Source organism: Gouania willdenowi, chromosome 3 (genome assembly GCF_900634775.1).
Source record: "Gouania willdenowi chromosome 3, fGouWil2.1, whole genome shotgun sequence".
NCBI lineage: Eukaryota > Metazoa > Chordata > Actinopteri > Blenniiformes > Gobiesocidae > Gouania > Gouania willdenowi.
In genome coordinates, this window is record NC_041046.1 from 11,942,626 (window position 1) to 12,014,714 (window position 72,089).

General features: G+C 38.5%; 1 protein-coding gene and 2 long non-coding RNA genes across 4 annotated transcripts; all 3 read right to left on the reverse strand.

The window, feature by feature from the left end:
- Positions 1 to 15,327: 15,327 nt before the first annotated feature.
- On the reverse strand, positions 15,328 to 44,806 carry mesd (mesoderm development LRP chaperone). Of its 2 annotated transcripts, none has more exons than XM_028434397.1 (3): positions 44,588 to 44,806; positions 35,405 to 35,637; positions 15,328 to 16,327 (listed from the first exon to the last, which is right to left on the reverse strand). In XM_028434397.1, the coding sequence occupies exons 1-3, from the start codon at positions 44,744 to 44,746 to the stop codon at positions 15,862 to 15,864; spliced, it is 858 nt and encodes a 285-aa protein (XP_028290198.1). In that variant the 5' UTR covers positions 44,747 to 44,806; the 3' UTR covers positions 15,328 to 15,861. The 2 variants fall into 2 exon arrangements, with proteins under 2 accessions (XP_028290198.1, XP_028290208.1); XM_028434407.1 differs by lacking the exon at positions 15,328 to 16,327 and adding an exon at positions 29,731 to 30,112 and having other exon boundaries at positions 44,588 to 44,795.
- LOC114454166 (uncharacterized) lies at positions 25,297 to 28,590 on the reverse strand. The gene is made up of 2 exons (XR_003672520.1): positions 26,226 to 28,590; positions 25,297 to 25,996 (listed from the first exon to the last, which is right to left on the reverse strand). It is a non-coding gene; the product is annotated as an uncharacterized LOC114454166 (long non-coding RNA).
- Positions 44,807 to 51,174: 6,368 nt separating the features above from the next.
- On the reverse strand, positions 51,175 to 52,092 carry LOC114454172 (uncharacterized). The gene is made up of 2 exons (XR_003672521.1): positions 52,031 to 52,092; positions 51,175 to 51,477 (listed from the first exon to the last, which is right to left on the reverse strand). It is a non-coding gene; the product is annotated as an uncharacterized LOC114454172 (long non-coding RNA).
- Positions 52,093 to 72,089: the final 19,997 nt, after the last annotated feature.

The window sequence follows — 72,089 nt, forward strand, 5'->3', positions numbered from 1 at the left end:
CTCAAAAATACCCTGACATTACTGCTGTCAATGTGTCACAGAGTGTCACCTTTGATGGAATTGTCTACAAAAAGGGCATGTTAGTTGCACATGGATCATTGGGTGGACTGCCACAGTTTGTTGAAATAGTCCACATGTTTGTTTTGGTCGAGAAGTTAGTGTTCGTTGTGAAGAAAAGAAGCTCCTGGTACACCGAACACTTCAGAGCCTTCATACTAGATCCACCGGCAAGAGATGTCAGCCTGATCGAACTGAATGAAGTGCAGGATCGCTATCCTCTGAGTGAATACAAAGTTGGATCATCAAGAATGGTGACACTGAAAAGATTCATCCACTGTTCAGGTAAACGCTTATGATTTATTTATTTTTTTTATGCTACATGAGGGTTTTTAACAAACTGTCTCCAGAAAAACAAGGCAACGATGCATACACAGACAGACAGGGAGGGGCAGGGGCAGAGTGGACACTGCTGTGTTTATTATAGGATAAAATGTTTTTAGTGTACAATAAGGTAGTTGTATAAGTAATGTATATTTTTATTTATTTTAGAATAAAATTGAAAAGCAGGACGAACCATGACAGACCCAACAAAGCTACTTGTTATCCTGGGAGAAAACAACGCATTCAAAATTACTCTGGCATCTGGAATACCAAAGAGCTTGGAGGAACTGAAAATTGAGATTCAAAAGCAATGTTCACTTACAAAGGATTTTAGACTTCAATACATGGACAATGATTTCAATACTTTCCTGAATGTGACCTCAACTGCTGAACTGAAGAACATGGACAAAGTGAAGGTGATTTACAAGAGTGCTCTTGAACCTGTTGACGAAAGTCCTCAGAGAACTTCTAGGAGTCCCACCTCCAGTCTCAGCTCGAGGTACTCCATTGATACAGACATTCTTTCATCTCCAGAAACGGCATCATCTTCATCAACCTCTTCCTCCTCATTGCTACGATCAGAAGCTTGGCCGAGCGTTTTTCCTATACCCACCTTCAACTTTGAAGTTAATATACAGTTGCGCAAGGCAGATCAAGAATTTCAAAAAAATGGAACCCTTTTAACCCCCACTCCAAAGCTCAAGTCTGACATTACAGAAAGCTTGGTAAGCGAAATAATCAAGTACAAAGCATACCCTTCAGACATTGAGTGGGATGATGTATGCAGAGGGTTAATCTCAACACATCCGTGTTTAAAAGAACGGGGCTCTACATCAGGGTTTGATGCATGGAAGTCGAGTTTAAAATACAAGATGAGTAACTATCGCACCAAGCTTAGAAGCCTAGGATGCACAGAGCTGATCATTAACTCCTTGAAGCGTAGAAGTGATAGCAATGCCTCGCCAAACCAAGTTAAAAAACCAAGAAGAGCAGAGGTAAATTTCTGCCCCGATTATCCAGATGGAGAAGGAGAAGAAAGTCAGGAGGAAGAGAGGGTATCCCTACTCACTGAAGTCCAGAAAAGAAATAATGAAGAAGTAATTAAAAGAAAAATGGATCAAACCTTTCTGCACAGGAGGATGGAAATTCTGAAAGACATGCCCTTCATAGCAGAGTTCAAAAGTCGATGGCCTGCTCTCTTCTGTCATCGGGAGGTATGTCATGAATGAAAAGATCTAATTTTATTGAATGTAAAATTGCCAAATGTACAGATCAAAATGCATACTTAAAGGTATCATCTCATTTTGCTTTTTAGATAAATGCTGAATTCAAATGAATCACCACGATGGCACTTACTTCAAAGTTCATATCCCAATTGGACCAGTATGCCTCTAAGATGGTGAAAATCTTCAGAAAGAAGGGAGGAGCGCTTGGACAAAAGATTGCTCAAAAAATGGCAGCGACTGATGAGGTTTGCAATTTCTTCCTAGATTTTACAGGAATGTATTTCAAATGTAGTGTGGCTGAAACAACTTCATCACAAACAGCTTTTCATAATTATAATTATAATTGTAAACTAATTTGGTAATCTAGTTGTTTTGTACAGACAAGGTGGTTATGAGGTTACATAAACTGAGGATTCTCCAGAATTCACATTCTCCTGGCCTGACTTCAAATCACACACGCATACACGAATTACAGAACATTTTTAAGTATTTAAGTTGTATGACTGTCAGAAGGAGGAGACTGGACATCTGGCATAAATTTGCTGGTTGTGATTAATCACATTATATTATGCAATTAATAATATACTTTTGATTGATTCTCTGCCCAAATAAAATACTTATTTTCAAAATTGTTGTCTTAAAAGCAGGGAAGCTAAATTAAAAAATCTTTACTCCTTTTTTTTTGTTTGTTTGTATTGTTTACAGATGGACACAATCGAAACGAGGAGGTCTTGCATCCTGAAAGCACTCGCAGTGTATTTCAGTGAAGATCCTAACAATCTCATTACACAATATTTGGTAAGTTGTAACTGCTAACGTTGACATTTACAAATGGAATAGGGACGCACCGAATATATTCGGCCGAATATTGAAAAAAAAGTCACATTCGGTCTTCAGTTTTATGAGTTAAAAACGAGGCAGAATGACGTATGACGCAATCAAACAACGTGCAGTGATTTACAGTCGGAAAGATGTGTGCGCGATGCTGTGCAACCAGCAGCAGCTCCTCCTTTCCGCACAAACTGCAGACTCTCGCCTTACCGCTCTGTCGTCCGTCACCCCGTAAAAGTTGGAAACGTCCAATACCACAACCGAGTCTGTTAGCGCTGTGAGCCACAAATCTGTAATCGTTTCCTCCTTACATCACACCTGGTGTCACTGCATAGACTGGTGTAGCATTAGCACGGAGCGCTAACAGCTGATGTGTGTAAACAATGGGTTTGTGACTCCCAACACGACCAGCAGCAGAAAAAGTAGTGCAGTTTGCATTTACATATATGGCAATAAAGTATAATATATATTATAACATAGTTGTGCTTTTTTTTTTTTTGAAAAGCAAAGGCTACTGGAACATTTAAAAAAAAAAAAAAAAAAAAGCTAGAATATTCAATAAACCTTTACTTTCTTTAAAAAAACATGTCTAAAAATGTATTCTAGGCTATTTATGCACTATTTAAAAAAAATGGTGAAAAACTTAACCGCATTTGGTATTCTGTGTTTGGCCAAGCGTTTATTTTATTCGGCTTCAGCCTCAAATTTTCAGTTCGGTGCATCCCTAAAATTGAACAATTGTGGATAAAGTTGGAACCTAAAGATATTCAACTTAAAGATGCATTCTACATTTAATATGCATTATGATTTTACTCTGGCCTTGGGTACATTTCATAAATGTTAAAGTATTTTAGAGTTGTATGCTTTGCAAAACTATGTACATTGCATGTTGTAAAAATAGTTGGAGCTTCTCTTATAATTCCGTTATATGAACTATTTAACTTATTTCCCAACATTTGTGCCTTTTTCTGCATATAATTCATTAACTCATTAATACACAAGTAAAGTGTGCCTGTATGTATACAGTCCTGACTCTTGAAGTGGACATATGCATTTACTTTTTTAAGTAATTGCTACAACTGCCAGAAGGAAGATCCCCAGTCTAGACTTTCTACAGCTCTTTCACCTGTAATTCATTGTTACCATTTAATTCTTATTGACATCATATATAAATTATAAAATATCAATGCGGAGACCCAAAAATAAGGTTCGAGTCTAGTGTTAAGCCCCATATGCGTGACATGTCCACTTTAAAACAAGGCTGCGATAACTGGAAATTGTCAAATCCTTGTATCTTTTTACATCTTTTGTTCTTTTGTGTTTCCTCGTTTTAGGATGTGGAGTTTCGTGACGCCCAGAGCCAGATGGAGAAGACTGTCATTGGCATTTATGTCACCATGCATGAAAGTGATGGAGAACACGAAGCACCAGAAGACGTGGGCATCATCATCGAAGGTGTCACTGTGATGAAGGACCTCAGAGATGTTGCCACTGCCTTCTCTCTGCTGTTTGGTCTCATCTATGTGCTCAACCTCAACTACCCACCTGACCTTAAGTACACTTTTGAATTTTTTCAGAAGGTTCTGATGGAACTTGATAACAGGAAGCTTTCAAAGAAAGTTCAAGTACTGAAAAACAAACTTTTTGAGTGAGATGACCTAGTCTATGTGGCTATGTGAGCATTTGTCCTGGGGGCTGTTGTGTTCTAAATGCGCGTTCAAGAAACACATGAGCCACATATTTTTTTAAGCATTTTAGAAAGACTGTTCTTTACCATATTCCTTCAGAGATTTTTTTTTTCTTCTTCTAATTTTAATTTAAATAATATTCAGATTTTCTGAATTTGAAAATGTCTTAAAAAAAGTTTGCAGTTTTAGCAAAAATTTGCACTTTTAAGTGTCTGTCTTATTTGAAACATTTGTCATCTTGTTTGATGAATTGTTCTAAAAAAAAAAAGTTGTAATAAAAGCAGCATATTCTCTTCAAAAATGTTTTTTGGTACTTTTCTTTGTTCTACAGTAAATACGCCATGTTACTTAGAAAACACTTGACAATGTCATTTCAAGTGGTTACACACAACGCCTTTAACAAAATACTAGTGTATGTAGTCTCTTAATATCTAGTCAATGTAGTTAAGTTACTTTTACATAGTTCTGTTTTGTAGGCATTAGTGAACTCAATTAAGTAATTCTTAAGAGGAGCAGTTTCTTAATTTTTACATAACCTGGTTAAGTATTTTGTGTGTAGAAATTTTCAATAGGAATTACTCAACTTGATCAAGTAATTCTTAAAGAAAGTCTTTGCTTAGAATGGACTGAACTAAGTTGAGTAGATAGTATGTAATGATGTTTATTAAGACTTACTTGTATTTATTCTGTAGGTTTTAATTTGTTGCATATCTTAGCAATTACTGAATGCTGTTGTGTGTAACCACTTGAAACAACATTGTTAAGTAATTATGATGTTTCATTTTTTTGAGTGTACACAACAAGAAGCGTACAGATACAACAACAAAAACATTGACACTGAACATTAACAGTATGGTCAGTCAAGGTCAAAGCCAGTCATTCCACTGAAAGTGGTATTATATATAAAAAAAACGTCATTCGGTGTTTTTAAACACCCAGAAAAATAACCTTTAAAACCTGCTAAACCATTTAGAAGGCCCAAAGCCAAACAAAAAAACAAAAAGGGAGAAGATCTAGTGCCTCGAAACCCAAGAGAAAAGGAAGGTGAAACAGATGTAGGGGGAGAAGTTTGGACAAGGAGAGATAAGATTTATAATATTAATTATTATTAATGTTACAGTAATTTGCCTTAGGAGGTGCCATTTGAAATCGAGTTAAAGTGTTTCAGATCACCTAAATAGTTATTAATACCTTGTCATCCAGGGTTGTCAACTCTTGTCAAGACTGTCTACTCTCCATATAACAAACCTTGTGATTGTAATATTTTCATAAACCACAGACAACTTCTCAAAGTATAAACATTTTCTTAATCAAAACAAGTTAAAACCTACTAACACAATAGAGCTAAAAGAGCGCTACGCTCACTAAACTAAGGATAAATGATATACACTATAAAGGTAAAAGCTTAGTAGAGAAAGAAGGAAAGAAAGACAGAAAGAAAGAAAAGTAGCATGATTTCAGCGTGTGTGTGTGTGTGTGTGTGTGTGTGTGTGTGTGTGTGTGTGTGTGTGTGTGTGTGTGTGTGTGTGTGTGTGTGTGTGTGTGTGTGTGTGTGTGTGTGAGAGAGTCCATGAGTATATTTATCTCCATCACTTTCAGTTTTCCTTTTGATGAACATGACAATATCTTACTCTTCTTTTATTTCTTCTTCTTTAAGTCTGTGCAAAGTGGACACGCCCCTCCCTGGACATTAAAACCATGAGCTGATCCTAGTTTCCATCATCTGAGGGGTATTCCATAAAGCGTGTTATGTTCAAACTCTGATGTTCAGGCTCAAATGAGGGAAACTCTGAGTATCCCATTCCAAAAAGCGAGGTATGTTCTTCTCTGAGTATGTTACCATGGCAACATTGTCCGTGAACGAAACCTGGTCGCTGGCAGGTTTTATCAAAGAAACCCTGGGTTTCTACCTGGCTCCGCCCACCTGAACACCGTTTCTTAACACTTTAATAAATTTTAACACTTTTCTCTGAAACACATTAGTAACATCACACACCACAGACGTGCTCACATCATTACTAATGTTGTGTTGCTTTACGTCTTTTTTTTTTCTTTATTTTTTCTTGTGATAACGGTAATTTTATTTATAACATTGTAGATGTAGATCATTAAGCGAAAGTCACTGAGAGGTTGATCTACATTAAAACATCGACTGACGTCTGTCGTAAAGTTCTCTGGATAAAAACCTGTGGATAATATAAAGGAGGAGATGATCATTTAAATAAATCAACTTTTAAGGCTCGATTGTTGTTTTATATTGTTATACAGTTAAATCTGTAGATCACACATCTTTGAAGCTATGATGGCGCAGTGAAGTGTGACGCTGCTCTTGAAAGTGGGTTTGCGTCCCGCTTCAGTGTTTTTTTTATGACATTTTTAAGGACGTTGAGATGACTCTGGCGACAATATTACATTAAAAATCAATATAAATGATGTGATATGAAGCAGCAGCCACTGTCTTTATATCCAGTGTAACAGGAGGGCTCTCTATGTAGACATACTATGCTGCTGACACGTCTCCTCAGACACACTTTATTCATATTATTCACCGCTCGTCACGTCACTGAAGCAATAAAGTGATGAAGTGACCAAAAGGTGTGACTAATTATGGGTGATTTAAGCCACTATAGTCACTGAAGACTGAACACACCTTTAGAACAGGCTCATATTCCTCAAACAACGGCTTATTTCACCCATCAGGGTGAATATATCACTATCTTCCGTTTGGTTGTCATGGCAGTTTGAGTATTCTTTGATCCATTGATGATGGCTTTTTATCGTGCACGTGCACGAAAGAAACCCAAAGTTTACATACTCAGGGTTGATTAACCCACTTCATACCAGCTTTAATGGAATCCGATACCCAGAGTTTCCCATCGCGGGGTATGTTGACCCAGAGTTTATGGATAGACTCAGAGTTTGTTAACCCACCTTTATGGAATACCCCTCAGGTCTAGACCCTTCACTTCCACAGACAACAGACAGAATAAAGTTCAGAGTCAACTTGGAACCATTGGATGCACTTATTTATTGAAATGTATATTAAATGATTATTTCATGCTCTGTAATTTTATATTCTAGGAGATATTTTTCATTGTTTCAATAATTTAGAGACTTAAGGAAGGTTTATATGATATGTTTCAAAAACAGATTGTTATAATGCATAATAAAGGTGATTTACTTGAGTCACCATCCATTTTGGGAACAGCTATTAACCATTAATTAGTTGCTTATTAGCATGCATATTTGTAACTTATTGATTCTTAATTAGGCATTATTAAGTACTTATTAATGCCTTATTCTGCATGGCCTTAATATACAACCAGTAAGCCATTAACTAAGAGTTTTCCCTCAATAACCTCAGAATTATTACTTATTTGTATTAAGTAAGGAAGTTGTTGTATATGAATTACAATCTTAACATACTAGGGTTAGGATAAGGGTTAGGATTAAGGTTAACCCAAACCCTAACCCTAATCCAAATCCTAACCCTAACCCTCTTTGAACTGCGAGATTGCCATTAAGTGTATAATAAGGCATTAATAAGTACTTAATAAGGCATTAATAAGTACTTAATAATTACAAATTAAGAGCCAATATGTTACTAATGCTAATAAGCAACTAATTAATGATTAACAGATGTTCCCTAAACTAAAGTGTTACACTAATTTTAGATTGTCTTTGTATCTAGATACTTTAACAGGACAACAATGGTGTGCTGGGCTGCAGTAATGTTGGCTTCATACAATAATAATTATAACAACAACCACTGCACACACCACCAGAGAAGCTTCCTGTGAATAATTTACAAATAAAAAAAAGTTCACTGATGGTGACATTGAGATCTCAATGTCACCATCAGTGAACTTTTTTTATTTGTAAATTATTCACTGGAAGCTTAGATATTGTTTGACAAACATATCAAAGGTTGTTGTTTTGAGAAGAGTCATATCTACAATTAAAAGTTATGATTGTATTATATTCTAAAGTTTAGAATTATCTGGCTCGTCTTCCTTTCTTTCTGTTCACAGCATAACCTTATATTTAGTTCTAAAAAATGTGTTTACAGCTATTTTTACTGATTATTGTTACACATCATCCTGCATGTGCATTATATACAGTATAAATGTGTAGATTTGACCAACTGTTGGAGAAAAAAAATTATTAAATACATAGCAAATGACATGCAAACAGAAAAACAAAGGTAGAAATAGTGTATTTAAATTGTGAAATTAGTGAGTTGTTGAAAAGTGCTGAGGTGCAGCGGAGGGTCTTCTTCTGCAGAGACGTGATGATGAGGGGTCCGAGTAAAACCCAAAATTCCATGGTAATTTTGAGGGTATAAACATGCATATAAACACATTACTGGTATATTAACCCATATAAACCAAAAAATATAGAAATGGACATTTTACTGCTGCAAATGTGTAAGATATTAATGGTTTTTTGAGAACAGGTTACATTTGGATGAATACATTAATACACTACACTTTGCTCCCAAAGACACTTTGTTTATTGTGATTCTACAGATTTTGTGAGTATGTGTCCCAAAACACTGAAACACCATCTAGACATATACAGTACATTAGCAGCAGTACAATGTCCAATTTCCATTTTTTTCTGGGTTATATAATAGCCAACCACATGTGTCCTGTCCACAAAATACCAGTAATATGTTGTACATTTGCAGCAGTAAAATGTCCCAATTATTTTTTTGGTTTATATGGATTAATGTACCAGTAATATGTGTTTATATGTACATTTATACCCTCGGAAACACCCGGACCGATGATGAGCTGCTACACTCCATTACTGTCCCGCTGTTGGCTGAGCAAAGAGAAGTCCTGACGGTCACGTTGTCCTCTGCCTGCATGAGTTCTCTGTGGTGTCGTTCATATATCCTCAGGTAATGAGGATGTTTATGTGCCGTAAAGCGTCGTGCGATACCAACATCATCATGTTTTGCGCGCGGGTCGAGTCGAGTTGTGTGTGCGCATGCGCGCCCCACCGTGCCAATTTGGCACTGTGTTTGGACCACCTCTTCCAGCAGGACCATCGGGCCATTACCCCCCCTGAGGTGCAGTTCACACCTACACAGGCCAGACAACGGTCCCCCATGGTTTCACACATACACAGAGCTGGTTAGGAACGGCCCCGGTTGCCAGGGTGAGCACACCCTGAGTCAGCTGCAGCAAACAGAATGCATGAGGGAGCAAGCAGTCTTCATCTCAATAATGCTGCTGAACAGCAAATACTGTCTTTGAGGTGAAAGGTGGATGCAGGGTCACAGCTGCATATTGTTAAAGGCCACAGTCAAGGGATGTTGTTTTAGGTGGCTGAGAGGATTACAGGACAACCGAAAAGCATCCTGCACACAATCAAGTTCAAATGCAATAGCCTCATCCAAAATTGCACCATAGGGGACCATTGTGAGAACACTGGGATGCACAAAGCCACATTCCTTGGACCAGGAATGTGCATAATGTCAAAATCAAATGTTACCAGTTTAAACACCCACCTCTGCTCACAAGAATACAGCTTTGGTTTGCTAAGAATGTCAGTAAGTGGGTTTTTTTTGGTTTATACAGTGAACTTGTGGCCTCTCAGCCAGTGGCTGAACCTGTTGCACATAGCCCACTTAGGTGGGAGGCATTCTCGCCTGTGCACTGGGTACTGAGACTGTGCATAATTAAGGGACTTGCTAGCAAATGCAATAGGCCTTGCAACATTGTCACCATCAGCCAGATGAGACAGCACTGCGCCGAAGCCATTGGAGAAGGCATCAATCAACAGGTGGAAAGGCTTACTGAAGTTAGAATGAGCAAGAGTGACGGTGTTTATCAAGGCTTGTTTAAGCTGTGTGAATGCAGGCTATCTTGGTGGTGGATGCATGCGTGTGTGCGTACGTGGGTGAAACAGGAGGTAAGGAATGGAGAGAGGAAAAATTATATTGATAATGAAATAACAAATAACAATAATAATGATAATTAAAGCCGCAAGCGGCATCGTAGAATCTAAAAGAGTGGCCGGGGTCGGTAACCCATGTGTATCAAATATGAGACTGCTAGAACTTTGTATATGAGAGTTATAGCGGTATTCTGTTATGGCGTGCGCCATCTGAAAACGCAAAGCAAAATGGGTGATTTAAAGGGGACATATCATGATTTTAAATCCTTCCTTTTTACATATAAATCATACAGTTGTGGTCTATATAAAGCGGAACTGCAATACTTGGGTCTGAATTCCTCATTATTAAAGCTCCACAGGCCCCTTTTCTACCCCTTTTCTGATGTGCTTCTGAGAGGAACTCGTTTTGGTGCGGCCTCTTTAAATGCAAATGAGACACTCCATACCCCGCCCCCTCTTCAGGTGACACTCGGTTCAACTCCACCCTGCTCGGCCATTTTTGTAGTTTGATAGAAGAGATACGGCTATGTAGCAGCGCATAAACTTTTTATTCAGAGGTTATTTACAAAATGTCAACAACAGAAGACTTGTCCATCCAGCCTTACATGTTCGAGCCAGAGTCGGACCCAGCGGAGCGAGATTAAAATGAAGATGATGAACCTGCAGAACCCTAACAAGTGAGCTAACACAAGCACCGAGCTAACGCTAGCGCCAAGCTAACGTCACGAAATGCATTTTAATACAGTCTTTTCAAAGACAAAAACGGCAAAATGAAATGACTAATGAAAACTTTAGACTTAAATTAAATCACGTAGGCCATATGATCAAGGATCTAAAACGAGCACACAGCGCTAACATATGAAGTCTGAAGACGGTGCAACTGCTAATGCTAACAAAACAATGACAGGGACGTCTTATCATCACACTTTTTAGCATTATTTACAGCTTACCGAAGTGCTCTGTTCGTCGTCTCCAAAGATAGAAGGAATTGAACCCTCAATCAGACAAAGTCTTTCAGCAAATCCTTCTTTATACTGGCGGAGGTTGCAGAAGCAGTCATCCTTGAAGTGCTTCGCACACACAAAAATGACCCACAGATGTGGGTACATTTCTGTGAAAAATAAAACTCAACCAGGCACTTCGAAAAGGTTCTGATGCTGGGAGACGGTGTAATGAAGCGTGTGGGTTACTACATCCAACAACCCAACAATTTGACTTATCCTCTCGTAACTTCGGCATCCTTGAGCTTGGACCACAAAATAAAAGCGAGAAATAAAAATGGCGGATTGCTCGAAGTGTTAGACGTGGAGTTGATGTACTAATTTGGCAGTTCCGCTACAAATACTGTGATGTAATAGTTCAAAAAATGTAATAGAGAATAGAAAAATCGAAACAGATTGAAAAATATGAGCAAAACAGAATATAAAGATATCTACGGAGCACCTGAAGAGACTAATTTGATTTTTTCTGTACTTCTAAGCACTCTAAATATACAACAAAATGCATTTAAGGGCTAAAAAAGTGGATTTAGCATGATACGTCCCCTTTAAGGCTGGATAGTCATCATGTGTATCAAATATGAAGCTTTTTGAACATTGTATATGAGAGTTACAGCGGTTTTTGTATTATAGCGTGCACCAGTCGGAAAAACCCAGTATGAAAAGGAAAACCAGTTAAAAATCTCTCTCAGTGAATTTGATGTGAATCCATTGAAAAATAGAAAAGATACAGCATTTAGAATGTGACGTGATATTCCAGTGACTCTATAGGCCCCTCCCTCTGATCCCAGCCTGTTTTTTCTCCATCAGCGACCTGCTTATATTTTATAAGATTCATCCAAGGACACTCAACAGTTATGTAGCCTGTAACAGTTTATTTTGTTAGATGTTTTGTATATTTAACTATATACTGTGCTACATTTGTTGCTGCTCCCAGTTGCACGATTTTGAAAATCTACAGATGTTCTCTGTGGTGCGTGTTGAAATAATTCACAATGCTTATGATGTTACATGATATAAGTCGGACAAGATCTGGAACCCTTTCTGTTTAGTTTTGGAGTGATGGTTGCCATGGAAAATTTGCGTAAAAAAGAAGCTTCCATCCTGTGGAATGAAAGGCTAAAGGCTCGTGGCAGAGAAAAAAGGCAAGACCCACTAACTAACAGTTTCACAGCTTAAGCTTTTATACAGATAACAGAAAAAGTTCCACCTTGAGGTGAGGAGAAGGAGGGGGTCAGATGCCCAACAGTGGAAACGTTTGAGGATGATGAAGACATGTATCTTATGAGGAAGGTTGGGCGCCACTCTTATCTGTCCTTGATAGTGTGTGTGCATGTTTATCTGCATGTGAGTTTGAGTTTGGCCTTAAGCAGACACAGTGAGTCTGGAGTCCAGCGCGCATGCGCGTACCAAGGATCCAAATTAGTCCGGGGTCTGGCACGCATGCGAGAAACCCGTCTCCATTTTTCTATTTTACGGCAGTTTGTGTACTATTTAAAAGGTTGAAACCCTGCTTTTTAAAAATAATTAATTTACGCTTTGAGTGAATTCTGATTTATTTTGGTGTTTATCTTATTTTCTCTTTGGTTTTTGATTGTCAAAGTTGTGCATTGTGCTTTAATCCGTTTTGTTATTTTAATTTTTTTCAACTGCACAAAACAGTCACATATTTAAAATATTGAAATGTCGTATGGTCAGTTTTTATTCAAATATTCAAATCATTTTTATTTATTGGATATGTTCAGCACTTTGTTTTTACAATTTCAAGAGCAAGAAAAAAAAAATCTCAGTTTTATGTATTGACAGTTTACATTTTTTACTCACTGTTAACTGTTTGTTAATAAAAAGCAAAGGAAATGTAACTGTGTGCTCATTTGGAATATTTAAATTTTATATACATAAAAAAAAATGCTCAATTTGATCATAAGTAAGGATTTGAGCCAAGTTAGTCCCTTTCCTTTAGGGTCTTGGCCGATCATACTGCAAGGGGAGAGAAAGGGCCTCAATCAGGTGGAGGTTGTGCTCATTAACCTTAACAGCGCAGGCTCTGCCTGACTCCACCCAGCTGCCCTGTAACTCATATACAAAATTTAAAAGATCTTTTGTTGTATACGTGGTCTGCTAATTGCTGGAGAGGTAAAGTTCAACAACCATTGTTGTTGCAACCTATTGGGAAAAAAATTAGTTTGCGGCAAGGATTCGAAAGAGCAATCTTTGTATCAAGAGGCGAGTTCGTTTAGTGCTATACCTTGAGAAAGGTTTATTGAAATCTGTATAATGTGACAAAGCAATAGAACAATGAACATGTATTGTATGTGTAGGAGTTCATGCCGTCCTCCCTTCTTTTTCTCTCACAACCCTGAACAAATGGCCTACAACATGAATGTATCCCCCCCACCCCCACTTTCTTTGTTCTGCTTGCTCCAAGAACTATTGATAAAAACACTCAAACACTGTACTCAAAAACTTTGATACAAAATTGAAACGTAATTTTCTACACTCTTTCACTTTTTATCCACAGGAAATCAAGGACATTCTTAGAATAAGGTCATATACTGTAAGTGTAGTTACTACAATTGTAGTTATAGTGAGTTATAAAATTAAAGTTATAATGAGTTATTTTCATATTTCTTTTTCCAAAGAAGTTTTCATTCAAACTCATGAGAACACACCCATATTACAAGCACAACCCATGACTCACCCAAAGCTATCTGATTGGCTGTCATTGACCAATAGGAATGCTTAAACCACCTTTATAAATCCCACTGGCAAACTTAAAATCTTTGGATTTTGTGGTGCTGGACGCTGCTGCCCCACCGCGGTGTATACGTTTATTTTTTTGGTGCGATTTAAATTTTCTTTGTAAGATCACAATGTTTTATTTTATTAGATTTTAACCAAGTTTGCGCGTTCCAGAGAAAAACCTCCGTTCCAACTGCTGCTGCTCCGAGCTGAAGCCACACAAGAACCAAGACTGCACGAACAAGAACAAAGCCTCCATTAGCTCAACACTGAAAGCCGACAATCAATCAATCAATCAATCTTTATTTGTATAGCGCCAAATCATAACCAATGGTATCTCAAGGCACTTTACAGTAGAGCAGTCTTAAGGACGGACTCTTCATTTTATGGATACACACATATGCATATATACGTATATACACATACATATGTATCCCACACCCAACATGAATTCATCATGGCGGCAAGGAAAACCTTCTGAGAGAAGGTTTTCCTTGCCAAGAGAGCAAAGCACGCTGATGCTGGGAGAAGTCCACTCAAAGTCAGTTTTCGACCCATGGTGAAGTATCACAATCCTAGAAGCAGTGAAACGAGCCCCCCCCCCCCCCCCACCCCCCAGGTTTCAAAAGGATTCACACCCTGGATGATAAGATAATAAAATAACAGAAGTCCTACCAACCTTTCTTATATGTTTGAACTAAAACCCTGACTATTCTGTCAAAGTAACTGATCGATAAGATTATTATTATTATTTGACTCTTTTGCAATGGCTCCCTATAGCTTTAACAATATTGAAATATAGAATGTATTTTCTTACAGAGGGTAATAATTATAACTTAGCCTCTTTCCTGCTGTCACGGCAAATTTGCGGTTGACCTCATTTGGAGACATGATTTCTGCCCTGGTTGAATTAGGATGTCCAGTCAGAGAATGATGATTTTATAAAAAGGATTTATTATAAAACTAAATGAAAAAGAGTACAAAAAAGGAGAGTGTACCATCCTGTATAGGAAGGGCAAGCAGCCAGGTACTAAGCAGGATGGTCCAAAAAGGTTCTTCCCTGGCTCAGGATATGAAGGACCAACTAACAGTTTCCCAGCTTAAGCTTTATACAGATGTGAGAAAAAGTCCCAACCCTGAAGGGAGGAGAAGGAGGGGGTCAGATGCCCAACAGTGGAGACGTTGGAGGATGATGAAGAAGTGTATGTTATGAGGAAGGCTAGCGCCACTGTTATCTGTCCTTGATAGTGTGTGTGCGTGTATATCTGCATGTGAGTTTGAGTTTGGCCTTCAGCAGAGACTGTGTGTTGCTGGCACTGTGGATACAATACAATCTGTACTGTTAATCTAACATGACTCAGCTGTTCAGTCACCGTGTATTAAGACATGACAAATTGTACACATGAACACACATTTGACGATATATATATATATATATATATATATATATATATATATATATATATATATATATACAGTATATATATAATAATTGCCATAACATTCCCCACTTTTGGTCGCCATCAACGACCAAATCAAGAAATGAAATTATTATATTCCAGTAGAATAACCTTGAATCCACCTTTGCTGTCTGTCAGGGTTAACCATTAGCATCGTTATTGTCATACATTGGATAAATTCTTCTTTTGTGAGACACAAACATATCTGAGAGAGCAATAAAAATGTGGAAATAAGCCTTAAAAACGTAATCATTATTATCAATGGCATGAATCATCAAAAATCAACCTCTATTACCATCTCGATAAGCAAAAATTATCATTTACATCAAGGACATCACTAGTGTTCATTGACTGAGTTCAGTGGCCCCGTTGGTAACTGGGGTCACCAATAGCCAGAAGAATAGTGGAACCATGGTTAGAATCACCGCACTTGAATGGCGGCATCATGAGTGAAGAACCTTGAGTGTTTTCCACAATCACAGCAGAAGGGTTTGTGACTGTATCATCTTGCAGCCAGGTGTGAGGTTGTCCACCCTCCACCTAGCTATAAGCCTTCCCTGGGTGTGGCTTATAAACAAAGCAAAGGAAGAACCAAAATCTCACGTCGGCGGGGTCCTCAGGGCTTGATCTAGGCTTTTGTTCGAGAGCGCTTTTTCAACAGATCGTGTGTCTCGTGAAAAAGAAAATCAGCTCCCGTGATCCCACAAGGCAAAGGAACACTTCTTTGTGCACCGCACCTGATAAGCCAGCTTAGACGGTTCCCCCTTTGTTGTTCGGTCGGCCTCCGTCTCAGCATCAGCTGGTGTCGGCAATCATCTGCTTGGATCCATGTCGCCCGCTCCGCAAACTTCACTGCCGTGTGGGTCGTCAACTGAACACGGAAAGGGTTGGTCCACCTCCGGTTGGTCCACCTCCGGTCGGTCCACCTCCGGTCGGTCCACCTCCGGTCAGTCCACCTCCGGTCGGTCCACCTCTGGTCGGGGTTGTAGAAGATCACGAAGTCATTGGGCCGAATATCGTGTAGATGATCGGTTGTTGTCAGAGGAAGGGTAGTCTCCACACACCTGGCAATCTCTCTTGGGATCGGTTGGTACCTGAACAGAAAAAAAAGAGGGGAAAACAGAATAATATAAAATAAAATAAAATAAAACTAGTTTAAAAAGAAGGGGTGTTATGGTTAGTTAACTAACTAATTGAATAGTTAGTATGGCTTTGGCACTCAGTTATAGCTTCCAGGAAGACAGCGACAGGTCAGAGGTCAGGATCTGAGAGCTTTTCAGATCCTAAAAGGTGCTGCTGCACAATCACACAATGGTTAGGAGTGGGTTAGTGAGCTTTTAGCCATGCTAGCTCAAAGTTATCTGTAGCCCATTCACATGTGAGTGGGAAAATATGAGGCTGAAAGAAAAGCAGGAAGTATTAATTTGATTCTCCTTTCCTGGAACAAGGAGAAGCATAGCTGGAGTTGCAGTGATTCTCAAACTGTGGTACGTCTACTACTAGTGGTACGCTGATACCTGGTGAGAAGCAACAATTTGAGAATCACTGCTAACAAGGGCATGAAAGTCAGATGGAGAAGTGTGGAGCGTGACTACATGTCTTCCCAAGATGAATGCATACAATTGGGAGACATGGAGATGTGAAAAGCCAAATAAGTTTCACCAAATAAATAAATATTATATAAATAATAAACTTAATTTTGAAGCTAAATTGGTGGCAAAGGTGTCTCCTATTCTGTGTCTGAACCACAATTAAGCAAGATTATTGGCCCTTTTAAAGTTAGACAGAATTAAAGTTAAGTTGAGTCAAACAATCATATTGTCTTTTGCTCTCTGCATTTATCCCATTTGTAGGAATGACGAGCCATAGTACGGTTTGGAGAGCTTCCTTAAATGCTCGGAAGTTACTTAACTTTAAACTATCTCATTTATATCGATCAATTATTAAGAATTTCAGGAGAACCCTCTTTAAATCTCAGGAGATCCAGATTGAGCCGCCAACCCAATGTTGAGAACACTTAATTTTACCCTTAAAATGTCTAAACCCAGTGAAAGTGTTTTGTGGCCTTGCACGCTAAGTGCTGGTGGGGGAAGAAAAGGGTTGGAGGGTTTTGAGGTATATTATTTTCCTATGATAAAATCCATCCATTCATCCATTTTCAAACCCACTTGTGCTCCTGTTTTTACAGGGGCGTGGGGGTCTGCCGGTGCCAATCTCCGGCTCTCATTGGGCACTGGGCGGGGGTACACCCTGGACAGTGCGCCAGTTCGTCGCAGGGCAACACAGACAGACAACCAGTCACTCACATTCACTCCTATGGGCAATTTTGAGACCCCAATCAACCTTACAGTCATGTTTTTTGGATTGTGGGAGGAAGCCGGAGTACCCGGAGGAAACGGGGGAACATGCAAACTCCACACAGAAAGGACCCAGGTGCTATGATAAAATACAAATCAAAAGTCAGAGGGACTTTTGCCCTCTCCCTTCCCTTTTTTACATAAGAAAACATTTGGATTCTTAAAACTACATGATAAATATCATTGGAAAATCACTGATCTGATTATTTTGGATGTGTCTCCGTTTTCCTCTCTCTTGTGTCCGCCTGCTTTTGTGCCCTCCAGCCTCCTTGACCTCCTCCTCAGCCATAAAGGTCAAAGCCAGGGTCAACTGTGGACTAAATGGTAAATAGACTTGATTTTATATAGCGCTTTATCACCACACTGAAGCAGTCTCAAAGCACTTTACATATCAGCTCATTCACCCAATCACTCTCACATTCACACACCAGTGGGACAGGACTGCCATGCAAGGCACTAGTCGACCACTGGGAGCAACTTAGGGTTCAGTGTCTTGCCCAAGAACATTTCGACACATAGTCAGGTACTGGGATCGAACCCCCAACGTCTCGATCAGAAGACGACCCACTACCACCTGAGCCACGGTCGCCCTGAGCACTGTGCGCTCCCTTTGGAAATTTGAAGATTTGTCCCCACTTTTGCAGTTGGATTGGAAGTCTCTGTAGTCTCTGGAATAGATATTATGTTAGAATATCCACAATATGTCATATTGTCATGTGTCTATTTCAATCTATTAAGCAGTAACAAGGCATAACGGCTGTAGGAGGCAGGATCGGGGTCGAAAAGGCGGTGGCATTTTCTGTTCGGAAACACTCAGAAACAGAAAGAGAGGAAGCATTAAGACTTAGATGAATCATTTAAAAAATCTCTTTTCTTTTGTTGGATTTGATTGGTCTCCTTTGAATATACAGCCAGCGTACTATATATTGGAGAAAAAAAACACAATAACAACAACAAAGACAAAGACATAGACAAGCGTAAGTCAAGGTCAAAACATGTCATTCCACTGAAAGTGGTATTATATATATATATATATATATATATATATATATATATATATATATATATATATATAAACATCATTTGGTGCTTTTAAACACCCAGAAAAATAACCTTTAAAACCTGGTAAACCATTTAGAAGGCCCAAGGTCAAAAATCATAATTCCATTAACAAGCAGCAGTGAGATCTGAACACCCCACTACATAATTGGCAAAAACAGGGAGAAGATCTAGTGCCTCAAAACCCAGGAGGAAAGGAAGGTGAAACAGAGGAACATGTGTAGTCAAACAGCCATTCATCGATCAATCACTCAATGACACGTCCACGGCACGGTCACACTCACTCTCAGGCATACGTAACGTGTCATCATTCAGCCATTCATGCCCCACACAAGTTAATGCCTCAATTTTCACGTCCCTGCATTCACAAGGTTTTGCTGCGCAGTGTCCAAGTAGAGTACAGGCCTCATCTAACCCACCAGCGGCGATAGCCAGTCCACCCCGTCTCTCGGGGTCAATGAGCTCTTATTGGCCCCATGCTTGGCAACCTTTTAGCGCTTTTCACTGGCATTCAACCCAAATAGGTTACTTTTCACAACATTCATCACCATATTTTTTCTTCATCTGATTAATAAGAGGTGCGCTCCAATCCACTTCCCCTTTGGGGGCCAATGAACTATGATTGTTGCCCATAATTCTCCTGATGGTCCGTTCTGTGCTGATCAGGCACTTTACACTGGCCAGTAATTCGGAACCCGTTCGTATAACACACAAAGACGGCTCAACTGACATTGCGTTAACAACCCCAGGAACCCAGCTCAAAGCAGTACTCTTTCCAGACCTATAAAAGTCCAAACCGACTAGAGAACAGCTCCCCCAGCTATTTAAAACAACAGCCTAGGAACATCCGGTATTGTCCGGACATCAAAGACCCGCTCAAAGCAGTACTCTTTCCAGACCTATAAAAGTCCAAACCGACTAGAGAACAGCTCCCCCAGCTATTTAAAACAACAGCCTAGGAACATCCGGTATTGTCCGGACATCAAAACCCTAATAACAGACCGTCAGGACTATGGGCACTGTAACAGGATCGGAGCCAGCCTCTAACAACCCTCACTATAAGGGAACGTACAATATTAATATTGTAGACTGAGATCTTTGTTGAGAATGATATTCGGTTACCAAGCATGTATTAATTCAGGTGGACCGCTATCCCCTGGCAAGACAGTATGACGCATGTTCAACATGTCAAGGATGGTGTCCGGGAAAGAGAAACATTCCCTAAGTATTGTTCCGCATGTCAGAAAGGAAAGACTCCCAAAGAGCGGTTCCCCACACAAGGTCCATCCTTTTTCTGCACATTAAAACCAGGACTTCTTGTTTGAAAAGTAATTGCCTATGTACTCATAGCAACTAATAGGACAGTTTTCTCAGGAAAAATTTGGTCCCCCTTGCTGTCCAGTGGCTTTGGGCCGGCAAGACAGTCCGACGCTGTAAGGAGAAGGCGCGCAAAATGAAAACAATAAATGTTGAACTGTCGCAAGCAGCGTTAAAGGGGTAAGGTACAGATTGTTTACAAGGGTATCGGTCAAAAAAATATGTCAAAATGTAAACTTGGTTGAGGCTGCAGTTCTCAATGTCCGTCTCAATTTTCCTGAAATTGAGTAAAAACAAAAGGGTAAAAGTAGAATCGTTCAGAAATAACAAAACTTATTGAAAAGAAGAAAAACGTGCTCAAAAAAAGATCAGGGGCAGTAAAAAAAAAACTGTAAAAACTTCAGCTCCAAAAGGTGAGGCAGCACAACAGAGAGCTCTGTCTTCAACGGATGTAACCATATCTTGCATTGTGGGGGTCCTCCCCTCAACAAGAAAATAAAAGGAAAGAAAAGCAAACAAAAACAAAACCATTAGTAACACTATTTTCCTCCCTTTTGTTTGTCTTTCTCATAAAGGCAAAAACAGTGTAAATAAATGAGCAACATAATGAATAAAAGCCAAGATAAATGATGGGCACACATGGTCTCATGTGGCAAACAGAAGGGTTCTGTGTGAAGTTACGGTGGTCATGTGTTTCAGCTCGTAGTTATGAACGTGAGTGTGTGACTATATGTCTGGTCTGTCTGCTTAGAGCACACCTTCCTTTAATGTGTTTCTCAAAGCGTGTCAGAGAATGAATGAAAACAAAATAATCTAGCGTATAGTCAGAAAAATAGAGCGGTTAGTATTGTCCCCCCCCATGCCAAAGTTCAAGGTGAAAGTGATATAGCACTACCACCAAAGGCTGTGGCGGACTTCATGTGAACAGTCTTATGGCAGGGTCTTTTTTGGTGAAGGTGTTCCAGCAGATGTGTGATCAGAGTCTGCAGTTGCTGCCGCATCGTTCAGGCAGTAATCGTGGCATCCAACGGTGGGGGGAGTGTCCAACCAACTCCGACGCCCACAGGTTCTCAGTCTTTGATGATGGGGCAGGATGTGTTAATCCCAGCATTGGCCCATTCCATAGATGATGAGAGGTTGACTTGGGACTAAGCAAGTTATTTCGTTACAGCATTATTTTGCTGAATTTGAGAGTTGAGTCCTTTGATAGTCGATTTCCTTCTGAAGCTTAGTCCTTTGAATGATGTTGACATTTTATTAGCGTAAGGGTTCAAGGTGATTCCATTCGTTAAGGGCTTTCATTGAAGATGTCTTATCTTCAGAGAACAACCGCAAAGCCAAAAGAAACTAACAATAAAATTAAAAAAATTATCATGATGATAACAGTAATATTAAAATAAAATAAAATGAAATACTGTAATCATCTGTGTGTTTGTTTGAGTGTGTGTCTCTCTCTGTCTCTGTGTGTGTGTGTGGCTCTCTGTCTGTGTGTTACATGCGCACACAGGGGTTAGCACACGTCATGACCAAGACGCACACATTGAAAACAGGGCTCAAAGCGCTGCTAATATCCATATGTTCAGCTGAGAGAAAGCCGAAACGCACGGAAGACAGGGCAGCTGATACACGTCCAAAATGAAATCATCAAAGCCAAACAACCAAAGGGAGAAATCTGATTCCATTCACACATTTAAACAAAATAAAAACAAAGAATAAAAAAAGTAAAACTCACCGAAAGCTTGCCAGTTTCATGATCTGAGTTCACGTCATACCGAGATTGTATATGCGCATGCATATATTATTTGTTTATTGGATTCTTCTCATTTTCTATAAAGAGTACTAACTTATCCAATAATATCCCACTGATATCGTCATCTGTCTGTTTGATCCCCATTATTAGTGTTTTACTCCCTGTAGTCTTCACTACAGTTTATTGAATTAGGTTAGGGTTGGAGTTTTAATCTGTTTTGATATCGGTATAGAGGTGAACTCGGTACATGGCACCGGGGTGTTTTGGAAACTTTGGTTGCCTGTCTATCCTATGGTCAGGACCTCACAGGCTGTCCGTGGAGGTGCCTGAACAAAATCAAAGTAAATAATGACTGGCCGTCCTAAATGCCTGAACAAAAATATCCGGAGCCCGAAGAAAAATATAGGGAACTTATAGTATTAAAAAATATAGGGAACTTATAGTATTAAAAATCAAAGAACTTCAACCATTTGAGCTATATACTGTATATATACCTGTATATAATCAATCAATCAATCAATCTTTTATTTGTATAGCGCCAATTCATAACCAATGGTATCTCAAGACTCTTTACAGTAGAGCAGTCTTAAGGACGGACTCTTCATTTTATGGATACATACATATGCATATATACGTATATGCACATACATATGTATCCCACACCCAACATGAATTCATCATAGCGGCAAGGAAAACCTTCTGTTAAGCAGCAGGAACCTTGTGTGGATCCCATTCCTATGATGAACAGCCATCCACGTTATGCTGTGTTGGGTGTGTGCAGAGGAAAGGGTGGAGACAGAGTTGTTGAGACTCTGTAACTCCACACTAAGGATCCCACGGACCTGCAAGACAAAAGCCAGAAGGAGTACAGGAGCAAACACACAAGGGAAGAAGCAGACATAGAGGGAGTGTTTGAGAGAGGAATGGGACCCTCTCCGGTCCCTCTCTAACCTAAATGACCGGTCTCTTAACGCCCTCTCCAACCTCTCTCCAACCGAGCATGCCAGACCCCCCACCCGGCAGTCTATGCCTATTGCATCTTAACTATGAGCTATGAGCTGGTTCCTAACTAAAAGCTTTACCAAAGAGGAACGTTTTGAGCCTAACCTTAAAGGTAGAGAGGGTGTCTGCTCCCCGAACCGTGGTTGGTAGATGGGTCCAGAGAAGTTGGGCCTGATAACTGAAAGCTCTTCCTCCTATACTACTTTTAGAGACAAATGGAACGAGTAGTCCAGCATTTTGAGAGCGTAGTGTTCTGGGGGGATTGTATGGCACTACAAGCTCCTTGAGATAGACTGGTGCCTGTCCATTTAGGGCTTTATAAGTGAGAAGAAGAATCTTGAATTCTATTCTATATTTTATGGGAAGCCAATGCAGAGAGGCTAATACAGGAGTAATGTGATCTCTTCTCCTAGTTTTAGTCAGTACACGTGCTGCAGCATTTTGAACCAGCTGAAGTGTCTTAAGCGACTTGCTCGGGCAGCTTTATCCTATTAGTCCGAATTGGTGTTTGAAGATCAACCGATAATTCGTGGTCCAGTCTCTGTACGGGAGGCAGACCACTGGGGGCCAGACTCGGAGTCCCATGCCAAAACCTGGCTTTGGGGTTTTAAGCGCGTCCGCTCTCCGGTACCGGTCTGCGGCAGAAGCCCCCCAGAGCAGAAGATGGATCCTGTTCATGGTCGCCAATTTGTCACGGCAAATTTGCGGTTGACCTCATTTGGAGACATGATTTTATAAAAGGATTTATTATAAAACTAAATGAAAAAGAGTACAAAAAAGGAGAGTGTCCCGTCCTGTATAGGAAGGGCAAGCAACCAGGTACTAAGCAGGATGGTCCAAAAAGGTTCTTCCCTGGCTCAGAATATGCAGGACCAACTAACAGTTTCACAGCTAAAGCTTTATACAGATATGAGAAAAAGTCCCAACCCTGAAGGGAGGAGAAGGAGGGGGTCAGATGCCCAACAGTGGAGACGTTGGAGGATGATGAAGACGTGTATGTTATGAGGAAGGCTGGCGCCACTGATATCTGTCCTTGATAGTGTGTGTGCGTGTATATCTGCATGTGAGTTTGAGTTTGGCCTTCAGCAGAGACAGTGTGTTGCTGACACTGTGGATACAATACAATCTGTACTGTTAATCTAACATCACTGAACCTGACTGTTCAGTCACCGTGTATTAAAACATGACAAATTGTACACATGAACACATATTTGACGATATGATGAATATAATAATTGCCATAACACTGCATTAGCACACATTACTGTATAAAGCCATCTGTAGACTGAATGCACATCCTTCAGGTTCAGTTGTGGTTGTGATAGTGAAGCAAGATTTGGAAAACATGGACCAGGTTGTGTCGTTATGCTTTCCATGCCGAGGCTATGAGTTTCAAATTGTTACTTTGCTTCAGTCAGTCTTGTCTGATTTGATTTGTAGCTATATTGATGGTGGTCTGTTCAGAATCCCTAGTTTCTTTTTCTGGGTCTATGGGTAGTACTCCTTCATGCATGTCTATACTTTCAGTCTTTGCCATGTGTGTGTTGGGTAATTGAATAAGCTCCCATCCTCTCTTCTGGTTTCACCCAGGTGAGTACCATCCCCTGATTGCTTTCCCATTCCTATTTAGTGTTAGTCTTTCATAGTCTTTAATTTTGATAGCCTGGCGTCAATAATTGCCTTCCTTCATTTTGCCTTTTTTTTAAAAAATACATTAAAGAATGGACTATACTGTTCCCACTACGTGTTGTATATGTCAGGTTCTGAGAGACACTAAGTGTTTAGAAATGAATGACCAACCACAGTTTTATTATTCTGATTTAATTAATTTTAAATAGCTACGTTTAAAATTAAAAAAGGGGGTTAAAAACCTAATAAATACTACAGGTAAAAACACATGTCGCTGTCTTTGGCTACTTCAGATGTGTCCTCAATCTCCTCATTTGTGGAACCACAGTCTCATACTTTTATTGGTGGTAAGTGTTTTTATTTTTCCCCTAATGAACTCGAGTGATGTTTGTTGTTCTTTACTTATATTAGAGGTAGGCAACTTTTATCACAGCGGTGCCACAAAAATGCGTTTGTTTGATCGGAGGGTTACATGATCAACATTAATGTCAGCATTTAGAATAATGAGTGATCTGAGCATTAATACAGGAAAGAACAGAGTTTTATAGTAATTATTTTTTTAATACTGTGGGTTTGATGAGGTTTTTTTGTCATTTTGTGTAATTTTGTATATTTTTCTGAGTCATTTTGTGTATTGCTGTTGTATTAGTTTTGTGAGTTTTTGGAGTATTTTCTGTGTTTATCTGGTGTCTTACTGTATTATTCTTGCTCATGTTTTGTGTATATTTCTGTAATTTCATACATTTACTTTGGACGGAAGAGGCCCCCGGGCCGCCAGTTGCTTTACTTGTATCACAACCCCCTTGTTTTCTGCATGTGTGTATGATATTTGGATAACATTATATATAAGTGTATATATATATATATATAGTAGTCTGTTGTCTCCCCAGGTGATGATGTGGATGGTAAAAAAGGTGGTGTGGAAATAAAGGTTGTTGATGAAACTGGCTCGCATAATAATATAAAGTTTATTAAAACAAGCAGAATCAAAGACCAGGGCAGGGACAGAAACCTTGTGACAGCAACTGGGGTCAGATCATGCTCTGAAGAAATCCAGCTCAACAATCACATATGGACTGACGAGAAATTTGAAACCCAACAGGTGGAGTCTAAGGCTTTAGCCTTAAGACAAAGAAAGGAAGCCACAAACTCCCATATATCAACAAACAAAAGCCGAAGTTAGACTGTTTATGTATACAGCTGTAAATGGAGGAAACACCAGCCTAGGAACAGGCAACGTTCAAGGTTCACAATTCAATAAACATCCCAACAGCACAGCTACAGAAATAACTGGCTAGGATTGTAAACCCCATATGTTTAAGGCCACCTGTTGAAGGCCCATACTCAGCTTTTAAGTGAAAAGGTACATAGCATAAATTAATATCATATTAAGCAGTCAATACACCTCACTGTGAAACTGGGAGGGATGTAACTGGTTGCAGAGGAGTTGGCAGCATCTGTGCTGCTTAAATAATTGCGCAGGGCTACACAGGCCTTCACAACCTTCACTGTTTTCTGTAGGTGAAATTTCATTGGTCGTCCCAGGATTCACCATCGTGCTGCCAGTCTGCCGAAGCTGTTCTCTATCACCCTCCTGGTACGTGAGTGGCGGCAGTTGTAGATTTGCTGGGCATCGTTGAGGTTTTTTCCTGTTAAAAAGAAATTGCACAATAAAAAAAATTAAAAAAAAAAAAAAAGCAGAATATATAAGTATACAACTCTACGAATACTATATAAAAAAATAATGTTTTGCCAATGTTCAGCTTATACACAGTACAGATAGAAAAAGGGAAAACCATGTTGGGGAAAAAAACGAATTATGTTGTGTTAACAGTTGACATACAAAAACATTTTTAACATGATCACCAATAGATATACCTGGAAATTGGCGCATCGGGTTTTGTTGAAGAGGAAATGCAGCATCAGCCAGGAACACATGTGGTACAGGGACTGTAGTTCCTGGAAGGTTAGCTCGTAAGATTTAAAGGACAAGTCAACCACCTTCGCTTTTCCGTCTCAGTAGTAACAAACAACAAATGTCTACTCTTCATCGAGGATAAATAGGAGAAATAGACGGAGTCTAGCCGTCGCCACCATGTTGTAAACAATGGCTACTTCTTCTACTGTACCGTGGTTGGCTGTGTTTGTAATACACTGTCCCCTGAGTTTGGTAGCAGCAGCCACATAAAGTATAATGCTGCGTTCACACCGGATGCATCACAAAATGTCCGTGTGTCCAGATTACATACAAAGTCAATGGGTAGATGAGTCACAAATGCAAAATCTTTCCTGTGCGGCCTGATCCGCACGTCAAGTGTGCTGGCCATGCGCGCGTGCTCCCAATTTTACACACAACCGCACATTCACAAGAGTTGAAAAAATGTTACTCCTGCGGCTGTTTCGCATGAAGAAGCCAATCAGAGTCTTTGTTGACGATGACATCAGGCTGTCAACATGAACACATGCCTGTTCACCCATTCATCCATGGAGTAGATGATGTGTGTGTGACCACTGATAACCAGGACCGGACTAGGAAAGGTTTAGCGTGGAGGAGAATCAGCGAGAAGGTGGTAGTAGCAGGTAAACGTTATCTCTGTAGTTTTCATCTTTGAAAGTTGGCAGTGAGGAAGATAGCATTAGCCGCTAATCACACCGGCTTTTGTCACTGGTGGTTTATGTGTATGAGAGGTGAAAAAGTAGCACAGCTCCTCGCTTTAGCAGGCAGAGAAACTCACCCAGTTGGATGTGTCGCTGGTGGGCGCTGCTTCTCTTCAGATGAGCGTACGATGCGAATGGGATTTTTTTTTTTTTTATCCTGCAGACCCTGCGGTATGTTTTGTGCGGCAGATGCGTCCAGTGTCACAGAAGACGCATTCAGTGTGAAGGCAGCATAAATGCAACATGCGTTGTTTCATGCGTCTGATTTCCGCGCAGCACGTTGATCCGTCAAGCATAAAACAGCCTTAACTCCCCATGGGTCAGATGCACAACCATAGTCTGATGGTACGTTCCTTCACTATTCTCATTCCAAGATACAGCTATTCACGTTCCTCCACTTATCTGAATAGTCTGGCCATGCATCAAAAACACGTAGTCTCTGGCTTGTCTGTGTCCGCGCTGTCAGACTTCTCCTCCGTGCGTCTCCATGTCCTCCTTCAAAGTATGGATATGTACAACTGGACAAAGGCAGCCTCTACACTCTAACATATACGTCCCTTATGTTAACACAGATAAACAGCAAGCCAAACTTTATTTCACAAGCCAGGTCCAGAGCATCTTGCTCGCTTTCTTGACAAAACCTTGTAACATGACTCATGCAATTAGGAGTGAAACTGCAATAAAGCAGAAAACAAAATCAAATGTACACAATTAACCAGTTGGTCTTCTTGCTAAAATTTGAATCTTTAAATCAAAACTAAACCATTAAACAAATGCAATGTCATGTAAATATGCTCACAAGATGGACAAAGTAACAAACATTCTGCTGTTCCATTATGTACCACAGGATGGTGTTATTACCATGGCGATACAATCTAATAGCAGTATCTTCAAGCCACAAAAATTAACTCTTTAAACACACATAAAGTCCGCAGAAGTTATGTAGTCAGGTTACTTCAGCTCTTAAAGTATATACTCACAACCATTGCTTTCTGAAGTGTGGACCAAGACTCACTGACACTGGCTGGTATGTTTGTTACCCATGATACCTTGCAACTCTTACACACCTCTTCAAACCAAAATACACCTTTGAGTGATATTAATGTCCATTTATGTTTTAGTATGGAGGTTTACCCCCAAAATAGGCATTTGACTTCACCTCATGTTGCAAAGGTCGCCTTTGGTATGGGTCATACACATAAATGTATCCCAAAACACAAGTGAGATCACGTTGGAAATTCAGTAGATGCGTTTTTTCAAAAATGGCCACCAATTTGCCGGAAATACTGAGCCCATATTACTTCTGTTATCACTATAATAACAAATTTGGTTTCAAATGTATATTTTGGAGGTTAATGAATCCAATAAAATAGGTTTCAAAAACAACAGTTTCCCCTTACTATGACAAAGTAAGTGCAAATACTTGCACATTTCACATACAAGTTGTGTTATCAGAAACTACTTATATTTTCCATACATTTATTGATTTTTTTTTACTTGTCTGCACATGCTGTCAAAGGTCGACACTACAAGAAGTGCAATCATTATGAGACAGCAATGCATGTTTTGTTATTGCAATAAAATAAATTGATTTATTTTATTGCTTAATTGTGACCATTACCAGCCCTCCCTAAGGAAGGGTAAGAAACCTTTTATTATAGGGAGAATACTGTATATAAAAGGAGAGCAGTGTTACACCTAGGTGGAGGAGGAGGGGGAGGGAGTTAATTACAGTATGCCTATGCACAACTGCAGCAAAAATAAGTATATTACATATTTTACTGATATATTAGACGCATGATATATAGCTGTGAATTTGTTTATTTAGGTCTAATTTTACTAGTACTTGGGAAAATGTAACAAACTTTTACTTCAACACAATATATACTAAGTGACTTCATCCATGTGATTCTGCATATGGTAAATTATTTCTAGTGTAGGTTTAATGCACATATGCTGCATGAATGATGAGCACATGAGACATGATCCTGGTAAAACCTTAAACTTATAAAAAAAAAATTATAAGCAAATACATAAAACACGATCACAAATAATATAACCGTGACGGTTGTCATGAAATGGACATAAATTAAATATATTATCTTCATATGTTATACTTAAACATTTTAGGGTATTCGTGTTGCTGTAGATCTTTAAACATTGAACATTTATCCCACATCTATCCCCGTTTTAAGTTGGCAAGTGTCTCAACTCAAGTAAATCAAAACGTTCAAAAGCATTCACAAAGAAGCTGATCAAGTTATATGTTGTTAATGAGGTAAATTATACTTTGTTTTTCAATGTAGCACTGCTAAGGAATCAGGTTAACAAAAGTTTTAAAATGCAGAAACACCTTCCGGAAGTGTCTAGCCAACGTCTAGCCAATGCTATGGATTTTATTTTGTATTTATTTTTATACTTCATATCCTGACGTCACTTCCCTGCTGAGCGCGTCTGCTTCTGGAGCTGACTTTGCAGGAGCTGAGCGTGCAGATCGGCAGCAGGACCCCTCTTGCCTTTTATTAGCAAATGGTGAAGTATTGCCATTCTTAGAGAAAACAGTTGTTAATGCAATTACAGTGATGCAACATTTTTGTACATCTTAGAATGAACAGCTTCTGACTCATGATGAGCTAACCTCAGACAGACAATCAGAGTTCCTCAGCAGATTGTTAGCATCATCCTAAAAAGATGACTGGGTGAATAAGAATGAGGAGCTATGGTACTCATTGAATAACAATTTAATGAAAGCAATCTGGATTTATTGATGCTCCATACCCCTGAATTGTCACATGGCCCTGAAGGCCTCGTCTGGTTCTGTTAACTTATTGGCAACATGAGTAGGAATTGACAGTCACTTATATCACAGCTCTTGTTTGTGATTACTGGCACTATTTCCTTTTAAATCAGGCTTCCTGCCTTCTGCTTTGTTGCTTTTCTTCTTCTTCTTGGTGACATCAATTCTCTTGGCAGCCTTCCCAGGGAACACCTGTCCCTCGACAGTGACATCCACACAGCGCTCTTGGGCCACAAGGTAATCTTTGACCTCCCAGGCCAAACTGCCATTCTTCAGCATGAAGATTACCCTGTTGGAGCCCACCACAAACCTGCCAAAAAAAACAGCAAAGTGCATTTAAAAAGGCGATGTACTGTGTGTAATGAAAGCAGGTGATGATAGTAGCGTTGACTGTAGGCTGCCACTAATGGATTACCAAGATTAGACACATGCATCCACTCTCCAATGTCAGCAACAAAAACACAGTAGTTTGAGTTTTCCTTTTTTTACATTTAAGTCAGAAATGAATAAGTCTGTGAGGATGCTGTTTCTATAGTGTGTATGTGTGTGTGTGTGTGTGTGTCTGTGACAAGTCTTTATTTAAAAACTTTTGAAATGTTGTGGTCTGACCTTCCCCAAATTTTCCAATTGACTAAAAACATGGTCTGTAAAGTTTTATGAAAATATATCAGTATTTAAGTTTGCTTAATTGGTGCAATTTAGGCGCTATTTGCCAGATGCATTATTTGCTCCTATGCACCATACATGGACTATGTCAAGGAGCTTCACTCTCATATTAGTCTATCTATATCAGAATAACAGCAATCAAAACTAAATGTGTGCTGTGCTGAGATTAATTCATAAGAAAATGATGGTAAGTGCAGTGATAAACTTGACACAGAAAGCATGTACCACTGGTGGGCCCAGCATTGCTGAATCAAGTTCAGAGTCTTTTCTCAATTAAAAAACTTCACTTAGTTGGCAGTTGTTCAATGTCTCCATGGCCAAAATGACCTCAAAAACTGTTTTTGGTGTCAACCCAAGGTGACATTTGTGGTGCTAAATTACCTTATAAACAGCAAGATGGGTCATTTTCTGTACCACCACCTGCAACTCAAGGAGACAAGCAGCTACTCTTACCGTAAATAAAGTGGAAGAATTCTGGAACAGGACATAATCCAGATGTAATAAAGAAGGTTGAAAAACTTTATGTAGAGTGGTAAGCATTAAAGCAGAATGCAAAATGAAAAAATAAATAACCCAAATTTCAAAAGAGGATAATTACACCTCAGACTTAAATGACCTTTTTGACACTGCACACAGGGATGCAATGATTCTTATTATATTCCTGAAGAGAGAATATATCAAGTCTATTCATTAATAATGTCATCTTTTGTTGTGGAGAGCACCATGTCTGGCATTTCAGTTTTCTGCTGCATAACTGCATCAATCAGAAATGGCTGACTTTGTTGTCACGGTTCTGCAAGAAAGAGTTTCCAGTTTGTTGGTATTGGTGTTGACGCTACGACAAGATTATGAGCTACCATGGCACCACATCCTCTCTTCTCCTGGGTTTGTCTTTTAAAGCTTTCTTCTAAATAGTTGTCCCAGACTAAGTCTAACCTCTGAACTCCATCTTTAAGAAGCAAAGTTATAAAGGGTGCGAAGTTGTGTTATGTATGCATTTAAGGTCTTAACATTTATTGGTTGGACCATTTTGACAATAGCTGCTCCTCTTCGACTATAACTCCATACGGTTCATTTACTTTTGGAATATCCAGAAAATCTAGATTCTAGAATATTAGACTTCTTTACCGATGTCTGTCTAGCAATGTTAGTCTAGCAAAAAACAGTCCAACAATGGAGATAAATGTAATACGTACTATGTGTGACATACGACGTCATCATTTAACATTGTGAAAAGTAAGATTTTACGCTTTTGATGACAAGCAATGGCAATAATTAGGCCTATAACTACCACTGTTATTAGTTTGATACACAAGACTGTATATTCAATATTCAAATTCAATTTATTATGTCTGTATACCTATTTGATCAAAAACCCAAATAAAAAAGTACAAAGTAAGGATGCACCGTCCGATCGATCCTTGCATATGAAACCAATCTTTTCCGCCAATATTTTCTACCTCCGCAAAGCTCTTAAAGTCGGTCATAAAGTTAGCCACTGTCCCATTCTGCTGTGAGATAACTGACAGGCCCACCCAACAGCTCATGTGTGCATGTGTGTGCTGCGCATGCCTCTGCTACATGGTATAACAACAACAGCCGGAGCACGGTTAGCTTAGCATGTCTGCAGTGTTACACAAAAAAAGAGAGCAAAGGATCTTATTTTGTAATTCCTGTAATGTGGAAATAAGTCTTGGTGGAGCTGCAAAAAAAGATGCTACCTCATTCACCATTTAAGAAACTACCACACCGCTGAATATGCAGCATTTGAAGCGAGCAAAGCTAAAGCTAGCGGACCAAAGAGCCATGGGACCACTGAGAATGCTTATTTGTGAAAAGAGCAAAGCTACTAGGAGGAAAATTGTGGTCTATTGGTATTGGATTTGAAGAAAAAGCTCCTACTAATGCAAAGGTTCTCAAAGGTTCTCTATTGGGATAAGCAAAAATTATAGGTGTAGTTCAGACCTCACTTGACCTCACTCCCAGAATTCCATGGTTTAATGATTTTTTTCACCCCTAGAATGCTGACGGCATCATCCGCTTCAGGGTAGAGACTGTAGCAATGAATATGGAGTTAGAGCGGGAGCCAGAGCAGAACAGGGCAGAAAACCCCAGGGATTTTGTGTGCATTATAATGTTTCTCAAGTTTTGCCAGGTTTAGCCACATATATTAATTAAAATGTGTTTATTGCACTGGATGCAGACCAATACATATAAACTGTAGCGATGCAACCTGGTCATTAAAATGATTACAAATGGGATTTGTTTCTGTTTTTTTCATTTTTTTTCTTGGGTGGCCCTCAGTCCAATGTTGGGTTCCTAAATTGGCCCAAATACTGCTGTGCACTTTATTTTTGTCAAAGAGCTCAAAACAGTTCTGCAGTGTAACCTGTTGGACACGTTTAGTTTGTCTTTAAAATGTGAAAAATTAAAGACTAAAGAAACTGATATAATTTAGTATTTTGCACAGCAATGTTGTAAACTTTTATTTATATTTGAGATAACTACTATGTGCAGTAGGGATGGGCGATATTGACCAAAAATAATATCCCAATAATTTCTGGTATTTATCACGATAACAATAAAAATCACGTTACATAAAAACTATAAATAAAAAAATTTAATAAAAAAATTCACAACTTAGTGTTAACAGGTTCATCAACATTAGACACATTTAAAAAGGCTACAACAGCTGCTGACTCACAGAGTTGATGAGCTGATATTTTATGGAATATATTTGTGTATGTGGGTCACTATTAGTGTTATTGTATATAATTAATTTATTTCCTCATTTGAATTAAAAAAATTTTTTTAAAAAAAGCACATGAAAAGCAAAAATAACTCTATTAGTGTTTTTACTGTTGCTGAATCTTGTTTCATTTATCTGATAATGAGTTACATAAAGTTATGATTGATAAATATTTCTGATTTACTATAATTAAACTAGATCAAGCTGATGATTTAATCATTCAGTATATTTAGGTGTAATAATCTCAATAGTTACATTAGTCTAATAGGACCAGCTTTGTCTGTGAACACGTGAAATATAATTAAAAAATTCTGCGTTTCACAAATTGGGACGGATTAATAGTGACATTATTATTTATGCTAACATTTATTTCACACAACGTGTGACATGTTAGTTTTTATCCTTCCATACAAGTGTTAAATCTGACCATAAACAAGTCGGTGGCTCTCTGTGGCTTTATGACAGTAAGACGTGTTTTTTTACTTGGCCTATTCCTTATTTGGAGTGGATAGCATTAGCTCTTAGACCAGTCTGTGTCGATGTGATTGATCTCTGTCTCCATGTTTGTGGAACTTTGGGTAGATCTGATGGAGGAACTTGAATCGCTTCCCTTTGTTGGATGGTTGTCTGGTTTTAACCAAGTAGTGGTCCATTATCGTTTATATCTTATATCGTGAGAATGTTTTTGACGATAAATCATAAACGATAAAATATCGCACATTCCTAATGTGCAGTTAAAACAACACGTTCGTATTGTTTCACAGGTATTGAACGTTTTACAATAAAATGAGTTTGAAACATTCAAGGTGTATGTTGTCAGTTATAAAAAAAAATCGGGAATGGCCAAAATCGGTATCGGCAAGTAAGGCTTTTAAAAAATCAGTGATCGGCTAAAAAATTGCAATCGGTGCACCCCTAGTACAAAGAAAAGAACTGTATTCAGTCAGCTATTCTTGCATCTCCTCAATATGTCAGTTTTTAAAACAAACCTTGGCTTTTTATTGGCCAAAATGATCTTGCATTCATTCTAAAGTTACAGAATGGTACATCAAGATGCTTACATTAAAATTTGAATTCCTTATTACATACTTAACTTGTACATCACAAACATTTTGTGAACACAAGTTGATCTTACACCACTGTAAACAAAAGCTCACTAATCAAGAAAAGACTTGTTGGCCGGACAACTTTACAGTTACACATTTAATTTTCTTTTAATATTTAGTAATTTTTGCCCAAAATTCACGACTCCGCCCTGCAAACACCTTAACAGTTATCAAAAATCCATGCTCAATTTCGATGTCCTACTTGTCTGGATGACCCCGTCAGTAAAACACCCTAGGAGAAATGCGTTAAAATACGTGAGCGAAAATAGAAATTTTTATTTCAAGATTCTGGACTTCCTGTGTGCTTTTTGGCGTGGTCTGAAAAATATTTTCTTGTTGTGGTCTACTTCTGTGTCAATTTTTGCCTCTTTTTTTTTTTTTTTTTTTTTAAATCAGAATTTTTGAGACTTTGAGTTACGACACCGGAAAGAAAGAAAGAAAGAAAAAAAGAAAGAAAGAAAGAAAGAAAGAAAGAAAGAAAGAAAGAAAGAAAGAAAGAAAGAAAGAAAGAAAGAAAGAAAGAAAGAAAGAAAGAAAGAAAGAAAGGTGTGTTGTGCGAGTGTGAAACAGCAAACTAAAGACAATGATCAGTACAGGTCCGTCTCCTGTGTCTGATTACTTGTTATGAGGACATGAACTGGCGAAGAGGTGTGTGTTCTTGCTGAAGTTTGTTGTTTTTGGAAAAAAAGTCCGTGCAAGAAGCAACTTTTGCATGAGTGTACAGAACCCGGAAGTGAGTAGCGTAGCAATAGAGATACTACAAACAGCACAGAGGACAGCGCTGCTGCGGGTGGAGGAGGTGGATTCAGTGGACAGCAAACAACTATGTGGTGGAGTTCATCGTTACATATTTGCAACGTAAGAGGAACTTGAAATCGAGGAATTGGATTACTGGGAACCAGTTCTCAAGAAGAACCGGTTTTCGATTCCCATCCCTACCAAGAAGTCTCTACCATCATTAATGAAAGTACTAAAAGCTGGTAAACTCCAGCTTTTAGTACTTAAAGCGTGCACTGACAAGATTGAGTTTGCTTTTCTTTTTTTTTCTGAAATGGCTACACAAACATCTTGTTGTTCCTACCTCTGAACATCAAAGTTGGCATTGAAAAGACTGCCCTGCCACAAGCCAGTGATCTCTTCCGTCTCCTTCTCGGTGGGATCGCCAGATACTGTGGCAAACACCATCAGAGTCCTGCCCTTCTTGGACATTTTCAGGAGTTCCTCTGGCTTAGAGGCATCCACTTTTGAGAAGTCAATTGGAGAAGGAGGTCGTTTGTGCTCTGGAAGGTCGCCTTCCTCAATGTCATCATCCTCCTGTATAACAGTGTAGAGATATGTCACATGTTAAGAGGTAGCAGGTGTTTCTGATGCAAAATGAACATTTGACGAATACAAAACATATATATTTATTTATTTAATTTTATTTTTAAATAAACATTTTATCTAGGTTTTGATGGAGTATTTTGATCTAGTTATTGATGAGAAACAATTATTTATATATATATATATATATATATATATATATATATATATACACAATCAAATTTTCATAAGACAGGTGTAAGAAAGACAACAACAATCAGCAACAAAAAGAAAGGGCATGCAGCATGTCACAGAGATTATGGATGCATATACAGTCACGCTTTAAGAAAAAAAAAAAAAAAATATATATATATATATATATATATATATAAACAAACTTGTTTTCAAATTCAAAATAAACTAAATAAATGTAGGAACGTTGGTAGCCTAATACTTTACAATGACTATGCAAAAATTAAAAGTTTTGCATTCAGAATTTTTAGGAGAAGCCTTATTATACTGTAATTGCCTAATTTTGTAAAACCTTTGTCCTCCTCAATGGAAAATGGTTTGAAATCAGTAGCTATCATTTGATCAAACTCATGGTCAGTACTGTTGTTTGGCTGGAGTTGTGTGTTTTAGTATAAATTGACTTACTTTGCTTTAGTTGCGGGAGGGATTTCACTTGTGTGTGTAAGGATGGCAGTGGATGTTGCAGCAGTGTTTGTTTTGACAGACCAGGGGCAGTAGATGGTGAGTTTTCACTTTGCAGTGAAGGCACTCTGTTCTGTTGTTTCAAAAATATTTAAAGTGCAGCTCAGGGTTCCCCAATTACTATTGCCCAGGGGCCATATCATGTCAATGGTTGCCAAATCATGGGCCAAATTGTTTTAGTTTTCTTTATTTGATTGTAATCATTGTTACATGTACATATTTCCTCCATTATTGTTAATAATTAGAGTTGTCACGATTCCAAAATGAGTAACTACGATACTATACCTGACAAAGTATCCGGGTAATATCGCAATACTGAAGCCTTTTTTTATTATTAATATTTTTATGAACTGCAATGTATTTGTACAAGTTAGAAATACTTATTAATTACTTATAGTGTTGTTTGGTTTATGATAAGAGTACATGACCAAAAGCATAAAAGCAATTAAAAAAACTAATAAATGAAGTTAGAATTTATATGGTTGAAATAAAAAAAATTATCATTTTGTTTCCTTTGCACATTCATTTATGTTTAACTAATATAAATAATCAACTTAGAATAACAAATCCAGTCTTTAGGTAAAAAAAAAAAAAAAAAAAAATGACAATGCTTCTCCTCCAACATAATAAATCAGAGGATAAAATACAATAAACAAGAACTGATTCCCTGAGAAAACTATATTTGTATACATTTTCTGGGTGACGTCACTGGTGTTTTATGAGATTGGATGTGATCCCTCCTTTGTATGTATATAATTTGTAAATATTGTTTGTTTGGTTGATTTTGTATGGACACAATTCCAAACCAACCAGATGTAACTTCCCATCATATCGGTGCTTGGTCTTTGGCTCTAATCTGCTGAAATATTCGTACGACACTGAGTAAAACCTTCATGTTGTCCAGAGTAAATAGTGGTTGTCAGGCAAATGTAAACCCCTCTTAAAATGGCGGAGGGCGTTGCTAAGGCAAATGCCCCGGATGGCGATGTCACTGCGAAAAGGTGTATAGCTGGTGGCAGCGCCTGCACAGTGGATCTCCTATTACTTTACCGTCTCTGCCTCGTTTAAAACCAAAATAGTTCCAAATGGGACTTTTGGAGTTTGTTTTTTGAGCAAAATCAGTGATGCCACTGACAATGACGCCGCCGCGACTGACTCGCCGCTCGGGTCTGGTGCTTCTGCCATGTGTTGTCTCGTGTCTGACTGTAAGCCGTGCATGCATCCAGGTGAGACAGAACTTTACCTTTTTGTTAGTTTTAAAGAGAGTTTCTAACGAAGCGGAGCTGTCTTCAGTTGCTTCATGTTGGTGTAGTAAACACGAACAGCCAATCAGCTAACAGACGGGCGGACCCAGCGTGCGGAAACAGCCCATCATATCTCCGGACATCACCCATTAACAGGCAAACAGCCAATCATTCAGCAGCTGTGGAGTTCGGTTGCCGTGTTGGTATATTTTCAAATGAGGATCGTGCAGTGAGTTTAAACTGTGCAGTGAGAAGCCGGGTGGAGTGTAGAGGCAGCCGCTATGTAGCAGAAACTGGCGCTGGTAGTATCGTGATCCACGGTAGTACCGTCGTGTAGAATTTCTAGTATAGTAGGATCCGTTGAAATTTGGCACCAAGGGGTATCGTGGGTATTGTACAACTACATTAATATTATATTATTATTACTATTAGCGCTATTATTATTATTATTAGTTGTAGTCAGAGCACATGTAATAGTCAAAGTTGCACTCTAAAAACTAAATAGAGATATTAGCTCCACACGCGCGCACGCACACGCACACACACACACCACTATTTTTACTGAAATATCTTAAAAGCTGTCCACATTTTATTTTAACTACACAAAGTGGTTTGGCTGTACTAAATTAAGCATTAAGCTATTTTAGCTAATTATATTATTTTGTAACAACTTATTTATATGTTACAAGACTTGCAGTAATCTTGTATTTACCTTAACAGGCTACACTATTTTTAAGGTTGAATATACAGTAGCCGCTACAGTATATTCAACCTTAAAATAGGCTATTATTAAAACTGTTATTATTCTATTCTAGGCAGTTACAGCAGGAAAGCAGTAGACCATCTACCAGCAAAGAAGATGAGATAGATGAATTTCCAGATTCATCTACGGATAAAGCAGAGTCCATAGCAGCATCAAGTCTATGCACAGTTACAGAATCAGAAGTGCTGTCTGATGACCAGATTGAGGGAGAACAAGAAAGGCATGATGTGGCAGCTGTATGTGAAAGAGATGACGCAATTAAAAAAAATAGCAGCTATCCAACAGCTTGCCATAGAGAAAGACATCCAAGTAAATCATAGTGAGGTCGTCAGACTCTTTACAGACATGGCACCAAGGAGGATGCTGCTTTATAGAGTGGTAACGCTCACTCTTCACTCCTCACTTCAAAATGACACTTTGTACACTTCTTTTGTTCTCACAGGGGGAAAAAAAAACCAAAAAAAAAAAAAACCGGTACACTAATCAGTCATTGCAGCTTGTAACTTGCTTAAAACCTCTTCATGTGCATTCATTCTAAAGAAATAAAACAATACTGATTGACTGATCAGTGCTATAGTGTGAAACTGTACCAGTTCAAAGTAGGGATGGGTGATATGGACTAAAAAAATTATCCCAATAATTTCTGGTATTTATCACAATAACGATAAACATCATGATAAATAAAAAAAACTATAAATAAATAAAACAATTCCCAACTTAAAGTGTAAACAGGTTCCACAAATACATTTGAATACATCAACACATTAATAATCAGTGCATACAGATACACGTATGTTATTGTACAAAATTAATTAATTTCCTCACTTAAAATAAAATTATTTTCTAAAAAAAATAAAGCACAAATAGGCTTTGCTGCGTTGCTCCCGTAAACAGCGTTCCGCTGCAGAGAATAATAAGTTAACATACAGGGGCAGTTTTGGCCTGTGGAACAAGGATTTTGTGGGCATTCTTGGTTAAATTGAGGGACAAATGGCCCGTGGCCCTCGCTAATTTCCGATTTGGGAATTTATCGTTTATATCGTGGGATGACATATTCTTACCGGTGAGAATAGTTTTGCCAATAAATCATAAACGATAAAATATTGCACATTCCGAGTTCAAAGGTCAAGTAATTATATTAAGATATTGACATAATTATGCAATTACATTCAACATGTGCCTGTAATGTTTATTTATTTTTAAATATCACACTGCTATAATAAGGCAGCCATCAATTCTACATGCCGCATGAAGTGCCCTTATTTTTCACTGAGCACCTGACCCCCAAAATGTCTGTGCAAGCCACTGACTACATGTGCTAAGACAACAACAGGTGAAACCACGGAACAAAGCTAAGTTAAACAGTTAAAAGATGCTTTGAAAGTTTAAAACTTGCCGCTGGGGTTGAACAGCTTTCTTCACGCTCTGCTAGTGGGGGGAGGGGCTCTGCGCTCTGCAGCCTGTGTCACCAGCAGCTGCTCTGTTAATAAAGTGGATTGGTGAACGCAGCAGCACCCAACAACCGACACACGTAAAACACGCAAAAATCGGCCGGCAAATAGGTTGATCACTCGTCTGAATTGAGTCGCTGGAGGATGAAGGCACACTTTTTTCAAACAGTAAAAAACCTACTAAAAATGGAATGCTGTCACGTGCTTCCTTGTGTGATGCATTAACGCGTTAAAACAGCGGATCTTTAACAGGGACGAGGGAGCATACATGCTCCCACACACCTGAGACACCATTCTTCACTGACGCCGCGAGGACGGAGAACTGACATGGCTGGATCCGATCAGCTGTTTTTAACGTGTCACACACACACTCCTCACCACTACCTCACTCACCACCTGTTTTTTTTTCACATAATGGTTGATTATTGATTGATTATACATTATTAATTCCAGAAGGGAAATTCAGTTTCAGGTACATCCCGACCAAGAAACATGAAAAACAATCACAGGCTTTTTCACAAAAAAAAAAATCTCTCAGTGACATTGAATCACTGAGCCTCCGACAGGCAGCCGCTAACACAGAGGAAGCAGCTCAACCGTGCATCGGGAGGGAGTGTTAGTAGAGCGTACTCCTCTGTACACATACACATTCGAGAAAGCCCCAAGGTGCCGAGCACCCAGCGCATCATTTCATTTCTCTTTTAATTCGGCACCGAGTCTTTCCATTGGAAGTACTGATGGAGGCTTTACGTAAATCCAATAAAAAATGCATTTTCTAGGCACACAGACAAGCTTATTGAGTATAGGGTATATGCAGGAATCCTGAGGTTAATTTCAATACCTTTGTAAGACTTTTTAAAAAACCTTTCAAAAAAATGTAAGACCTCGTCACCACTTTAAGCTGTTGTTAGCAACACATCTTTAACATTATTTGTTAAATATTTTTTACTTGGTGTCATTCTATCTCACCTTTGTGACTGATTGAAAAAAAAAAAATCGACATCGGCCCTAAAAAACCCATATCAGTCGATCCCTCGACTTTACTGTCAAGCATGATCTTCTTCGCCCAGGTTGGTCTTAAAACTTTCTCTTTCACATCAAATCTCCGAAAGTTGACCAGTATGGATCTAGGGGCTTGTTTATCCGGTGGCCTCGGTCCCAGGGAGCGATGTGCGCGCTGTATCTGTTTCCTTCCTCCCTTGTTATTCCACATTTTGTAAAAAGTCAGCTCCAAACGGGTGAGTTGGATTTTGCCCACGTTAGCAGGTGACGTCACCTAAAACGCCTTCTATAATGTGAGCTCCTCCCTCTCCAACTATCAAACAGTTAAAACAACACTGTGGTTTAATTTAGAATATATATCAGTGATGTTGCTAGGTACGCGTCCTGCGTCCCTGACGCATAAAAACCTGAAAGTACGCAGTAAATCCACTATCCATGCGTCCCAGGGACGAACCTCATTTTTCCCATGAAAAACGACACATTGTGAACTACAGTTGCACGATACCCCGCGGTGCCAAATTTCAACGGATCCTACTATACTAGAAATTCTACACGACGGTACTACCGTGGATTATGATACTACCAGTGCCAGTTTCCGCTACATTGCGGCTGCTTCTACTCTCCTGCCGGCTTCTCACTGCACAGTTTAAACTCGCTGCACGCTTTTCACTTGAAAACAATCCAACTTAGCACCCAAACTCCACAGATGCTGAATGATTGGCTGTTTACCTGTTACTGGTGACGTCTGGAGATATGATAGGTTGTTTCCGCATGCTGGGTCCACCCGTCTGTTAGCTGATTGGCTGTGTGTGTTTCTGCCAGCAAGAAGGAACTGAGGACAGCTCTGCTTTGACAGAAACTCGCTTCAAAACAAGCTGGACGCGTGCACGACTTACAGTCACAAACAAGAGACAACACATGGTAGAAGCACCTGGCCCGACCGGCGAGCCTGCTGCGGCGCGTCGTCGTCAGTGGCATCACTAATTTTGCTCAAAAAAACAAACTCCAAAAGTCCCATTTGGAACTATTTTGACTTTAAACAAGGCAGAGACAGTAAAGCAATAGGAAATCCACTGTGCAGGCGCTGCCACCAAGCTATAGGAGCCAAAGGAGGAACACTTTTTTTGCTTGTTTTTTCCACACAGACTGAGCGCAATCTTTTTTATTTTACAGAGATATTTACAATGTACAAACAATATTTACAAATTATATACATACAAAGGAGGGATCACATCCAATCTCATAAAACACCAGTGGCGTCACCCAGAAAATGCATACAAATATAGTTTACTCAGGGAATCGGTTCTGTTTATTGTATTTTATCCTCTATGGTTTATTACGTTGGAGAAGAAGCATTATTGTCAAATAGTTTTTTTTTTTGCTTTTTTTTAAAGACAGTGGATTTGTGATCCTAAGTTGATTATTTATATTAATTAAACATAAATTGATGTTCAAAGGGAACTGAATATTTTTTTTTTTAATTTCAACCTTATAAATTCTAACTTCATTTATTTATTTATTTTATTTCTTATATGCTTTTGTTCATGTACTCTTATCATGCACCAAACACTGTAAGTAATTAATAAGTATTTCTAACTCGTACAAATACAATGCAGTTCCCAATAATAATAAAAAAGGCTTCAGTATCGTGATATTACCCGGAACCATGATACTTTGTCCGGTATAGTATCGTGGTTACTCATTTTGGTATTGTGACAACTCTATTGTGAACAACAACTTATGTTTAAATTCACAGTAACTAGCAAAAGAAACCTAGCCATCAGCGGACCCCTTTACACATTAACTTACGCAGACATGATCCCCTTGAGTACATGCTAGTTTAGCCGCTACAACAACAACTAACCAGTTAACTAGCTGCTGACAGTACACCACAAACATATCTGCATCATTTTATTTTTCTCAACAGACTTTGCACTGTTAGTTAAGTTAAATGTTTGTGCTATAAGTTTCATAGTGATTGACTCAGTTCATTTGATTTAGTTGATGTTCAGACAAGAAGATTTTGGTCTTATTTTGGTGACAATTTATTTTTTGACTCTTTTACACTTTTATTGATGATTTGTTTTTGTACAACAGACACAATTTTGTTTTCTTTTGAATTTTAGTAATTTATTTTGGGGCTCTTTTATGTTGCTACAAAAGTGCAATACAACCTGCCACTGTAATAGATTTGGAATTGTATTTCAGATACATTTTGAACATACATGAATATATCTGCTAATTATAGCCATATCATACCACCATTAAAATAGTTTAACACTACAATTTAAGAAATGGAAGAATATAAGAAATAGAAATAAAACTTGGCTGCAGGTAATTGAACGGTGAATACACAGAGTATAAACACCAATGTGCTCCTTTGGAGTGTGCGCGGTCCACGAACAGAGCCAGGCATACCAAGCCCTTCAGTGAGTGCGCGCTCACATTGAGGGCAGTTGTAAAAACGAAAAATGTGCCGAGCGCAGTGATAGAGCGTACACGCTCATCAAAATCAGCAAAGAGGGACCAGAACTGATGGACTATGATGCCCGGCCAGGCTGGGGTCTGCAACCTGCGGGTCTGGGGCCTAATGTGGCCCTTTGACTCTTTTGCAATGGCTCCCTATAGCTTTAAAAAAATTAGTTATTTTTTATAGAGGCTATTAATGATAAAATCAAGATATAACAATTTGTTAACTTAAAATAAATCACGTTGTGCAATGACTCAGCACCTTCCTACTTCACCTCTTGCAACATCTACAGACCATTTGCAGACCCCTGACCAGGGGAAGAGGGTTAGGAGACCCTTCTATAAGAGCTGGACCCTCTGAATTTAATTCCATGGGGTGAAGCAATGCAGATGCTAAGTTGGTTATGCTACTGTTAAGTTAATTCAAGTACAGGCTTTCTGCAAAATAAAAACACAGAATACATGTAAACTGTTGTTATGCTTTGCTGTTATTTAATTTTTTTTTTTAAATATTACGACTTTTTTTTATAATTATATAACAGAAATTACCTGTTATTTCAGCCACTGCTTGTTGCATTAAAACTTAATATTGACACAAACATTTAGCAAATATATCTCGAGTCATTGTCAATCTTTACTTCATACAAAACTGCGGTACGCCAGTTAAGTCAACTATTCATTAGCACGCATGTCTATGCTGTATACTCCCTACCCCTCTCCAAAAAAAGGAGGAAAAAAAAGGTACGACCAAATTCTGTGCTGGTGCGACCAACTGAGAAAGTTAGTCGCACAAGTGGTAAAGTTAGTGTAGAGGCCTTCCCCTTGCTCTGCTTTTAAATTCAGTAAGTTAAATTATAAGTGTGAATAGTTGTCTGTTATTATGATGATGCAATTATCATACTTTTTTGTGAATGAACTCTATCTACACATTTATATACATGTACCTTGATCTATGCTTGAAAATAAATATCACCACTATAGAGAGGTATAGTGAGTATTAAGCAGGTAGTTGCAAGCATTTGAGATTTTATAGTATAGACTGGGTGTATCTTAACTGCTCTAGGAGCCCCGCCCAAAATCGAGCCATTTTTTTGAATTTACTCCGAGAGGCAGGTCAGCCAAAACGGTTCAGCTACTCTTTAAAATTAGTGCTGTATTACAGCTGATACTACAGCACACCGATGTAAATTACCGGACAATTTACTATTAATGTAACCTTCCTGAGTTCCATTTGTTATCACAGAACTGAACAGAAGCAGTCAGAAAATGTAACTTCTCTCGCAGCTGTGTAATGATGCTGGTACATTGCAACAGCTAACCTCCCACTGCTCCAGGAGCCGAGCCATGTCAGCGTCGTTGTAGTCCCGGATGTCCTTCTTCTTTCTGGTCTTGCCTTTGCTGTCAGCCGCAGATCCACATAGCAGCGATATAAACAATAGCAGCAGCAGCAGCTCAACGTTCAACCTCAACTCTGCCATGCTTCCACATGGGACTGTGTGATTGGCTGCGTGTCACGGGATAACGCGAGAGGGAAGTGGCGTCGAACGGAAAGACGTTTTTCCCCTCAAACTTTATTTCAAATCAAAAGCATTGACAAACATAAAAACATCTGAACACGAAGTACCTTCGAAAAAATGTATAGTCCGGATGGCTTTCTCATTAGTTACACCTTTGAGCCAAAATCAGACCCTAAAAAAAATCTGTGACCGCAGGTGGCGACTTATCGTAGAGAAGAATGTTTTATTATTATTATTATTGATAAAATGTACAAAATATATACATATAACAAGGCACTTGAATGTACGGAAGAGGATTAGGGTCACTAAAAAAATAAAAAATAAAAACAGAGCCAGTAATTTTTTTAAATTATTTTTATTTTATTTTACTTTTTTTTTTGGTCTTGATTTTGTTTGTTTTTTCGGGGAGGCCTGCAAGCTCTTCCCACACAGTACACAAGTGGAGACAGTGGCTGGAGGAAGAAAAAGAGTGGAAATGACCGAATTTTCGTATTTTCTGCGTGAGCGAGGGGTTCCAGAGGAATGTGTTCTCTCAATGGAAGAACAAAAGGTAAGTACGACAAGATATTTGTATTTCTGGGTTTAAAAAAGCATGGTGATGACGATACAAGCAGCAGTTATCACACAACCTGTGATAAAACACTCTAATTGCTGGTTTAAACTTAAATCTATACTTTTACTAGCTAGCATTTAAGATAATAGTAGTCACTGTTTTTTTTTATTTTTATCATTTTTATTTATTTTTTTTTTTTTAGTGGCCCTAATCCTCTTCCGTATGAATGTCATATACAGCGTTCGAAATAACAATAGTAATAATAGAATACTAAAGTCAAACCAACAAGTTCAATCTCTACACAGAGGAGCGAGAGAGAGAGAAACTTCACACAAATGAAGAAAAATAAAAACATACATACATCGAGGCTCTTACGGGGAATAAATCAATGGTACAGTAGAATAAAGATTTAAAGGGGGCTATGGTTTTTCAGTCAATGTAAATTATTCCATCATGTTTAACAAATTATTTGCTTTATTATTTTTTTTAACATTTTAAGGGATTTAAAATATTGTAAAAATGAGTTATGAAAGGCATTAGATTTTTGAGTATTTTGCTTTTATATATATAAAAAAAATGTCCAAGTATAATGATAATATTGATAAGGAAGTCATGGTGTGAGTTTTTCATCATAAAACTAAAGACAATATATTTTTCTGAAAAATAATTTAGTTGAGGTACTTTAGTGGAAAGACAGTTATGAATATCAGACCATAGAGCTTGTGAGAACGTTCAGTGGTTTATTCTTCACAACAAAATCTACATTTTATTTATTATTTTTCAAAACCAAATCTTTGCCTAAGCAGAGCATTATATGGGTAGATTCCATTCGATATCTTAAAATGGATTTCTTTCAATTTAGGGGAATGGGAAATTTTAAATTATGAGTTTGTAATTTGGTAATGGAAGTCTTTGAAAAGTGTTGGGATATTGAATTTTTATATAAAATCAATTGATTTGAGATCTGATTTAAAAGACTAATGATAAATTTGTTTGTTACCTTTTTCCTAAAATTGTTTTCACCCATTGTTAGTGCAGGTAGGTCAGGAGTGATATTTGAGATATAATACATTTAGGAATAGCTTTTATTATAGATTTAAATAAATCTGGGCTGTCATTAAGGTTGTATTTATTATTAAAATTTTTATGAGATAACGGGGAGCCGTCAACATCCAACAGATGAGTTGTTGACTGTTACGACCCGGCTTGTTGGCCGCAACAAAAGAGTGGAACTGTGTGGTTTATAATAAATCTGTGTTTATTTTATCAAAAAAGGGTCAACATCAACCACGGAATGTAGCCACAAAACAGCCAGGAACGAGACCTTGGAGCAGAGGACGACGCATGCAGACCGACGGCAGGATGGGTGATCAACTGCCTACCCTTAAATACACCTGCGAGGGCTGGCAATCCACACCCCTCACCAGCCTGTACAGAGAACACACACACACACACACACACACACACACACACACACACACACACACACACACACACACACACACACACACACACACACACACACACACACACACACACACACACACACACACACACACACACACACACACACACACACACACACACCCCTCCATAAGAAAGAACTTTTACTTTGGTGTATATTTACATCTATTTACTGTCAACTGCATTAATATCATACCCTTAGTGCATACAAGGTGTTCCCGCCGCCACCTGTCATCATCACCCTTTCCCAGCAACCTGGTACCAGGGAAGCAAATTAAGAGAAAAGGGAAAGAGAAAACAAGGCAGTAAAAAAAATTCAACAAAAACACAAAGGGAAGACACACGACAACTAACAAGGTACCCGTGACAATGCGTCTGCCACCACATTGTCAGAGCCCCTGATGCGCCGGATGTCCAACCAATGCGACTACAGAAACAAAGACCACCGTATCAATCTGTGATTTGGACATTTCAGAGTGTTTAAAAACGTCAGTGGATTGTGGTCGGTATAAACCACCACAGGCATAATACCAGACCCCCAAATAGACCTCAAACTGTTTCAGTGCCCAAACTAATGCCAGAGTTTCTTTTACAATTGTTTAATAGTTCAACTGGTAAGAGTTAAACTTTTTAGAAAAGAAACTAACTGATTTTTCTAAACCCAACTCGTTCGTCTGCAGAAGGACTGCCCCCACCTCCACGTGGCTGGAATCAACCTGTAGGCAAAAGGATGGTCAAATCTTGGGGCAGCCAAAACTGGAGCACTACATAAAAGTGCTTTAACTTTCTCAAATGGCAATTTACATTAATTGGTCCAAATAAAAACAGTCGTGGCCTTCAACAAATCAGTAAGTGGAGCAACTACCTCATAAAAGTTCCTACAGAAACTACGATAATATCCAACCAAGCCAAAAAAACACATTAACTTTCTTTGTGGTTGGAACTGGATAATGCCCCACTGCAGTTACCTTCTCCTGCACAGGCCGGACAGTCCCCTATCCTACCACCCGACCGAGGTACACTGTGAGTTGGGCTTCGGCCAAATGGCAAAACAGAGCATGAACGCGTTCAATGTGAGATGGCCAACAATCTAAAAAAAAAGAATGCACCAAAATGAAAATGTGTGGCCGAAGCCGAATAAAATATAAACGTTTTGGTGGAATATCGAATGCGGTTCTTAAGTTTTTCACTATTTTTTTAAATAGTGCACAAATAGTCTAGAATAAATTTTTAGACATGTTTTTTAAAGAAGGTAAATGTTTATTGAATATTCTGACATTTGTTTTGATAATCTAGTAGCCTTTGATATTCAAAAAAAAAAGCACAACAAAGTTTTTCATTTATATTAGCCCTTCAGATAAAACAAAACATGCATTCCAAAAACCCTAAAGTGCATTAAAGGGGAGGTATGATGAAAAAAAATCACTTCATAATGGTTTTGCTGCAGTGATATACATCCCTTTAGCCTCATTCAGAGAGCTAAAGATGAAAAAGTTCTGTTTCCTCCCTCGCTATTCCACTTTTGTAAAAATTCAGCTTTAAACGGGCGAGTTGGATTTTGCCCACGTTGGCAGGTGTCGTCACCTAACACACCTCCTAGAATGTGAGCTCCTCCCTCTCCAACTAACCAACAGCTAAAATAAACACTGCGGTTTAATATAGAATATATGTTGTACTTTATTTCCAAACATGTAAATGCAAACTGCACTACTTTTTTCGTGTTGGGAGTCACTGCTTGGAGCCATTGACCCATTGTTCAGCCAAAGGCCGAATGTGGCTTTTTTTGCAATATTCCGCCGAATATATTTGGTGCATCACTAGCCTTGCTCCCGCCAGCTCTGCTGAAACAAAGGTTGACCTTTAACAGTTATATATCTGCAATTCCAAATAAGTGTGTTGTGTGGAGTGAAGTTATGGTTATGTCAATGGTGGACAGATCTGGCTGTCAATGCTATGGAAACCCAGTATGTAATATGTATATAAGACTTTGATGTGATGTATTCATGCCTGTTTGTATTTCTGTTTATTAATTGTCACGTAAGATTGATATCTGGGTGTGAATACTATAAAGAGAAAAACGTGACTTTTACAGATATTCACGTAATATTACAGATATTCTTTCTGTGCTAAAGGGGTAAGGAATCATTTATGAACATGTAGAAGGCGGCCAGAAAGAGAGTAGTAGCAGATTCTGCCCGCCGCCTACACTTCTGGATAAGAGGAAAATGGATATAACGCCTTCTGCTGTTTAAAAAAAGTACTGTGATTCCATTTTCAGAGCATCGATATGAACCATACCACCTATGAATCGATTTTTAACTGCCTTACAATTAATCTTTACATCCCTAGTATATACATATTCTGAGTGTGGGATTTGGGGTTTTCTAATGCTCTGAGGAGGAGGAGGAGGAGGAGGAGGAAAGAATAAAAATGGAAAGTTAAAGTAATGAAATCAATAAAACTTTACCAAAATGAAAATTATGGACTACGAATCTAGAATTTTCAATTGAGAATTTGTTAAGTTATAAACCACCTTTCTTCCAGAATTGTGTGTGCGTGCAGTTTACCCTCCTTCGAATAGGCGTAATGATGACACCTTCTGCATAACCAGCAGTGTGTGGGGAAAAAGCTTTTCCTGGCGCTTTTCCACTCATTCACTGTACGGGCCCGCAGGGATACTGTCGGCCTGGATGGGTTCTGGTTCTCCTTCTCACAAGGCACCACTCCTGGGCATCGATGGGTAGTTTAACCAACAAGTTCTCAAATCAAAGATGCTAGAGTTCGTTTAAAGGTTACTTGTGGAAAGCTATGAAAATTGACTGGCTCCAAAAATGGGAAAAAGCTGCTTGGCTAATTTCAAAATAGAGATAAAACTTAAAGTTTGTCATTGGTACTGGAGAGAAGTTCAAATCATTTCTCAAAAGTTCTGCATCACTAAACTGAAAAACTTTTGACTGTTTAACTAAGAGGCAAAGAAGAGGACTGGATGGTGGAGAGAGCATAAGAGCGAGGGCAAGGCTTTTTATAAACATGTCAGGATCTGATTGGTTAAAACACATCTGCAGTGCAGGAGTCTTAACTTTCCTGTAAAGAAGACAAGATGGTGGGGCACACATGTGCTTTTTAAACAAAGAGTCATAAAACTAGATAGGGTGTTTCGATTGTTAGGTCTAAAATGGAGGATGGGTGTGTGCAGATTGTATGAACCCTTGAAAAATGACTTTCAATTGATTATCCCTTAAATGACTGATTTTAATTATTTCTAGCTTTAAGCATAACAAAAGAGGACAAATTCACTTTGATCAATGATCATGGAATATGAACAGTTATAAACATTTCCTTTGAAAGATTACATTAATGATTAAACTTATGTCGGAAGGAGGCATGAGTCTCTTACCTGTATAGAAAAATGGTTAAAGTCTGGGTTCCATGCCTGGAATTAGTTTAAATCACAGTTCTACCTTTAAAGCATCGGATGGTGTTTTAAGTTGTATTGTTTATTTTTATTTCTTCCATTTCCAACTTCATATTGGAGAAGGTTTCTGGGGTGTAACATGTCTTCCACTGTGGAATGTGTTTGATCTTTGGGGGAGAAGTGAGTGTCAGCAAGGGGGCCTGCAGGTCGTCGGCAGAAGAATATCTGGGATTTGAGGAAATTTTCTTTGGTCCTTTTTCCATTGTCTGTTTTTGAGTCATAAAAGTCTGATAAAATTCCAAATGTGCAACAGTGTTTTTACCACCTTTGGACATCAACAAGGGTCTCCTACATTCTCCCCTTTTTCCGGGAACGGCGAAATCCAGCGTCATTTTGGCGTCCTCCGGGAGACTCAGTGGACTCTGGTGATGACAGGTAAAAACAACACAGCACAACAATCTGGCTCTGGGTGGTTTTGTGCGTTATTGGCTGACTGCGTGTTAAGATTATAGAATTTTCTGAAGTTCCTGGTTCTGGTTACGAGAAAACGTGGGATTCCACAAAAGAAAGAAAAATATATGATAATAGTGTGTTAACACATTAATCATGTTTTACTACGTTGGATATCAAAATTGACGATGTCTCAATTGATGATACTCTGAATTGTTGGGACTCTAAAAGTCTGACATGAGTTTCTAAATGGTTGATAATTTTGAGAATAAAACAATCTTATTGTGTGGGAAAATTATAAGATTGAACTAACTTGACAAGAACTCGAGGAGAGAACTTGTGATGTTCATCAATAAGTGAGATTTGATCACTTTAAATGAATAACAAAAGCATATGGGTGTATTGTAATTTCGTGCTTCATGGGAAGATTTATAGTGGCGACTGCGTTCAGACGCATATATTATGTAATACCAGTATCTATAGTGCAAATTTTAATGCTGGGATATGTTCTGAATTATTTCTTTCATAATCAGATTTTACTGCTGGAGTATAATTTTGTTGATGCTTTTGTAGCTTTTTTTTTTTTTTTTTAATTGAAACAGATACTATGGTTTAACCCTTATAATATCATTGAGTTAAGGTCATATTATTGCTTTTTAATATGACAAAAAACTTTTTGAAGAGTTAAGGAATTTCTGTTCACAGATTTATTTGTTACCTTACGTTTTGGTACCTCCCATTGGTTATTGGGGTTTGTGAGGACATGTTGGGTTTAACTGCGGCATCGCCAGCTGTTCCTTGGTGCGAGCACTGCTTAAACAAAGCACAGAGGTTAGACATGTATTTGTACAAGAGTTTAAAAGCTGTTTCACTTTTTCACCCCCCTTTGTATGTGGGTGTCAACCAGTGAAGTACCGTGACCGCTAGGGTTGGGTAGGCACGTTGCAAATCGAGACCACCAATGACAATTTCATATGTTTCTGCTGGTAAGTGTTAATTCAATTCAAATCAATTTTATTTGTATAAAGCAATTTCCAACAAAGTAATCTCAATGCGCTTATCAAAATATAACATTCATAATAAGAAAGAAAAAGCCCAACAAGATCCACATGAACAAGCATTTAGCCATGTAACAAAATCAACATCATAAACACCATTAAAAAAACATAAACAATTATTTAATATAGCCTCCATACTCTCCCAACAAGATATATCTCATGACACGGCAGCACATCCGTTGTTTGTGTTGGAAACAGAGAAAATGACAACAACTTAGAACAGCCTCAGTTAGGTGCATCTACAAAGCCAATCCTTCATTTTGTACCATTCACTGTGGAAAGTATGAAACATTTTCTGACCTTACCTTTGCTGAAGCTCTTGTAACTCACGTGTTGGTCTCCCATCTTTTAAAAGCTGTTGTTTTTCTTCAAAAAAAAGTTTCTCTATCATCTCTGACGCTGTCATCCACACTGTAGTGTTATCCCGCCCACTAGCTAGAGAACATAGCAGCAGCGGTCACGTGGCATCTATTCACTAATGTACTGTGAACTTACATATAGCATTTAGCATAGCGCGGTGACATGCAAAGGCTGCTCTCTATGCAGCCTTTGGTTGTCATCTTGGGGACCTGACTGCGCATGCGCAAACACGTAAAACCACGCATTGGGAACGGAGGCAGAGGAGCAACGTCCCTTTGGGAGGGGGCAAAAAAAGACTGTGCAGCTGTTCCAGGAAATAGCGCTGTTTAGTAATTTCTATGTCTATGAAACGCACAAAATGCTGACACTTTCAAACTTATAGGTACTGTAGGCTATTGGAAATGGAAAAATAAATAATTTATAATTATATTATAATTAAAACATATAACCAAAATATCAATTCACCCTTGGGTAGGCACTGCCTACCTTGCCTACCCTGACGGCACGTCACCGGCATCAACGTTGGTGATGCTCTGTTTTAAACTGCTCCTAGTGTTGGTCTGTTACACTACTGAGGAGTTAGTAGAACATACACAGCAAAGTTACATTGGTGAGTCTTCAATGTTAACATTTTAGGTTTCAAAGTTTGTTGACTTAACGGGATAAACTTGGTTACTTTATCCATTTTAAATTTTAGCTGAATACCAAAGGTTCTGAGTTGACAATTCAACCGGACATTAGGAACCGGTTCTAGTTGCCCAACCCTAATGATGGAAGAAGAACAGCTTTTCAAATAACTTTGAAGCTTGTTAGCAGGGTTAGCTGTAGCTTCGGTGGCTAATGTTAGCATGCACTTAGTAGTGAATCTCTTTGCGTAAACCCCTTTAATAGTTTCAGCACAAGAGCGGCAGTTTAACACAAGTATATTAAACACTTTCAGAGCATTACCGGCGTTTCTAAGCGGTCAAATGTTCTTTAAAAATACTTATCAGTGGTCGCACAAAGTTGAGCTGCAGAGAAATTTGGGGACTGGAAGTAAATAAAGGAAACAGGAAGTTCTTCTTCTTCTTCTTCTAATGGTTTCCGGCAGGCTGTACACTAAAAGAAGCGTAATGCTGCCCTCTTCTGTTCACTTAGAGTCACTCCATTTTAGATTCTCAAATAGAGGTTGGAAGATTGGAGATATCTCACGACTGCCTTATCTATTAAAATCGACTCTGTTCTTGATGCAAATATTGACTTTATTGAAAACACTGTCAACCCAAGAGTTGAAAGTTCTTTAAATAATGTTCCCCTTTCAACAGAATAACATCCACAGGCCAATAGAACGTGGGAAATAGTCTCAAGTTGACCACACTGACATAATCCATCCGGATGTTTGCTTATTCGATTTAAATATGCAGCTAGTCCACAATGCCCCAGTCTTAATCTGGTTATCTTAACTTGATTTGATCGGCAAGTTGCCCACAGGAGTCTAGTGCCCTGCACACAAGGTTGACACTTAAAATAATGCCTCCCTCTAGACTCATTCTCCCACTCCCTTTGCCATTGCTGATACACATTAGCTTTGAAACAGGAAGTTCTCTTCTTCGTGCGGTCTTTAACACTGAGTGAGAGCGCCTCCTTTAGCAAGGCAAGGCTACCTCAGTTAAAACTTTGTTTGGAGTTTAAACACAAGTTTTACAATTAACAAGCGGCCCACCATGTTTTTGTAAAAAAAAAAAAAAAAAATGTTAAAAGTTGAGAGGAATTTTGAAATGATGACTATTATGTGTGTTATAAGCCATTTATTAACAATACTTAGTCTTACAAAAAAGGCACAATCTTGAAATACGGTTTTAACAAACACAAAAAAATACAATTAAAATAAATAATATCAATTGTTTTCACTTAATTTAAATCCTAGTGAATCTTAAAACAAGCCATTGCTGATCACATTTGAAAGTAAAATAAATAAACATAAATAGAAATATGCAAACATGGCCAAGGGGTAAAATCAGGGTCTCAGAGGCTTCAGTGATTGACAAGCCTACAACATGAAAAGCATGAGAGCGAGTTAGAGCTTCAGGTAGACTGCGTTAAGCAGAGCTCAGCTGCGTGTGTGAGCAGCGTCGACAGCGCTGAGCTCCCGGTAACAGCGGTGAGCTTCCGGTAAAAGCGCTGAGCTCCCGGTAACAGGGACATATTCTTACCAGTGGGAATGTTTTTGATGATATACAGTATCTCCCTCTGATCACGTCTGTAACGTGCATACATTTCTGAGCAAAGATACATAGGAGGTGTGATGAGCCACTCCTCATGAAAAAAAGATGTTCAGCTCCATCCACAGCTTGAAAAATAAATAAACAAGTGACACTTGGCCTGGCAAAAAAAACCTGGCGGCCCTCCAGGCCTATAAATCACTGGGGGAAACCCTGTGGGTGAAGTGTCTTGCCCATGGACACAATGACAGATACCACTGAGGAGACTGCCACCCCACTGTGGCACCTGGAATTGTCAGTAGTCACAGGCTGGTATGGCCACTTCTCCTTCCCATTTTATTGGTCAACACCAATGACAATTTCATATGTTTTTGCTGGCAAGGGTTAATTCAATTCAACTTTATTTGTATAGTGCAAAATATAAAATTCACAATAAGAAGAATAAGAAAGAAAAAACCCAACAAGATCCACATGAACAAGCATTTAGCCGTCTAACAAAATCAACATTGTAAAACACCATTAAAGAAACACAAACAATTATTTAATATAGCCTACATACTCTCCCAACAAAATATATTGCATCCGTTGTTTGTGTTGGAAACACAGAAACAGGAGAAAATGACAACACCTCGAAACAGCCTCAGTGAGGAGCATCCACAAAGCCAATCCTTCCATTCACTGTGGAAAGTACAAAACATCTTCTGACCTTACCTTTGCTGAAGGTCTGGTAGCTCAGGTGTTGGTCTCCCATCTTTTAAAAGCTGTCGTTTTTCCTCAAAATAAAGTTTCTTTATCGTCTCTAGCGCTGTCATCTTGTCTGTAGTGTTATCCCGCGAAAGTAGCAAAAGCGGCCACGTGATATCAATTCACGAATGCACTGTGAACTTACCTATAGCATTTAGCATAGCGCGGTTACGTCCAAAGGCAGCGTAGAGAGCTGCCTTTTTACATAAATAATTGTCATCTTGGGGAACTTACTGCGCATGTGCAAATACATAAAAACACGCTATGGGAACAGAGTCAGAGCAGCAATGTGCTTTTGGGAGGGGGTGTGGCCTCCTCCTGCCTGACAGCGGAGTGAGACTGTGCAGCCTCTCTGCCATACCAGGAAATAGTGATGTTTAGTCATTTGGGCTATGAAACGCACAAAACACTTTGAAACTTATAGGTATTGTAGGCTATCGGAAATTGAAAATTAAATTATTTATAATTATATTATAATTAAATTTTGACTAGTCAAAAATACAGGTAGAAATATCTGCATTCAGTTTTGACTATACACAGTGACAGAGATATCTGTAACTCCATTACGACTAGTCCAAACTGAGTTACAGATATCTGCAATGAAGACACCAAAAATGCCCTTCGCCTCGTCACACGTCCTAAATGCCACTTGCAGATATCTGTAACTGAGTTTTGACTTGTTAAAACTATGTTTAAAGCTATCTGTAATTGCATTGTGACTAGTCAAAATTGTGTTTATGACTCATATAACACTGCTCATGCAAGGCTTCTCATTAGATACCGAACCAAATGACCTGGAGGAGAAGAGGAAATGTCATTTTAGTGTTAGCAGAAGAAATGGCAGTTGCGGTAATTGATAAGATACTTAGGAAATGGGTTAGGGTTAGAAAGAAGTTACAATCAAGGTATTTGTGGGGAGCAACAGTTACGTTCACCTGAGAGTTGTGCAAGAATTCTATGTCGTATTGAACAATTTTTGGCTCACATTTGACCTCCCTAGCACCATTAGCCCCTCCTCCTACCTGTCATAACAGATATCTGCAATATTAATTTGCCAAGTCGAAACTCTCGTTCAAGATATCTGTAATAACATTTTGACTAGTTACAAATAAAGTTAAAGATATCTTGAATTTGAGATATCTCTAACCACAATTCATTTAAAGATATCTTTAACTTAATAATTGATATCTGCAAATAATAATTGATATCTGAATTATGCCTAATAATAGGTGTAATTCCAGTTCAAGATATCTATAACTTCATTTTGACTAGTTACCACGTGATTAAAGATATCTATAAATGTCACAAAAGATAACTTTAATGGATGGGAGTCGAAGATATCTTGATGTGGAATCGTGACTAGTCAGAATGCACTTGTAGATATCTCTAAATGGAGTTATGGATAGTCATGATTTAGTTGCAGATATCCACATCTCACAGTGCGCCTATCCATAACTGAATTAAAGATATCTGTAATGACAACCCCATACGCATCAATGGGGAAAGTGACATAATTTATCCTAGGAGAAATTACGTTGTGGATATCTGACATTACAATTGTGGATAGGAAGAATGTCATTGTAGATATCTGAAATGTTCATTTTGACTAGGAAGAATTACATTGCGGATACCTGTATTACATATCCAGACTAGCTATTAAATGTTAAAAGGGCTTGCCATATACAAAAATAATGCAAATATACAAATATGATACAGATATTTACAACAATCAAGCTGTGAGGTTACAGAGATGCATTATATAGTTTGATCGCCGTGGTTGGATCAGCCTGGTGCTGAAGGTGCTTCTGTAACTGACCAGCACATCATGAAGTGGGTGGGACTCATTGACCAAGATGGCCTTCACCTTGGACAGGGTCCTCCTCTCTGCCACCACTGTCCCACAACATCATTGGCCTTGCGGATGAGTCTGTTGGCGTCTGCGACCCTCAGTCTGCTCCCCCAGCAAACAACAGCATAGAGGATTGCACTCGCCACCACAAACTCATAAAACATCCTCAGCATTTTTCTACAGATGTTGCTTCAAGCAGAGAAAATAAGACACGAGGGAATTAAGAAAATTAGTGTTTTTCATCTTAACGTCACGTCAAAACTGCAAAGCACAATGATCAAACAGAGAAGCATGTTCAATCTGAGCTGCTCCACAAGAAGTCTTTTTATCATCCTGGACATACAACTGCAACTGAACAATGTGTGACCAGGGGACATGATCACATTCAGTACTGCATAATCTTATTTTACTGTTGTATACTTTACTGGATTCCAACACTGTCACAGCTGGTTTATTAGACTATCCTGCCTTTTAGCATGTATGGGGAATGTTTACAAATTTCTAGACAATTTCAGTTTTAAACAGGCATTCAATTTGATGATCCAGCTCTCTTGATCTGTCAGCATCAAATTACACTGGTACGGGACTGACACTAGTCAGTAACGGAGTTAAAACGACAGTCTTTTAAGCAATTACAATGCCGTATTTATGAGCTAAAAGAGAAATAATTTCTTTGTTATTGAACTCAGCTTCGAAGTATAGTTTAATGCATTAACAGATACATGGCCACGATGTGAAGTTTTTTGTCATATGGTCATTTAGACCTAGTCCGCTTTCATAGATTTGACTTTTATTATATTTCTATTGTATTTCTTTATTTTAAAAATTTTGGCTTTAATCTCAACATTATTTTTAGACTTTACACTCAAAATATTGACTTTAATCTTCAATCTATAATCTTCTATCCTCGGCTTCTATTCAACACTGTAGCCAGGCTCACTGAAAGCCACAACTCTGTCGAACCCTCGATTCCTGTCAACCTGAACAGTGACAACTTCATCAATTTCTTTACTGATAAAATTGTAACAATTAGAAACAAAGCTAATGTCACCCCTGCATGAGTGCTCAATTATTTCTCAAACAAAGCAGCTCCTGAAATATCCCCAACATGCAGCTTTTATTTACATAGTTTCACTCCAATTGGTCTATCTGAACTGACCTCAATAGTTAGTGCTTCTAAACCAACAACCTGTCTTTGAGATCCAATCCCAACTCCACTATTTAAATTGACACTAATATGATGAACTGGATTAACACATCTCTAGTAACAGGTTATGTATCACAGGCCTTTAAAACCACTGTAATCAAACCTCTTCTTAAAAAAAAACCTACCCTCGATCCAAGTGACTTGTCCAATTATAGGCCAATGTTCAATTTTGTTTCCAAAATTCTTGAAAAAGTCATCGCAGGTCAACTATGTGATCACCTACATAGGAACAATTTAGAGCTTTCTGTCTGGCTTTAGAGCCCATCACAGCACAGATACTGCCTTCGTAAAAGTAACCAATGATCTCCTCTTAGCCTCAGACAGAGAGCTGGTCTCAGTTCTGGTGCTCTTAGATCTCAGTGCAGCTTTCGATACAGTGGATCATCATTTATTGCTGCAGAGACAGGAAAGTGTTTTTAGGATTATAGAAATTGTGCTAGGTTGGTTTAAATCGTACCTTTCAGACAGAACCCACTTTGTTCATGTTAATAATCTCTCCTCAGCGTACGCCAGAGTTAATCATGGAGTTCCACAAGGTTCAGTTTTAGGACCATTACTCTACATGATACACGCTTCCACTGGTAACATTATCACAGAACATAAAAAATTTCCATTGCTATGCAGATGATTGACAGCTTTATCTATCAATGAAATCAGACAAAAATAATCACTTATTAAAACTCCAGGCCTGTCTTAAAGACATCACATCCTGGATGAACTGTAACTTTCTCCTTCTTAACCAGGATAAAACCGAAGTGATTGTATTTGGTCCAAAATACAGAAATTGTCAGAGCAAATAATGTCTCTGGATGGCATTACTCTGTCACCCAGCACCACTGAAAAAAAAACTTTATTTTTGATACTGACTTATCTTTTAACTCTCATATTAAACAAATCTCAAAGACAGCCTTCTTCCACCTCTGTAATATCCATGCATTTTTTACTAGTGTATTGTAACACTCTACTGTCAGGATGTCCTAGTAACTCACTAAAAAGTCTCCAGTTAATTCAGAATGCTGCAGCAAGAAAACTAACAGGTACTAACAGGGGAGAGCATATTTCTCCAGTCCTGGCTTCCCTTCATTGGCTTCCTGTAAAATATAGAATAGAGTTTAAAATCCTCTTGTTAGCCAACAAAGCTTTACATGATCAAGCTCCTGTGTATCTTAGAGACTTGTTAGTGCCCTATCGTCCGGGCAGAACACTCCGCTCTCAGTTTGCTGGTCTCTGGAAGTTCCTAAGGTGTCTAGAAGTAGAACTGGAGGCAGAGCATTCAGCTACCAGGCTCCTCACCTTTGGACCCAGCTCCCAGTCTTAGTACGGGAGGCCGCTACTCTCTCCACCTTTAAGGCTAAACTCAAAACCTCCTTATTTGCTAAAGCGTATACCATATAATGGTGTTAACCTATCCACTAGGAACAAAGCCTTAAACTTAAAAATAGGAACTAAAAACTTATTATATAGTACATTATAACATTATATTCAAACACGATCCACCATCTACAAAAAAGGGGCTGCAATTAGGTTTGGGGATCGCAAACCAGTTCTTTCTGAGAACCGGATCCCAGTAATCCAATTCAATTACGCTACTCACCTCCGGGTTCTGTACACTCACGCAAAAGTTGCTTCTTGCACTGACTTTTCTTCCAAAAACAAAAATCTTCAGCAAGAACACACACCTCGTCACCAGTTTATGTCCTCATAACAAGTAATCAGACGGAGACGGACTGGTACTGATCGTTGTCTTTAGTTTGCTCTTTCTCACACACACACACACACACACACACACACACACACACACACACACACACACACACACACACACACACACACACACACACACACACACACACACACACACACACACACACACACACACACACACACACACACACACACACAGCTGATGATGTCACATGTAACAACTAGGGGACGGCGTCTCTGAAGGTCCATTTATAGAAATGTAAACAAAGGCTAAACTAAAGCTTTACCGTTTAAATACATAACAATAAGTGCAGCTGTACTTTTGGTTAATATCTTCTTTTTTACAGAATAATTATTTGTTTTATGTCTGAATTTTTTCTACCTAAAATTGTTTGTTCGTGGGCACACTTTAGAAACTTTTTCCTCTTTTATTTATTTTTTTGCTGCGTACAATATTTGATTATATTGTAGAGCTGTTTGGCGGTAATTGGACTTAATAAATATATATATATATTTTTTTTTTAAAGGTGAAATATCTTATTTGTTATTTTTAGATTTTGAGAAATTAAAAAATTAAAAATGCATCCACTTAAAAAAAAAATTCTTTCAAAAACATGTAGCCTACAAAACTAAGAAATGTCTTGAATCAATTAAAAAAAAAAAAAAAAATCAATTTACTGAAAACAAACTGTACAAATAAATTCAGTAAGTGAGCGAATTCCAGTAATTAGAATAAGTCATAGCGTAGTTTGATATTTCAGGATAAATGTGAAAACCCCAACACTGGGTTGTAATAACCTAAATAATAACCAGGGTGACTCGTTAAAGACATTATTGCATATAATGTGGTACCACATTAAACGACGTTGTTTTAAAAGATACACTTAATTTATATATTGTACTTCCTTGTCGTCAATTCCACGAGCGTCACATTTATGGATCTTGATTGCCTTTACCGTGTTTTTTGCAGGTGGCACCTACTTATAAATTACCGAGATGCCATCAGAGGGGCTGACCGCTAATTTGGGTTAAATCTCCTCTCAGGAAGGAGGAATGTAAATCCAAGGGGATTAGTGAGAACACGTTGGGCTGTGAAGCCTTCAGTAGTTCTCCGAGGGGTCTCTACCTCAATGCGTAAAGTTAGAAAAGGATTTCAGACGCAACGCTCAGCCCTCATTATTAGAAGTGCGTCGCCTCTACGGGGTAGTTCATCGGCTTTGTACCGTACACTGCATGTGTAGGTCAGAGCCAGATGTGTGACGGAATCGTCTACACTTGTGAAGGAAAATCTAAGTCGGAACGCGAGGGGGACATGGGTCACCTTCATGGTGCTGCACTTTTACTACTTTGCGCTCTCTGCGTGGTTTTCCTCTGGGGATCCAGCGCCAGCTCCATCAGGACAACATTTGCGGTAGACACTTCAAGGTAAGCATCAGCTTCTACAGTGACCTTTACAAAATATATGCAAATGTCCGTCGTCACTGTGAAGACTATAATCTTATAATCGGAACAGTTGGTTTCTAACCCTGAACCAAAACATCTGAGTTTCATTATATTTCAGATCTACAGTTTTAAACATGAGTGTAAGTCTTAGCACTGTTAAAAGAACTGATAACATCTACAGCACTTTTTAGAGGACCAATGGAATTTAATTCAAACTGAAAACAGTAAGATTGGAACGTGTGTTCGAGTTGTAGTCTGGCTTTCATCAGGGCCTATCAAAGAGGAGACCCCTGTTTGAATCATCACTGCTGATCTTAGGTGACTTCCAAGGAAATGCAAAAAGCCATGCAGGGTGCACATACATGACATGTTGCAAATATGCCTGTAAAGAAGCGCTCAGTGTGTAATGAGAGGAAGTGAGCTGACCGCATGCTCCTAAGGCTGCAGAGGACAGGAGGGAGCCACGAAAAATTGAACCAATGTGTTAGATTTGCAGTAAATGCATCAGATTGGGTTAGAGCAGGGGTCTGCAACCTACGGCTCTGGAGCCTCATGTGGCTCTTTGACTCCTTTGCAATGGCTCCCTGTAGCTTAAAAAAACAAAACAAAATGAAATCATGAATTACTATTTATTTATTCATTTTTACAGAGGATATTGATGATTAATGACATTAACTTCAAATAAAATTATGACAAGACAATTGGTTAAAGGGTCAGTACACCCCTGCCTTCTGTTGAGCTGCCACTAGGAGAGCAATAAAAATAAAAAAAAGCTTTGATTATGGGCGGTACTGCTGTGGCAGTAAGACACGCCCAGCTACTTTCAGTAACCGACCCCTCCCTCCGTCCCCTCACACACAGAATCAAAAACCCAACACGACTGTTAGCTAATGAGCTAAACATGAGTGAGTCCGACAGTGCGGACACTTTGGCCACAGAGAGGTCGTTTGAGGTCGAGAACTTTTCGCCTCCAGCGTCTCCTCCCAACAGTCACAACCACGGTGGTCCGGAGCCATACATGTTTGAACCTTTAGCACAGACAGGAGCCGGTGGTGAGGAGGATGAGAAGGTGGAGATACAGGAGAGGATGGGTGACATTTCCGAGTGGTACTGAATACTGAACTCTGATGCTGCATTCACACCGGATGCGTCACGAAATGTACGTACGTCCAGATTACATACAAAGTCAATGGATAAATGTGTCCCAGATGCGAAATCTTTCCTGTGTGGCAGTGCAGTCCAATCCGCACATCAAGTGAGTTGGCCGTGCGACTTCGCTCCTGATTTTACGCAGCGAGGTGAAATTGGTTTTATATTCGACATTCGCTTGTTTTTCCTTTTTCTAATCTTAATAGCGCCATGAAAACTGCACCATTCTCATCAAGGTTGGCATTATTTTGTAGAGAAAATCAAGCCACACATTTCACAGGTCTCACCAACTCCCCAACCTAAGCGGTTGTGGCAGAATCTCAAAAGAACGACGCTGAATGTCTGTCGGAGAACCGTGCGGCAGCCGGAGCGCTTAGGGACCGCCGTAAAATTACAATCCCTGTTTTTTCAATTCGGACAACTGAAAAAATAATGACAAAAGCACCAATTTAAAACAAAAAAAACGCCAATCTACTTCTCATCTGTTTGTAAGGTGGGTATAAATATGTCCCAAAGAAAAGTATTAATTCAAAATTGTTAATTGACATTTCTTTATTTTATTCTAAAATAACTAAAAATATGGAATTTCAACCAACCAACACCATTCTACTTCCAAACCATTATCTCCTAAGAAATCTTGTAAAAATATCTTAGAATCAATTAGTATTCTTTGAGCATATTAAAGGAATATTTCTCGGTTTAATTTCTAAACAACTCTGGAATTTCAACCTACCAACATCATTCCACTTCTCATCTGTTTGTAAGGTGGGCATTGCTCTTTCACAACCATTATCTCACAGAAAACCTTGTAAAAAAATATCTTGGAAACAATTAGTATTCATTGAACTTTATATATGAATATTTCTTGGTTTTATTTTTAAATAACTCTCTGGAATTTCAACTTACCAATATCATTCTACTTCTCATCTGTTTGTAAGGTGGATATTAATCTTTCACAGCCATTATTTCTCAGAAAATCACGTAAAAAAAATGTGAGAAAAAAGTAGTATTCATTGAATATTATTTATGAATATTTCTTGATTTTATTTTGAAATAACTCTCTGGAATTTCCACCTACCAACACCATTCTACTTCTCATTTGTTTGTATGGTGGATATTAATATTTCACAGCCATTATCTCCCATGAAATCATGTAAAAAAATATCTGAGAGACAATTACTATTCATTGACCATTATTTATGAATATGTCTTGGTTTCATTTTGAAATAACTCTCTGGAATTTCAACCTACCAACACCATTCTAATTCTCATTTGTTTGTATGGTGGATATTAATATTTCACAGCCATTATCTCTCATGAAATCATGCAAAAAATATCTGAGAAACAATTACTATTCATTGAATATTATTTATGAATATTTCTTGATTTTATTTTGAAATAACTCTCTGGAATTTCCACCTACCAACACCATTCTACTTCTCATTTGTTTGTATGGTGGATATTAATATTTCACAGCCATTATCTCCCATGAAATCATGTAAAAAAATATCTGAGAGACAATTACTATTCATTGACCATTATTTATGAATATTTCTTGGTTTCATTTTGAAATAACTCTCTGGAATTTCAACCTACCAACACCATTCTACTTCTCATTTGTTTGTATGGTGGATATTAATATTTCACAGCCATTATCTCTCATGAAATCATGCAAAAAATATCTGAGAAACAATTACTATTCATTGAATATTATTTATGAATATTTCTTGATTTTATTTTGAAATAACTCTCTGGAATTTCCACCTACCAACACCATTCTACTTCTCATTTGTTTGTATGGTGGATATTAATATTTCACAGCCATTATCTCCCATGAAATCATGTAAAAAAATATCTGAGAGACAATTACTATTCATTGACCATTATTTATGAATATTTCTTGATTTTATTTTGAAATAACTCTCTGGAATTTCAACCTACCAACACCATTCTACTTCTCATTTGTTTGTATGGTGGATATTAATATTTCACAGCCATTATCTCTCATGAAATCATGCAAAAAATATCTGAGAAACAATTACTATTCATTGACCATTATTTATGAATATTTCTTGGTTTCATTTTGAAATAACTCTCTGGAATTTCAACCTACCAACACCATTCTACTTCTCATTTGTTTGTATGGTGGATATTAATATTTCACAGCCATTATCTCTCATGAAATCATGCAAAAAAATTCCAGAGAGCTATTTCGAATTAAACCAAGAAATAGTCCTAAAACGTGTTCAACAAACAAGAATTGTTTCGAAGATATCTTTTACGTGATTTTCTGGGAAATAATGGCTGTGAAAGATAAATACCCACCTTACAAATAGATCAGAAGTAGAATGGTGTTTGTAGGTGGAAATTCCAGAGAGTTATTTCAAAATAAAACCAGGAAATATTCATGAATAATGTTCAATGAACACTAATTGTTTCTCAGATATTTTTTGCATTATTTCATGGAAGGTAATGGTTGTGACAGATCAATATCCACCTTACAAACAAATGAGAAGTAGAATGGTGTTGGTAGGTTGAAATTCCAGAGAGTTATTTCCAAATAAAATCAAGAAATATTCATAAATAATGGTCAATGAATACTAATTGTTTTTCACATTTTTTTTACGTGATTTCATGAGAGATAATGGCTGTGAAAGATCAATATCCACCATACAAACAAATGAGAAGTAGAATGGTGTTGGTAGGTTGAAATTCCAGAGAGTTATTTCAAAATAAAATCAAGAAATATTCTTAAATAATGGTCAATGAATACTAATTGTTTCTCAATTTTTTTTTAACGTGATTTCATGAGAGATAATGGCTGTGAAATATCAATATCCACCTTAAAAACAGATGAGAAGTAGAATGGTGTTGGTAGGTTGAAATTCCAGAGAGCTATTTTTACAAGATTTCTTAGGAGATAATGGTTTGGAAGTAGAATGGTGTTGGTTGGTTGAAATTCCATATTTTTAGTTATTTTAGAATAAAATAAAGAAATGTCAATTAACAATTTTGAATTAATACTTTTCTTTGGGACATATTTATACCCACCTTACAAACAGATGAGAAGTAGATTGGCGTTTTTTTTGTTTTAAATTGGTGCTTTTGTCATTATTTTTTCAGTTGTCCGAATTGAAAAAACAGGGATTGTAATTTTACGACGGTCCCTAAGCGCTCCGGCTGCCGCACGGTTCTCCGACAGACATTCAGCGTCGTTCTTTTGAGTTTCTGCCACAACCGCTGAGGTTGGGAAGTTGGTGAGACCTGTGAAATGTGTGGCTTACATTTCTATACAAAATAATGCCAACCTTGATGAGAATGGTGCAGTTTTCATGGCGCTATTAAGATTAGAAACAGGAAAAACAAGCGAATGTCGAATATAAAACCAATTTCACCTCGCTATTTTACGCATATCCGCACACCCGCACATTCGCAAGAGTTGAAAATATTGATCTCATGCGGCTGTTTTGCATGTCGATAGCCAATTAGAGTCTTTGTTGACGATGACGTCAGGCCGTCAACACGGACACCGGTCTGTTCGTCCATTCAACCATGGAGTAAAAGCTGTGTGTGACCACCTGGAGCTGTTTGACACGACCTTTATAACCGAGACCGGACAAGGCAGGATTTGGCGTGGAGGAGAATATGCGAGGAGGTGGTAGTAGCAGGTAAAAGTTATCTCTGTAGTTTTCATCTCTGAAAGTTGGCACTGAGCTAAGATAGCAGTAGCCGCTAATCACACCGGCTTTTTTAACTGGTGGTTTATGTTTGTGAGAGGAGAAAAAAGAGTGCAGCTCCTCGCTTCAGCAGGCAGTGAAACTCACCCAGTTGGACGTGTCGCTGGTGGGCGGTGCTTCACTTCAGACGTGCGTATAATGCGAATGGGAACATTTTTTGATCCTGCGGACCCTGCGGTACGTTTCGTACGGCAGATGCGTCTGGTGCCACAGAAGACGCATTCGGTGTAAACGCAGTATCACAATCCAACCTATGCGCTACAGTTTGCAAGGAGGCGGATGTCAGGTTTTATAGGAAAGGCGGGGCCAACAGTTAAAGTGATGACGCTGGGGTTTCAAGAGCTTACCGTTCAACAAATAGCAAAATTTTACTGCGGTCAAGCCAGCCGTGGTTCGTGTTTGCCTGGTCAAATCAGCCGCACGTTGTTTTCTTGTGCGCGAATATACTAACACTTACAGTAATCACTATGAGACCGCCCTGCAGAGCTGCTGGAAGACAGAAAAAAACATTAAAGTATATTTCACCCAACTTTGACATAAAATTAAAAAGAACTTTTTTTCCCATAAGTAGTTCATGATTCATATTTTGATTAACTTAGCACTTCATAGACTACTTGCATGAATAATATTGAGTACTTTTACTGTGTACTTTTTGAGTAATCCTCTGTCAAAATCATATACAGAACACAAATTTAAGGATATTTCACTTAACTTTGACATGGAATAAAAAGATAATTTTCCATAAGTAGTCCATGATTCATATTTTGAGTAACTTAGCACTTCATAGACTACTTGCATGAATAATATTGAGTACTTTTACTGTGTACTTTTTGAGTAATCCTCTGTCAAAATCGTATACAGATCACAAATTCTGGATATTTCACCCAACTTTGACGTAGAATAAAAAGATAATTTTCCATAAGTAGTCCATGATTCATATTTCACTGAACTTAGTACATCCTAGACTACATGCATGCATAATATTGTGACTTTTACTTTGTACTTTTTGAGTAATCCTCTGTCAAAATCATATACAGACCACAAAATCTGGATTTTTCGCCCAACTTTGACGTAGAATAAAAAGATAATTTTCCAAAAGTAGTCCATGATTCATATTTTGATTAACTTATCACTTCATAGACTACTTGCATGAAAAGTATTGAGTACTTTTACTGTGTACTTTTTTAGTAATCCTTTGTCAAAATCATATACAGATCACAAATTTAAGGATATTTCACCCAACTTTGACATGGAATAAAAAGATAATTTTCCATAAGTAGTCCATGATTCATATGACACTGAACTTAGTACGTTTTAGACTACATGCATGCATAATATTGAGTACTTTTACTGTGTACTTTTTGAGTAATCCTCTGTCAAAATCATATACAGATCACGAATTCTGGATATTTCACCCAACTTTGATTAAGAATAAAAAGATAATTTTCCATAAGTAGTCCATGATTCATATTTTTATTAACTTAGCACTTCATAGACTACTTGCATGAATAATATTGAGTACTTTTACTGTGTACTTTTTGAGTAATCCTCTGTCAGACGTGCTAAGTTACTCAAAATATGAATCATGGACTACTTATGGAAAATTATCTTTTTATTCCATGTCAAAGTTAAGTGAAATATCCTTAAATTTGTGATCTGTATATGATTTTGACAGATTACTCAAAAAGTACACAGTAAAAGTACTCAATATTATTCATGCAAGTAGTCTATGAATTGCTAAGTTAATCAAAATATGAATCATGAACTACTTATGGGAAAAAAAGTTTTTTTTAATTTTATGTCAAAGTTGGGTGAAATATACTTTAATGTTTTTTTCTGTCTTCCAGCAGCTCTGCAGGGCGGTCTCATAGTGATTACTGTAAGTGTTAGTATATTCGCGCACAAGAAAACAACGTGCGGCTGATTTGACCAGGCAAACACGAACCACGGCTGGCTTGACCGCAGTAAAATTCAGTTGTAATAGCCAATGTTCAATCCTTACTGGCCAGTATACCGGACACTTTACAGATAAATAGGCAAAATTAAAATACGTTTACTAAAATGTGAAGAGTTGGACTCGGATCAATCAACAGCACTACTTAATACCCAAATACACATATATTCAGCAGAAAAAAGTTGGTTTGGGGTGTACTTACTCTTGAATCTAAAAATAAATCACATTGTACAATAACTCACACCTTCCTACTGAAACTCCTGCAACCCATGCCATCATGCCACCTTAATATCATGCTTTATATGTTGCAAGAAATTAGCAATTCTTTTTTGTAGCCCCTCAAATCCATTAACTCATAAAATTATTTGATACTATTTTAACTATAGAATTTTATACACTATTGTCTTCATTGATGATGTTTTTTTTTTTTCACCCCGGAAGGACTTTAATCCAGGCAAAATGGCTCCTTTGAGAGTAAAGGTTGCAGACCCCTGGGTTAGAACGTGATGAACGCTAAAGTCTCCTTGACCTTCGGGGGGTATACTACGAATCTAGATTGATTAAGCTCCGTTCGCTGGCTTGAACTAACCAAACATTGCTTTCCAAATATGAGCTAGACAACGAACGTCGATCAGAACACGCTAATTTAAGCCAAGTGATTTCACCCTTGTACGTGTGCGCTCACGTGAAAATGGTGGAGATTGCAGCGTCCGACCAATCAATGGAGAAAACTGGCACAGCGTCTTCACAGGAGGAACAGCTTATAATCAATAAATATAATGAATATAATTCCATGATGACAGGGAAGAGCAATAGTAGGAGGCGGAGCTTTTATACACGCTTCAGACCAGCCTACATCATAAGCTCTTGATCTTGTTCTAACATATGGGGAGTGGTGGCCTAGTGGTTAAGGACGCTGGGCTTGTAATCGGAGGGTTGCCGGTTCAAGCCTCACCTGGGCCATCACTGTGGGATGTTGAGCAAGTCCCTTAACCCCGAACTGCTCCCCAGGCGCTGCAATAAAATAGTTAGGAGTAGAAATCTGTCCAATAGTGCTGTAAATTAGAGAGAATGTTGCGCTCCAATAAAACAGAGGAGTCACGAATACTCTGGCAAGAAAGCCATAGTAAATACATGATGATACCTAACTGTATGTATCAATGAAGCCAGGTGAGACAAATCAGCTTTCTAAACTTGAGGCCTGTCTAAAGTACATTAGGGCCTGGATGGACCAAAATGTTCTTCTTCTTAACTCAGACAAGACTGAGGTCATTGTACTGGGCCCACGACACTTTAGAGAAACCTATGCTAGCCTAACTGCCCTAGATGGCATTACTCTGGCATGAAGCACAACTGTTAGAAACCTTGGGGTTCTATTTGATCAGGATTTATCCTTCAACTAAAACAAACTTCAAGAACTGCCTTCTTTCATCTCCGTAACATTGCTAAAATCAGACCTATCCTGTCTCAGGGCGACGCCGAAAAGCTAGTCCATGCTTTTGTTTCCTCTCGACTGGATTATTGCAATTCTCTTTTAGCAGGCTGCCCGAGCAAGTCGCTTAAGACACTTCAGCTGGTTCAAAATGCTGCAGCACGTGTACTGACTAAAACTAGGAGAAGAGATCACATTACTCCTGTATTAGCCTCTCCTGTACTCCTTCTGGCTTTTGTCTTGCAGGTCCGTGGGATCCTCAGTGTGGAGTTACAGAGTCTCAACAACTCTGTCTCCACCCTTTCCTCTGCACACACCCAACACAGCATAACGTGGATGGCTGTTCATCATAGGAATGGGATCCACACAAGGTTCCTGCTGCTTAACAGAAGGTTTTCCTTGCCGCCATGATGAATTCATGTTGGGTGTGGGATACATATGTATGTGCATATACGTATATATGCATATGTGTGTATCCATAAAATGAAGAGTCCGTCCTTAAGACTGCTCTACTGTAAAGTGTCTTGAGATACCATTGGTTATGATTTGGCGCTATACAGAAAAAAGATTGATTGATTGATTGATTGATTGATTGATTGATTGATTGATTGATTGATAATGCAAATTGCTGAATGTGCATTTACAAACCGCTTCTGTGCTGTGAAACCTCTGTGTATTTGTGAGAGAAATCTCTGCGGTGAATTTTGAGACTGCCCTGACGCCACGGGTCAACGAACGTCACCATTGGCTGATAAAACTGATTGACAGATTCATCAGCCAATCAGGTGTGTTTGCTTTCAGCCTATCATATGGCTTCTTACAATTGCAGAGCTCTGATATTTGCTCATGCGCAGTGTTCAAACAAGAAGAAGACGCGCTACAATGGCGGACAGAAGAGACAGCATTGAGAGACCGAGTCATCCTCAATCTGTAATTCTGCCTTTACATCAAACACGTTTTCTGCGGGACCGTTCGAGTATGTCGCGCGAAACCTTCCGCAGGATTCGCAGGATCAAAAAATGTTTCCCTATTTGCTTCATATTCGCATCTGAAGCGAAGCTCCGCCCACCAGACTCCCAAAAAGGCGACAACCAGGCTCTGTTTGTTTCCACCATCAACTATGGAGGACCCCCGTCAATTCACTGCTCCTTAGAAGGGGAAGAAACGTCGGCTTTCCTGGCTTCACCAGTTTAACCAGCGCCACATCCAACTCAGTGAGCTTCACTGCCTGCTTCAGGAGCTACGCCTGGATGATGACTGCTTCCAGCGGTACCTGTGAATGAGCAGCGCCCGATTCGACGACCTGCTGGGTCGGGTTGGCCCACGGATATCCCGGCAGTATACCAACTATTGGAGCTCCGTCTCTGCAGCCGAACGACTGTCTGTCTGTCTCCGGTAAGTTTCATGAGCAACGGAAGATGTTATGATTCATCAGACACATCTCTTAAATACACAATAAAGATAGATACTATATTAATCCCAAGGGAATTTAAAAGCAGAACTATTAAAATTATTGTTTTCTGGAGATACCTATTCTGAGAGATAAGGCCTGCTTTATTATCGTCTTTATCGTAAATATATTACAATTAAAAAAAAAGTTAATCATTATAATAATTGATTTACTATTGTTATTTTTTGTCCTCTTGAGACCTATTCTGGAAGATAAGGCTTGTTTCATTAATAATATTTATTGTTTTTAACTCATATTATTAATAATTCATTAGTTATTTACTACTGTTAATTATTGTCATCTGGCAACACATTCTGGGAGATAAGGCCTATTCTCGCTCTAACCTCTCCCCCTTTTATGCACATGTACACACACCCACATTATATATATCTGATTATCAATTGATCTGAGCTTTTCTATGTTGTTCACTGTGCAGGTATCTGGCCACAGGTGACTCCTTTAGGACCACAGCTAACAGCTATGGACGAGCTGGGTTTGCAGTAGCGGTTTTTGCACATACACTGGTCTACAATGCACTGGGACGCCTTGGGATGTGGGCTAAAACTCGTAGTGGGCTTAACTTTAGACACGTTGATCCCAAATACCTGTTTTAGGTATTATCACTCACTGCTTCCCTCTGTCCACAACCACCACTATTATACCTAAGCTGTCACCAGACTGGCTTGATTACACAACATTACAAGCACAATATGTTCTACTACAACTTCACATCTCACTCTCACTTTAAAATAATCAATTCTTCCAACCCTTTTTATTTCCTGCCTTGAATCTCTCCTCTCTGCTCCCTTCCCCCTCCCCCACCACCCCCTCACCTAGGTGTAACACTACTCTTCCTTTTTATATCCTCCCTATAATAAAATGTTTCTTACCCTTCCTTAGGGATGGCTGGGATGGTCACAATTAAGCAATAAAATACATACATTTTTTTCATTGCAATAACAAATCCTGCATTGCTGTCTCAAAATGATTGCACTTCTTGTAGTGTTGACCTTTGACAGCATTTGCAGACAAGTGGAGAAAAAAATAAAAATAAAATTAGATTACTGTTTTGATTGGATTATCCTTCACTTCCTTAAAACTTCTCACAGCATGTATCATCCAATCAGGAACAGC

What these genes read in the sequence shown, in the direction of transcription:
- mesd (XM_028434397.1), bottom strand. Translation starts at nt 44,746, where the DNA reads ATGGCAGAGTTGAGGTTGAACGTTGAGCTGCTGCTGCTGCTATTGTTT. An exon ending in GGCTCCTGGAGCAGTGGGAG is followed by an intron (nt 35,638 to 44,587) that starts GTTAGCTGTTGC and finishes ACTGTTATACAG; the next exon opens with GAGGATGATGACATTGAGGA. An exon ending in GCCAACTTTGATGTTCAGAG is followed by an intron (nt 16,328 to 35,404) that starts GTAGGAACAACA and finishes TTTTCTGTTCAG; the next exon opens with GTACCAACCGATCCCAAGAG.